At 39.3% G+C, this 62,902-nt stretch overlaps 3 protein-coding genes across 4 annotated transcripts in view; all 3 read right to left on the reverse strand.

The window, feature by feature from the left end:
• LOC123759823 (uncharacterized) overlaps window positions 1–9,177 on the reverse strand; it is a 24,311-nt gene extending 15,134 nt beyond the window's left edge. The window contains exon 1 of one of the 2 annotated variants that reach the window (XM_045745084.2): window positions 8,981–9,177. The gene's annotated coding sequence lies outside the window, so the exon portion shown is untranslated. Of the gene's footprint in view, window positions 1–8,921 lie in introns of both variants that reach the window. The other variant, XM_045745091.2, reaches the window with a different exon arrangement.
• Window positions 6,546–9,087, reverse strand: LOC138367561 (uncharacterized). The gene is made up of 3 exons (XM_069329260.1): window positions 8,981–9,087; window positions 6,726–6,929; window positions 6,546–6,642 (listed from the first exon to the last, which is right to left on the reverse strand). The coding sequence occupies exons 1-3, from the start codon at window positions 9,085–9,087 to the stop codon at window positions 6,546–6,548; spliced, it is 408 nt and encodes a 135-aa protein (XP_069185361.1).
• Window positions 9,178–35,420: 26,243 nt separating the features above from the next.
• On the reverse strand, window positions 35,421–60,485 carry frj (membrane bound O-acyltransferase domain containing farjavit). Its single transcript, XM_045745102.2, has 9 exons — window positions 60,026–60,485; window positions 57,699–57,825; window positions 55,781–55,952; window positions 52,741–52,895; window positions 51,830–52,041; window positions 49,880–50,056; window positions 46,154–46,292; window positions 44,963–45,151; window positions 35,421–40,453 (listed from the first exon to the last, which is right to left on the reverse strand). The coding sequence occupies exons 1-9, from the start codon at window positions 60,235–60,237 to the stop codon at window positions 40,313–40,315; spliced, it is 1,524 nt and encodes a 507-aa protein (XP_045601058.1). The 5' UTR covers window positions 60,238–60,485; the 3' UTR covers window positions 35,421–40,312.
• Window positions 60,486–62,902: the final 2,417 nt, after the last annotated feature.

A 62,902-nucleotide genomic window follows, 5' to 3' on the forward strand; every position in this document is an offset into this window, starting at 1 on the left:
CTCCCTTTAGAAACTTGAATAAGGAATCGTTCAAGGACCTTTTATACCACTTATGTCAGACCAATCCTGGAGTATGCAGCTTCAGCCTGGAGTCCGTACATAGTTAAACACAGGACAAAGTTAGAGAAGATTCAGAGGTATGCTACCAGATTAGTCTCAGAACTGAGAGGTATGAGCTACGAGGAAAGACTACGAGAGCAAAACCTCACGTCCCTGGAAAACAGAAGATTAAGGAGAGACATGATAACCACCTACACAATTTTCAGGGAATTGACAGGGTGAACAAAGACAAAGTATTTAGCACGGGTGGAACACGCACAAGGGGACACAGGTGGAAACTTAGTACCCAAATGAGCCACAGAGACATTAGAAATAATGTTTTCAGTGTCAGAGTAGTTAACAAATAGAATGCATTAGGCAGTGATGTGGTGGAGGCTGACTCCATACACAGTTTCAAATGTAGATTTGATAGAGCCCAGTAGGCTCAGGAATCTGTAAACAAGTTGATTGACAGTTGAGAGGCGGGACAAAAAAGCCAAAGCTCAACCCCCGCAAGCACAATTAGGTGATTAAGAACATAATAAGCCTTGTCCGAATCATCACGATGAACAACATGTTGTGAGATGGTATACATATACAGGATATTCTGAAGTTCTTGATCTGTGCATCAATTACGATGTTTATAATAGATGTTACAACATTCCTAGTATCTATTTTGCATGTTGGATTTTCAAAGGCTTGAAGAGCTGACTTTGAATTAAATAAAATTACCGGTTATTACCCTGTATTTTCAGTGTGCTACTTGTTAGTTGTAGTACAGCTATATTAACTAGAATGTTGACCAGACCACACACTACAAGGTGAAGGGACGACGACGTTTCGGTCCGTCCTGGACTATTCTCAAGTCGATTAATAAGTCACAATCGACTTGAGAATGGTCCAGAATGGACCGAAACGTTGTCGTCCCTTCACCTTCTAGTGTGTGGTCTGGTCAACATTCTTCAGCCACGTTATTGTGACTCCTCGTCTGCATATTAACTAGGCATTATACATGTGTGTGTGGAGCTAAGTGAATTTGTTGTTGTTCTTACAATTGACTCAGGAAGGGACGAACGAATGCAATGTTCCTTAAAGTAAGCAGTTTATATTTGTGGTGAACTATAATTACAAACAAGGAAATTACAGGCTCATGGAATAAATGGTAAACTATTAGAATGGATAAAACAATGGTTGAAGGAAATAATACATAGGGTCGTGCTAAATGGCAACGAATCTGAATTGAGAAATGTGATAAGTGGGGTGCCACAGGGGTCCATTTTGGGACCTACCCTTTTTGCCATATATATCAATGACATAGATGAGAATATTACAAGCCACATCATCAATTTTTCAGATGACAAAGATTTATGGTAAAGAGGGAAATTAAAATGATAATGATACCCTAGAAAGATATCTACATGGTACCGATTTACTGCTAGGTGAAGAAATCCATCAGGTGAAAGATACTTTGGCCATTTGTTTCTGCCTCGGCGGGGGAATCGAACCCGGGCCCATAGGTCTACGACCCCCCGATCACTGTCTACTGGACCACGAGACATGTGCAACACCAGACGCAAGTCATTGTGGGGAAAGCCAGCTGCTACACAAAAGACTGGCGGGGAAAGCGGGAGCCACAGCACTGGGAAAAGAAGGAAGTGGCGGAAAGGAAACAGTGCCATAGTCACTATACTGCAGGACCATGATAAAGGTGATGCCCTGAGTGATGCCCTGCAGCATACCATTGCTATGCTTGCAGTATATATAGACAATGTGCTTTCCTGCCCGAAACGCTTTGCGTAATAGTGGCTTTAGGCATTGTATGTGCTAGCTCTATCTATAAAGCCAACAAACTTTGTAAAATCTCTTTATGTATGTACCTTACCTAAATAAACATTATTATTATTATTATTATTCAAGGAAACTTGAGAAAAGTTTACAACTATAGATTATTACTAGAGCTGATAGGGGTTTCAGCTATGAAAACAGGTCAAGAAAACTCAACTTCACAATCATAGAGAGGAAAACGACGGATATGATCACTACATACATGATATTGAGGGGAATGAAGGTGGACAAAGGCAGCCTATTTATATTGAAAGGAGGTATCGGGACATCGATGGACGCTGGAAGCACAATATGAGTCGGAGGGATGTGAGAACATTTTCGTGCCGTACGTAGGTAGTCAAGTGGGACCCAATAAAGAAAAAAATATGATGGAAACGTGAATGTCGAGAGATGTAATTAGCACACCAGAAATAAAAGGCTAGGAGGCGGGACATAGAGCTAGACCTCACGCCCATTTAGCTTGAAAGTAGATGAAGTCGATACGGGAGACTCGGGCCACCATGGCTATAATACTCCAGCCACCATGGCTATAATACTCCAGCCACTATGGCGCGCCGCACTAGCCACTATGTCTATAAGACTCCAGCCACTATGGCTATAAGTGATGTAAATTCCCAGAGACAATAACCACGCTGAAGCATAGACTATACCCAATCATATGCATTAGATATATACCATGACCTAGGATTAATCATCATCAAATGAGAGAACACCGAACTAAATTGGCTCCCAGCCAGACGGGGAGGAGCTGTTCACGAGACGCAACATTACGATGCCTCTCAGCTGAACTATAACTAGATTCAAATACCTTGACCTTGAGGTCCGAGAGTATATGTGGCAACCGCGAGACATGATCGTCAATGCAGGCAGACTCAGGACCCCGAAGGTCGTGGCCGGGATATTCCCAACAATGGAGGCAAATGTCAGCATTACAGAAATGATGAACCTCCCCTGCATGAACCCCCTTAATCAGGAATCAGGGGGGGTTCCCAACCTGGGGCGCCTGACGGAACATCATGGATAAGGGGCGACAAAGAGGAAGGTTGTGTCACCATTCACCAAAAATTATCCCCCCTTGTTTTTTATCCTATCCTGTTTTTTATCCTTTATCCTAAAAATTTTCCTACGAGGGGCCTTGTAGCCTGGTGGATAGCGCGCAGGACTCTTAATTCTGTGGCGCGGGTTCGATTCCCGCACGAGGCAGAAACAAATGGGCAAAGTTTCTTTCACCCTGAATGCTACCCTGTTACCTAGCAGTAAATAGGTACCTGGGAGTTAGTCAGCTGTCACGGGCTGCTTCCTGGGGGTGGAGGCCTGGTCGAGGACCGGGCCGCGGGGACACTAAAGCCCCGAAATCATCTCAAGATAACCCCCTTATGAACAAAAATAGAAAAAAAAATGCTATAGAAGGCTGCTATAGATCCCGTAATTATTATGTCCGGTTATACCAACAAGTAGAACATAAAGTGTTTTAATCTTTTTATAACAAAATCGACGATGATTACGATACAAGAAATACAAATATAAGGAAAAATCTGATAACATTTTGGTAATCAAATATGAAAGATTTTCCAGAAATATAAAATATAAAATTAATAATCCGTTCCGGTTGAAATCGATAATTATTTTATATGAAGATTAACCCAAACATTTTTGATTTAGAGATAATTTCACATTAACCGGAAAGGGTGGGGGGTGGTAGAGATTTTACAGCGTTTAAATAAAACCAAGTACAGCATCACTCAGTAAGTCAGTAAGTTAGCATAATGGATATATTAATATTTATGTATAATCTACTGACTGAACTAATGGGGGGCGAGGCTACAGCTGGAAACCTCTCAGAAAAATCCCTCTATGTCTTCTCAGGCAAAACTAGTTAAAAATTTTGTGGCTATTGTATCTGTTCTGCAGCACAATACATAGTATTTCAGTTTTATATATAATTCGTTGTTTTCATTGTTTGGACATAAACAAATTCGAAATGGGTTTTTATGATCACGTAAATTAGCTCACATTTTTCTCGTTCTGTTGCGCAGCTTAATCCTTTATCATGTCAAGGAAAGGAATGATGACAATGTGAACTTTGGTATCACTTGCACAACGACAAGTGTTAATAATAATAATAATAATAATAATAATAATAATAATAATTCGTTGTCAAGTGACAGGCAGCCAAAGTGTATTCATACACGTTAGGCTTATATATACCCCCTCAAGGTCGAATTACTGAGCCCGCCCAGGATGCAACCCCACAACAAGCTGACTAGCTCCTGTGTACCTACTTACTGCTTGGCGAACAGAGGCATTAGGTGGTAGGAAATACGCCCAACCATTTCTGTCCCGCCCGGGATTCGAACCCGGAATTCTTGATTGTGAGGCGAGAACGAAACCCGACTGTGCTACTGGGATCATCATCATAAGATACATACTGTATCTTTCTGGTATTAGGCACTATATTATATAAGCATCTATATGTATCTGCGTTTCCCCATCTCCCGACAATGAACACAAACCAAAAAACAGTCGAGGAATCAGAATCTGAATGGCTGAAATTTCAGCCTGTCCTCCAAACAAAGACCCAAAAATGATTTCATGCACCCGCCAAAACCCCAGCTGTTTATGAATGAAAAACAGTTTACACACGACTCACAACTGATGACGTTCGAACAGTTCCGGAACAAGTGCTTCACTGACGAATTTTGTTCCAACCACAACGCTGTAAATGCAGCCCGTCCTCCAAACAAAGACCCAAAAGTGATTCCATGCACCCGCCAAACCCCCCAGCTGTTTATGAATGAAAAACGGTTTACACACGACTCACAACTGATGACAGTCGAACACTTCCGGAACAAGTGCTTCACTGACGGATTTTGTTCGAACCACAACGCTATAAATGCTTCACCCACATACTACAAATACATATAATCGTCAACAGAACCTAAATACCTAACCTAACCTATGTCTATATATGCACAACATGCTAATATATTATAATATTAGTTTATATTTAAGAAAATTCGTTTTGAATGAACAGCATGTAAAAATTTATGACTGCGTCTGTGGGGTCGACCGCTGGATGGAATGGACTTGAGTCGAGGACGGGTTGGAGATTTCGTAGCTGTCACCTCGGAATCGTTTGGCTGATTGAAAGTCCATGACGTCAAGTCTTGAAGAACGGTAAGTGGCTGATGAGTTGTGACGTCAGGCCTTAGACAGCGGTAACTGGCTGATAGGTTGAGACGTCAGATATTTAAAGTTGTGAGGGGGGCCGGGGGGGGGGGGGAAGCAAGCCTTAGAACTGTTGCTAAGGCTTTCCATGCCGGCAGACTGGCTGGCTCCGCTACTGTCACCCAGTCTTGCTTTCTCCCGACATCTCTTTTTCTTCCTCTTTTCCTATTTTCTTCCTCCCATTTACTCCCTTTCCCCCTATCCATTCCTTTCTCTCCTCCTATTTCTATCATTATCTCTTGCTCTCTTCTGCAGCTTATTGCTTTTCCCCTATGGTTTGCGTTCTCTTCCTGTTCTCACCTCTTTATCTCTCTCTCTCTCTCTCTCTCTCTCTCTCTCTCTCTCTCTCTCTCTCTCTCTCTCTCTCTCTCTCTCTCTCTCCCCAAATCTAATGCACTTCCCCTATATCTTTCTCTCCCTTTGTCTTTTGCTTTTCCTCTATTTATAATGCTCTCTCTCTCCCCCTGTCTCTTTTTGGGTACACCATGGCACCAAAACCAATAAGATTAATGCATTTGAGCCTCGTTATCCTATGTCGTCCCATTGTCTAGGCTGGCTGACATTCATCAGTAGTATGGCTGGCACCCATCAGTAGTATGGCTGGCACCCATCAGTAGTATGGCTGGCACCCACCAGTAGTATGGCTGGCACCCATCAGTAGTATGGCTGGCACCCACCAGTAGTATGGCTGGCACCCATCAGTAGTATGGCTGGCACCCACCAGTAGTATGGCTGGCACCCACCAGTAGTATGGCTGGCACCCACCAGTAGTATGGCTGGCACCCATCAGTAGTATGGCTGGCACCCACCAGTAGTATGGCTGGCACCCATCAGTAGTATGGCTGGCACCCACCAGTAGTATGGCTGGCACCCACCAGTAGTATGGCTGGCACCCACCAGTAGTATGGCTGGCACACACCAGTAGTATGGCTGGCACCCACCAGTAGTATGGCTAGCACCCACCAGTAGTATGGCTGGCACCCACCAGTAGTATGGCTGGCACACACCAGTAGTATGGCTGGCACACACCAGTAGTATGGCTAGCACCCACCAGTAGTATGGCTGGCACACACCAGTAGTATGGCTGGCACCCATCAGTAATATGGCTGGTGAGTGCCATACAGTATGGCCAGACGGTGCTAGACAGTGTGACATTGTAATTGCCAGATCATGTCGTTCACTTAACGACATGATCCACTTGCGTTCACTGATCGCCATGTTCCACTTGCGTTCACTGATCGCCATGTTCCACTTGCGTTCACTGATCGCCATGTTTCACTTGCGTTCACTGATCGCCATGTTTCACTTGCGTTCACTGATCGCCATGTTTCACTTGCGTTCACTGATCGCCATGTTCCACTTGCGTTCACTGATCGTCATGATCCACTGGAGTTCACTGAACACCATTGTAATTGCCAGATCATGTCGTTCACTTAACGACATGATCCACCAGAGTTCACTGATCGCCATGATCCACCAGAGTTCACTGACCGCCATGATCCACCAGAGTTCACTGACCGCCATGATCCACTAGAGTTCACCGAACACCATATCTAAGGCATTCTGGCGCTAAATACACCAAAAACTTCACCATAGCGTTTGGCGTCAAGTACCTGGTGCCACCACTATCATAGTACCCGGTGCCACCACCGTCATAGTACCCGGTGCCACCACTATCATAGTACCCGGTGCCACCACTATCATAGTACCCGGTGCCACCACTATCATAGTACCCGGTGCCACCACTATCATAGTACCCGGTGCCACCACTATCATAGTACCCGGTGCCACCACTGTCATAGTACCCGGTGCCACCACTATCATGCAATTATGAGCCACATAGTCGAATCTACAGATTCTATTAATGCACTGTACAGCTGGGTTATGTGTGCATCACCGGCAGCTTACCACCAACAGCTGACTGACACACACACACACACACACACAACTAGGTGTGTGTGTGTGTGTGTGTGTGACTGACACACACACACACACAAACACAACTAGGTGAGTATGGGGCCATGCGGCCCCAGCATGGAGCCCGTACCTTGTCAAGCACAAGACGAAGCTGGAAAAAGTACAAAGGTATGCTACTAAACTAGTCCCAGAACTAAGAGGCATGAGTTATGAGGAAAGGCTGCGGGAAATGCACCTTACGACACTGGAAGACAGAAGAGTAAGGGGGGACATGATCACAACCTACAAAATCCTCAGGGGAATCGACCGGGTAAACAAGGATGAACTATTCAACACTGGTGGGACGCGAACAAGGGGACACAGGTGGAAGCTGAGTACCCAAATGAGCCACAGAGACGTTAGAAAGAACTTTTTCAGTGTCAGAGTAGTTAGTAAATGGAATGCATTAGGAAGTGATGTGGTGGAGGCTGACTCCATACACAGTTTCAAATGTAGATATGATAGAGCCCAATAGGCTCAGGAATCTGTACACCAGTTGATTGACGGTTGAGAGGCGGGACCAAAGAGCCAGAGCTCAACCCCCCGCAAGCACAATTAGGTGAGTACACACACACACACACACACACACACACACACACAAATATATATATATATATATATATATATATATATATATATATATATACATATATATATATATATATATATATATATATATATATATATATATATATATATATATATATATATATATATATATGGGGTAGGCTTATATCAAGGTCTCTCCAAGGTCGAACTAGTGACATTCCTCAGGACACAATCCGACAGCAGTTGACTATCTCCAGGGTACCTATTTACCGCTAGGCTGGCCCCCACCGACCTATCAGTCTATAGATATACTACAGATATGGATAGCGATGAAAATCTAGGGACTTTACTAGTCACCTTCTACTGATTTCACGGGGGTTACTATGGGAGCCGACCCCGACCCGCCCGCCCCGTGAGTGTCATCCCCAAACCCCTTAAACCTCATCAGTTACCCTGCAAAGTTGGTAGAAGTTGGTTGGTAGTTGCTTGCTAGAAGCAAGCGTTTGGTTTCCAACTTTACACACACACACACACACACACATTATATTCTGACAAATTATTTCAGTATGTAACACTGGCCATGCAAGTATCCCAAGTGTGCCTACTGTATGTACTGCAGATCTTTCCTCAACACAATATTTAACTAATATTTCCTCCTCCAGCCACAGGATGGTGTCGGCCGCATAATATATAAATTAAAAGTGTGTTCGCCATACATATGACTAACCCTTCGATGGGTATGGGGTCCATATTGAACTAATTAAATACTAAATCAATTAAGCCACCCCAATTGCATGCATGTACACCTGCAGGAGGGTGGTGGTGGTGGGGACCCTCCGCCTGCGGGTGTCTGCTCGCCGGGGTCACTGACGCTGCAGCAAGTGTTCTTGACAGTCACGGACAGTTTCAACACAGAGCGTTGTGAAACCTGTCGACGGTGACTGTCGTCCACCATGCCTTCACCTGTCTAACACCTGCACGAACACCAGAGTCACTGAGCTGACTATACCATATACATTATCTTTCTCCTGGCCTTCGTGTATACATAGTCGTGAAGCTTTCCAGTGTCAGGCTGTGTGAGCAGTTAACATTCCGTTTACAAAGTGGAGGGCGAGACTGGCTGTCATCCCGCCGGTCAACACTTGGCCCGCCGCTTCCCGGCCCAACACTTTTTGGCCCGTCTCTCTCACTCCACACCAACGTTATCAACCCGTAACACGTCCCGTAGGCCTCATCCACCAGACACCATTAACCTGAAAATTGGTATTCGAGCCCCACGCTACAGTGTGTTCTGAGACACTCACAGAGGTGTTGCCTGAGGGAGGTGAGGCACTGACGGAGGATAAGCAGCTGAGGTACTCACAAAGGGAGGTCTGGCCTGGCTGAGGGGTGAGGCAGGTGTGAGGGGGCGCCCTCCTCCCGGGTCTCATGGCTGCCACTCCGGCTGCCGCCACCACCACCATTTTCCATTATTTGTATCAATGGACTTTGATCTGAACATTCAAGGGGGCATGGTCTAGTTCACTCAGGCGAGGTTTCAGTATGAGGTGTGCAGTGCCGGGTTTCTATTAGAATTAATAGTCCCTGAATTAATAAATGAGAGTTGAGCTATAAGGATAGACTGAAAAAATTGAGCTCTATACATACTTGAATGAGAGATAAAAGTTACATGATCTAGACACACAAAATACTTAGTGGTGTAATGAAATATGATATAAAATAGGAATATACTAGAGGCCAGTTATAAATATACTTCTATTTAAAAGGCAGTTATCACGAAACAATTAGAAAGAGGTTGAGAATCATAGCCCAGGAGCTGAAACTCAATCCAGTAAATTGTGAAAGATCAGTGATGTAATGAATGTAAATATCCCCCAGATATTTGTACAGTCAGGACCGAAGGTACAGTTGTAACTGGGTCTATATAGGGAGAGCAGCATGGCCCTCAGGCTTCATTTATATATATATATATATATATATATATATATATATATATATATATATATATATATATAAAATTCACCTATGAACGTCATAAATATATCTCATAATTTGTGTTAAAAATCTGTATATAGAGCTGTATTAAGTGGCCACATTCACGAAGGTACTTACGAAGGTTTTTCTTCTTAGCTACGAATGTTTCCCTTCTTAGCGCCTTCGTGGCGGCTACGTCGGTTTAGAGAGCTAGATTTAAAACCTACAATAAAAGAAAGCTTAAAATAGCACGTTGATAAAAACGCATTACGTTAAGAAACTCACTCATGCGATGCAGGAGTTGTCTCTTGTGGGTTTATTGCAGCCAATCTTGTGAGATTTTAGAGAAATGATCAGATGTTTCCATTTCACAGTTTCACATAAAGCATACGTTTATATCTTGAGAGTTGCTATATTTGTCCCTATTAATAATAGATCATTCTATCGCAATTCCTATGACATCCGGTCAGTGCTACAATTTCAGTTTCGTCTGAACTTGGCTAAGTCTAATATATACCATTAGTAAAAGAAAAGTTTGCATTTAATGTTATCATCATCTGCTACAATTATCTTTTACGATGTATAAGTAATATGAACTAATCCTTCGACCACCACGAGAGCGCTGTCCGTCGCAACAATGAGAGAGAGAGAGAGAGAGAGAGAGAGAGAGAGAGAGAGAGAGAGAGAGAGAGAGAGAGAGAGAGAGAGAGAGAGAGAGAGAGAGAGAGAGAGAGAGAGAGAGAGAGAGAGAGAGAGAGAGGGGGGGGGGGTGCTTGGGGGGGGGGGGTGGCGGGACGGCGATCACGTGCAAGCCTCATGCACGCTCACGCCACGATCAATGGCCTCTCGCCATCTCCGTTTTCTTTGAATTTCTTCTTATCTATATATTTTGTTTACTTTAGATCACACACAGACAGACAATACATGCAAAACTGCATGTGATAAGCTTGAAATTGAGTTGGTTATGGGCATTCCAAACTCTGCTGTAAAAGCCTCAATATTTCAGGAAATTGGGGAAGACAGAAGTTACCGACACTCACAGACCAGAAAGCACGAGTATGAAGAACTATGACATGTTTAGAACCGAGAATTATATGTACGGGCAGCATAAAACATCCACTAGACAGTGTGACATTGTAATTGTCAGAATTAGGCTGGGATATGGACATCTATGGCAAGTGGCTGCAGGCAATGAATCCCCCAATCATGAATATTCCAATTGTAAACTATGTGAACATGAGCTGGGACATACTCTCCAACACTATATCTGTGATTGCCCTGTTCTCAGTGATTTCAGACCAAATGGCATAAGGTACTTTGAACTCTGTAATTACTTCATACACTCAGGAATATTGGAAGATATTCTTGTGCTGTACCCAGATTTTGCTAGTGGAGGCTAATAGATCAGCCTCACATTTCAGACCAGTTATTAAGAACGCTGACAGTGCGTGTGTGACTCCCATTAAGTGCTTTCAAAGTTGTGAAGCGTAGAGATTCGACTTTTGTTTATGTATTTGAAGATATGGCAGCCGCTCCGTGCGCCCCACAACCCACCTGGGGGTCTCGTGTCCCAGGTGTACGGTCTCGGAGTCCTATAGCCCCAAGAAATAAGTATGTGAGGCTAGTGTTCCCACCAGGAACGACAATTCAATTTCTTTCTTTATTATGCACCCCATACCCATCCCGTGGGCGGTGGTGTAAAGGATTACAGAGGCACATAATCGGTTCAGGAACTGAACCCTCTAGTTCATTTAGCTAAGCAAATAACAATCTTTTGACGCTAGTTACAAAATTATTAATGTTATATATACATGTACACATACTCATGCATACATGTACTTATACATACGTATACATATATACATAAACATACATATTTAATCACCCACACAAATACACACATCAATAATCTTTAGTGTCACAAGTCCTTCAACAATAGACTCACAACCGTCACTATACAAGGCACTTTACATCTATGGTGAGTCACACAGTTACTAGTCTTGCTGCACACCCACCCAACTGGGCGGCAGCTTTACAGTCATGTACATGCATTACTTACAGTAAGCAAATTTTGGGTACTTCGCTAAGATTTCGGGCAGCACATCATTATGAATGAAGTACTTACACATTTCTTGGACACTATTGATGGTGTTAACTCTAAATTCCGCGATTTTTTCACAGACACCGAGAAATTTACATAGCTCAACATGCTCTCTACCACCTATGCAAGGAGCGACCCCCCCTCATTGATGTAGTTCGGTCAAGGATTACTTTACCTTACATTTTTGTAGGGAGAAGCCAAAGAGAACTAATAAACTACCTTCTTGAGGGTAAGGTGGGCATCATCAGCTTCACCAACCAAGACAGTGCTACCAGAAGTTACGGAAGTACAAGTCCCCACAGCCTGCCCGCTGTGTGCTGGTCCCCCACAGCCTTCCCGCTGTGTGCTGGTCCCCCACAGCCTTCCCGCTGTGTCCTGGTCCCCACAGCCTTCCCGCTGTGTGCTGGTCCCCACAGCCTGCCCGCTGTGTACTGGTCCCCACAGCCTTCCCGCTGTGTGCTGGTCCCCACAGCCTGCCCGCTGTGTGCTGGTCCCCACAGTCTACCTGCTGTGTGCTGGTCCCCACAGTCTATCTGCTGTGTGCTGGTCCCCACAGTCTACCTGCTGTGTGCTGGTCCCCACAGTCTACCTGCTGTGTGCTGGTCCCCACAGCCTTCCCGCTGTGTACTGGTCCCCACAGCCTTACAAGTTGTCCCCGGAAACTGAACCACGCAAGTAGTGAAGAAAATGAGGTGACCAACAGACCTCCCATGAAATGCACAGGCTGCAGCAAGGCGGGTGTTAACGCCTGGCATTATGAATGCAGCCGGGGACGACACAATCGCCCCCTGGCCACAAACTCGGCTAGGAGTGGTCCCTTCCGCTCAGTCCAACCTGCTACTGAAGCCTCACCTGACCCCGACGCTGCGCCTGAGGAGTCCATCACGACCACATCTCTTCCCGTGAGTGGTGCTCTACAGGAAATGAGTGAAAATTTTAAAAATATTGAAAAAACCCTCCGGTTGATTCTTCTTTCAATTGGTCATGTGCTCAATGGCGCAGAAAGAGCGTACTCAACAATCACAAAAGATGGTGCACCTTCCCCACCGCAAAGTGTAGTGGATCAAACCACCAGCGATCCTAGTGTAGGAAGTGTGTTTGCACCTCATGCAGACATTCGGCCAGCTGGTGCCACATGTTGCAATTCTGATAAACACAGCAAAATTAAAGAGGCGTCCGGCTCAGAGAGTTGCATCCCACCTCAGTGCCGTGCAACTGTGGAGTGCGACTTGTAGTGACGCGTCCATGATGAACATTCATTACCTCTACGACTGCAGGATAAATCCCCTGACAAGGAGAGAGTGGCAAGATGTTTGGAAGGAGACACAGTATGAAACCGTGAAAGAATACCGAATCACCTTGTTTAATGTCGTTAATATGATTAACTCAAAATTAGAGATGGAACTGGGAAGCAGAATGGCCACGATGGCTAACACAACAACTAGGATCTTCACGTTCCTGTCCTGGAATGTGTGCAGTGTGCGCAAGAGACTTGCTGGTATTATTATGTATGTATGTAGGTAACAATAATGTTGATGTAGTTTGCTTGCAAGAACCATATACATCTAACACCTTACACAAGACACCACCGAGACTCCCACGGTACGTATCTTTTTTTTCCAACGCAGGACTTTATGATGTAGGCATACTAACATATGTTAAAAGTGGTCTGGTCTGTAAACATATTAACAATCATAAGAGTGAAGACACCAGTTATCAGAAGTTTCAGATATCCACAGAGATTGTCCCTTCTACCTCTGCAACATCTATGTGAGATGTAACAGAATGATTTAGATATCTCTTCCTCATAGCATAGATCATAGCAACCCTGAAACCATCATAATGGGCGACTTTAATGCAAGACAATAAGTTAAGGGATGATACAACAAAAATAAATGGTTCAGTCTTTGTAAAATACCTCAGGAAAACAATTTTTTTATCTAAACCCATCTAATGTCACCCATCTCTCGGATGGAAGGCTTGATTATGTAATAGGTCATGGTCTCTTAGACAATGCTGTCCACTGATCATTAGTGCAAGAGTTAATTAGTGATCACCATGCCATACTTAGCACATATACAATCAAAGATGTTAAATCACAACATTATGAAAAGAAAACAGTTAACATCCCTGACAATCTACACATGCACTTCAAGCGCAAAATATACGATTGGTATCGGTCATATACATTTACCAATGTCAATACTTTATATGAGAACCTTGTTAATGAAGTAACACTGTACCATGTCAAATGGGAGAAACATAAGCGGCCAAGAACTAAGATCAGAGGACAGGAGTAGTTCTGTGACTCACGCCTGATGTCCATGGATGATCAGGTACTACTTGTTGCTGACCATTATAGAGCTCACAAATCAACTAAGTTACTCAATGCATTTCTTCAAGCTAACCGCGTTTTCAGGGAACTGAAAGAACGTGTACGTAGTCAATACTGGGAACAATTCTTACAGGGCATCAATCATGCAACATCCCAAGCCCAAATGTGCGCCAAAATTAATAAGATCTCCAAACCTAATACCTTTCAACTTGCTCATCACTCCCCAACAGCTTATGCTAACATGCAGCTAGAACAGTATGCAAGCACTGCTTTCATATCGAATCTGCCCCAAAATATACAATATCTTGCTAGTACTAATGTTAATAGGGGGTTTAACATTGAAATTGCCTGTAGTGAAATGGGTCCACTGGATCCACTTGCCAAGTTTGGCAGAATTGATATAGGTCTGAAGTTGTTGACATCAGTGGGATCACCACATTTATGGACTGGGGTTACTCTCGCTTTTTTTAGAATATCTGGAAAAGTTTGGAGTTCAAGTGACTTGTTGTAGAGCAATGCAATGACAGGGACTAAAGATCTGGAGGCTTTTTTGTAGATTAGAGTTGGTATCTCCGCAAGAGCACTAGAATTAATAGTGACATTATAAGTGATCTAAAGCTTAAGCTTAAATTAAGGCTAAGACCTCTTAAAACGCTTGCTGGAAGCCACATTGGTATTAATGTCAAATATGCCAGAATGTTCTACATAATGTCACTAGTCGACTACCAAGCCTTGCACCTTATTAGTCTCCCCAGCACTAGGGTGAAAGGTTTAAAGAAAATTCAAAATGAAGCCATGAGGATAATTCTTGGCGCCACCAGATCACTCTTACCACTTAGAGAAAAACAGACAAGTGTTGTTTGTAGGCGGGAAAGTGTTGCCAACACACCAGCGGGCAACCTACATGCAAGCTGGTTGAGTAGGAGTGTTGACGATCTCATTAAACTGAATATTCCTATTGTATACAACATACTAGCCAATGATATTCCATTATATCTGCACCTTGAAATACAAGTGTCTTACACGCTCATCAGCAAAAAGAACAAGGAAAACCCAGCACTCCTGAAAGCCACAACACTTGAAATAATTGATTCCTTTATAAATAACTTACCGTCTCACCAGCACTATGGTTACGCTGATGGGTCTGTTCAAATGTCAACAGGTCGCACTGCAGCAGCCTGTAGAATATACAAAGACAACATATGTACACATACCACTAGTGTGAAACTGAAGAACTGGCTTAGCTCCACACATGCAAAGTTAGCTGCACTACAACTTGCCACTAACGCACTGAAGAACAGTGCAGGAGTAATTTTCTGTGATTCAAAGTCAACTCTTCAGGCCCTTAAAAATCCAACATGCAAAATATCATGATATCCTGATATCCTTAAACAAGCACGAGTAACGCCAATTCATAAAGGAGACAATCCGGCAGACATAAACAATTATAGACCAATATCAAACCTACCTATATTATCAAAAATATTTGAAAAAAATATTTACAAACAGCTCTACTCCTACCTCGTAAAATTCGACATTCTCAGCCCCTGCCAGTTTGGCTTCAGCTCCCAAGAGTACCAACAATTCAATTATTAGTCTGCTTGATATAATCTACTCAGCCCTTGACAAAAATGAGTTTCCGATTGGACTCTTCATTGACCTGAGAAAGGCCTTTGATACTATTAGCCACAACTACCTCCTACTTAAACTCCACCGTTATGGAATCCGAAGCTTTGCCCTGAACTATATCCAATCCTATCTTAGTGACAGACACCAATATGTAGCCATCAATGATATAACCTCTCCCACTCTACCATTAACCGTAGGGTGCCACAGGGCAGCATCCTAGGACCTCTCCTTTTCTTATGCACATCAATGATCTGCCTAATGTCTCTAACATTCTTAAACCTATATTGTTTGCTGATGCTACTACCCTCAGCTACTCAGACCCCAACCCGTACATATTAAATAGTGTTGTAAATAATTAATGACAAAAGTTCACTTATAGATGTCAGCCAACAAACTCCCACTAAACATAGAAAAGACTTAGTACATCTTATTTGGAGGCAAGTCAACACATGCAATTCAGTTTCAGATAGACAATGTTAACATCAGCAATAAAGATGATGCAAAGTTCCTTGGCCTATGTCCAACCACTTGTGCTGGACGGTAGAGCGACGGTCTCGCTTCATGCAGGTCGGGGTTCAATCCCCGACCGTTCAAGTGGTTGGGCACCATTCCTTCCCCCCGTCCCATTCCAAATCATTATCCTGACCCCTTCCAAGTGTTATATAGTTGTAATGGCTTGGCACTTTCCCCTGACAATTCCTCTCCCCTTCCTTGGCCTATTTTTAGACAAGAGACTCAACTTCAGCACCCACATACAACACATAACTAAGAAAGTCTCTAAAACAGTTGGTATACTCTCTAAAATCATATATTATATACCTAACTCTGTTCTCCTCTCAGTATACTACGCACTAATCTATCCCTATCATATGGTATCTGTGCATAGGGTTCAACCACTACAAACCACCTCAAGTCCAGCCTCACCCAGAAATATCTGCTATCAGAACAATAACAAACTCTGCTTTCAGATAACACGCAGCCCCGAGAAACAATGGGCAGAGTTTCTTTCACCCTATGCCTCTGTTACCTAGCAGTAAAATAGGTACCTGGGTGTTGGTCAGCTGTCACGGGCTGCTTCCTGGGGGTGGAGGCCTGGTCGAGGACCGGGCCGCGGGGACACTAAAGCCCCGAAATCATCTCAAGATAACCTCAAGATAAGCCCCCCTTGTTTAAATCCCTAAACATGCTGAACATAAACTCCCTCTACACATTCTCTTGTGTCATCTACATTTATAAAACCCTGTTCTTAAATGCGAACCCTGCTCTGAAACTCTTCCTGGAGAGATATAATAGGACCCATTATCACCAAACCAGAAATAAATATATCTTTGATATTCCCAGATTCAAACTTAATCTGTGTAAACACTCTATGCAAATAAAGGGACCTATTCTATGGAACTCACCCTATAACGAATTTGAAAGCTGTCCAACTTTTGCCTTATTCAAAAACAAAAACAAAAAGTTTCTGAAGAAACCTAATTTCATCTTCATAGTTTCCTACCTAGTGATTTAAACTCGCTCACTATCCAGTGCGAGTTTATCCTCTGTATCTGTATCCACTGTATCTGTATTTTGTGCTACCCAATCCCCCAATATATGTGCCTAAGCCATATAACGTTGCGATTGTAATCTAATATCATGGTTGTTATATTGAGTGCATATTTTACTGCATTATTCCTTGAAATGATCCTCAAATTGTACTATAATTAACCAGTTGATAACCCTCAAATTTTACCCTAATGTACCTACTAATCTTTGTCATAAGGTAAGCTACGAGGAAAGGCTAAGGGAGCTGAACCTCACGTCCCTGGAACACAGAAGAGTAAGGCAACTGTGATAACCGCCTACAAAATTCTCAGGGGAATTGACAGGGTGACTGGAAACGCCAGCTCTAATATTCTAACATTAACACCTAAGATGTTAAAAAGACTAAGAATTCTCTCCCCCCCCCCCGCAAGCACCTAGTTGTGCTTGCGGGGGTTGAGCTTTGGCTCTTTGGTCCCGCCTTTCACAACTGTCAATCAACTGATGTAAAGATTCCTGAGCCTATTGGGCTCTATCATATCTACATTCGAAACTGTGTATGGAGTCTGGCTCGACCACATCACTTCCTAATGCATTCCATCTGTTAACTACCCTGACAATGAAAAAGTTAATTCAAATGCCTCTATGGCTCATTTGGATACTCAGCTTCCCCCTGTGTCCCCTTGTTCGCATACTACCCGTGTTAAAGAGTTTATCTTTATCTGCCCTGTAAATTCATCTGAGAATTTTATCGGTGGTGATCATGTCTCCCCTAACTCTTCTGTCTTTCATTCGTTTTGTGTTTGAATAGATATGGTCACTGCTTCACAAGCGGGGATTTTTCTGGCGGGGGAGAAAGAAACAATTGCGCAGCGCGTCCCGCGGCGTTGCGCGGGCAGTTTGGGGCCGTATAAATACGGGCGCACAATGGGGCTCTGCCTCACTCCGCCCGCCCTCGCCGCTGCCCTCGCAAAACCCCACCCTCCCCCCCTTTGCAAGCGGCTGCTTTTGTACCCCCGTCATGCTTTGCACAGTTGTCCCGATTGTCTCCCCACTGCATGTGGGAAGGGGGGTGCAGCGCCGGTCCCCAAGTGTCCCGCTGTCCGCAGCTAATACTTTGCCCAGTCTAGGTGCTAGTAAGCCCTACTTGTAGTCACACCCCCTTCTCCTTATCCATTAGGTCTTTTACGGCCTCTTGGCCGGGTACATTACGTGTTATGTGGTCTCTCACTTATTAGTTATTCTTTGTGTCCTGCCTGTTATATCCTAGTGTTATATAATTACTACACATTTGCACTCGGCCTTAATTCTAGTACCAGTTAACCTTTAGGTTTCTGCAGAATTAGTTTCCATGTCACTATAGGCTAAGGTCTCATACTTACTACGGGTGTACCTTAAGTTAAATCTAGTCCTCGGACTTGGAATTGTTACTGTTAATTCTTACTTTATATATTTACTTTATATATTTTGATATAAACGTTATATATTTACTTTATATATTTACATGTTCAATATTAAGTTTAATATAATATCAACTTTGTTATAAGTCTATAATATAAACCGTGTTTAATATAGACTTTATATAATTACTTACTTTATATTTGAACTTTATATATTTACATGTTCTGCAGAATTTAATCCTCAATAAACTTTAACGCCCCATACTGCCAGTATCTTTCTCCCCCTGGTCAGAAAATGTCCATACTTACGAACGTGTACATCTTTCCTCAATCTTTGACAGCTTTGGTTACATTTATTAAACAGTTTACAAGCATGAAAACTTGCCATTCAACTGTTGTTATTGTTATAAACAGCCTCCTGGTGTTTCGGAGCTCATCAACTATTTAATAATTGTAAACAAAGCCGCCAAAGATTGAGAAAAGATGTACAGGTTCGTAAGTGCTTTCGTGAATCTGGCCCCATTATGGACTCTTGTATATATACAAAAAAAACATGTGCTGGCTCTCGAGGGTGCTGAATGAAACCAATATTGTTGAATGGGTGACCCGAGGCGACCCTTCCCATTCACCTGCTGAAACCACCACCCACTGAATAATAAGTGCGTGGTGGGGGAGTAGTCGAGGGGGTGGGGGAGTAGTCCAGGGGGTGGGGGAGTATGTGTGGGGCGGGGGTGTAGGCGAGGAACAGATTTTTTAATTTTATTTTATTTATATGTACAACAGTTCTTACATTTTTGTAAAGCCACTAGCACGCAAAGCGTTTCGGACAGGTCCTTAATCTTAATTTTCCCTGGTATCCAACCCGCCAAATCGTATAATTCACCCATTCACTGCTGGGTGAACAGAGGCTGCAGTTAAGGATTGGTGTTAGTCAATCCTCCCCGGCCTGGATACGAACCTAGGCCAAAGCGTTTGCCCCTGTTTATGAATGAAAAACGGTTTACACACGACTCACAACTTGCCCGAAACGCTGTGCGTATTAGTGGTTTTAGGCATAGTATGAAGACTGTACTGCCATCGTGATCCAGGAATTGCGTACTAAGTTGAATTATTCAATCGAAGCAAGAGACATTAAGTCAGCTTATAGAGTGGGTACCAAATCATCTGGTGCAAACAACAGAAGGATACGCGTGAAGTTAGATAGCTGCTCCCGCAAGTCAGACCTTATCACTGCTGCAGTCGCTAGGAAATCCAAGGTTTATGTGAACGAATGTCTTACCAGATTCAGACAAAATCTCTTATTTAAACTACGTGGAATTCGCAATAGATCCACTGCTATTAAACATTGTTTTGTGCGCGATGGTAAAATAATAGCTAGGAAGACTGACTCTGGAAAAACTTATGTCATAACCACTGAAGCACACCTCACTTCTTTCCTGGATGACTGTGGGATATCAGCTGAATAACCAGAACATAATTTGTAGTCTCACATACAACCAAAGTGTACTTAAGCTCTGCCTTTCCTTTCCAAAGGTGTTTATTTTTATTTTTTATTTTAATTTTTACTTTATTTTTTTGTTTGTCATCTTTGCCTGTTTTATACTCTTAATTATTTGTTCTTAGTTAATCCCCTTGTCACTAAACCTAGGGCTTTTTATTACCCTGTTAATTAACCATTACTAAGCTAATTATCTTCAAGATCATTTTTTTTTTATGATTATTATTTTTCTTATTATTTTTTATTTTACATTTATATTGTCAGTCTCTACTGATTTTTTGTGTTTTATTTTATGTAACTTCTGTGTCCTCCCTGGCTATCTATTGGATCTTTATTTTACTTCTAAATTGTTACTATTTTATTGTATCTGCTTTTATTCTTGTGTTTTGCTTTATCGTGTATCTTGTATCGTGATCCCTCTGCATCTCTATGCACACTGATATTGATCCTGATCAAAATCTTCTGTCTCATATCTATACCAACCAGCACATTGATCATCATTATTGTAAGTATTTCACAGCACACCAGGCTAAAAACAAACTCCAAAATAGCACCTGTCTATCAGTTTACAACCAAAATGTTAGATCACTTGGTAAACATTTTGACGATTTAAATGCACTACTCACAGCACTAGGTACTAACCTATCGTTCATTATTTTAACAGAAACTTGGCTAAATAAAGACTATACCCAACTCTACAACTTAGCTGGTTATAAAGCCATTCATAACTGTAGGCCTAATAAAAAAGGTGGTGGCACAGCTATATATTACAGAGATACATTTATCTGCAACAGTGTTATTAGTGACAGAGATGACTACTGTGAATATACTTTTGCTCAGTTTACAATTAAATCCCTTAAATCCTCTTTGACTATTGGAGCCATCTATAGATTTCCTAATACTAACATAGCTTCTTTCTCAGACAACCTAAGGAATCTTATTATAAACAACAATCTCAACAAAAACCACATCATTCTGGGAGGAGACTTTAATATTGACCTGGGTCAACAAAACTGCTCTCAAGTTGACTATTTCCTTAACAGCATGAACTCCTGTATGCTAATCCCCATAATCACCAAACCTACCCGAGTCACTCAAACATCAGCCACTACCTTGGACCACATATGGACAAACATAACAGCTCCCCTTGTATCTGGTATAATCTACGACAGAACAACTGACCACTATCCTACCTTTCTCATAGCGAACATGGACATAACACCACCAAAAAGCAAGAAACTTTCATTTAGGCTACACAGTGAATCAGCTTTAGACAATCTTACAGAGGCACTTCACAATATTAACTGGGATTCTGAATTCAATAATACCCATGATATAAATTCATTAGCTAACCTCTTCCTCTCCAAAACTCTAAGCCTCTACAACCTTCATTGTCCCCTTCTTACAAAGCAAGTAACTGACAAAAGATTAAACAATCCATGGCTCACAAGTGGCATTCTCAACTCAATCAACAAGAAACATGAATATGAAAAGAAAGTTAGGATTGGCCTAGTTTCAAAGGAAGTAGCTAAAAGGTACTCATCAATGCTTACCAGTATCATAAGAAAGGCAAAACTTGCATATTATGTGAATAGATTCAATGAAGCAAAAGGCAACATGAAAAACACTTGGAAAACTATCTCTAGTATCCTAGGAACTAAACAACACTCACATAACCAAATAAAACTCTACAAGGATGGGGATATACCGTCAACTGATTTAGAAATGGCAAATGAATTTAATAGTTTCTTTTCATCGGTTGGTGCTAATCTTGCCAGTAAAATCCCACAGACTCAGACACATATTAACACATATCTCTCAGGCAGCTATCCAAACTCTCTTCTCCTTTCACCAATCAGCCCGGCAGATGTTGTGTCCATCATACACTCTCTAAAAACCAAGGCAGGGAACACCAGTGAAATTCCGTCCATTGTGTACAAGAGAGCCTCCCATGCCCTTGCCCCACCCATAGCACTACTGTTCAACAAATCTATAGAGTGTCACACCTTCCCTGATATCCTCAAAAAAGCAAGAGTAACGCCAGTCCATAAAGGAGGCAATCCGGCGGACATAAACAATTATAGACCAATATCAAATCTACCCATTCTATCAAAAATATTTGAAAAAATTATTTACAAACAGCTCTATTCCTACCTCGTAAAATTCGACATACTCAGCCCCTGCCAGTTTGGCTTCCGGTCCCAAAAGAGTACCAATGATGCAATCATTAGTCTCCTTGACATTATCTACTCAGCCCTTGACAAAAATGAGTTTCCGATTGGACTCTTCATTGACCTAAGAAAAGCCTTTGATACTGTTAATCACAACTACCTCTTACTTAAACTCCAGCATTATGGAATCCGAGGCCTTGCCCTTGACTACATCCGATCCTATCTTAGTGACAGACACCAATATGTAACCATCAATGATACAACTTCTTCCACTCTACCAATTACCGTTGGAGTGCCACAGGGCAGCATCTTAGGACCTCTTCTATTTCTTATATATATAAACGATCTGCCTAATGTCTCTAATATTCTCAAACCTATATTGTTTGCTGATGATACTACCCTTATCTACTCAAACCTCAACCCACATACACTAAATAATGTTGTGAATAATGAATTAAAAAAAGTCCACTTATGGATGTCAACGAACAAACTAACATTAAACATCGAAAAGACTTACTACATCTTATTTGGAAGCAAATCATCAAATGCAATTCAGCTACAGATAGACAACATTAACATCAGTAATAAAAATGATGGCAAGTTTCTTGGCCTATTCCTAGACAAGAGACTCAACTTCAGCACCCACATTCAACACATAACTAAGAAAGTCTCTAAGACAGTTGGTATACTCTCCAAAATCAGATATTATGTTCCTAACTCTGCTCTCCTCTCACTATATTATGCACTAATCTACCCTTATCTTAATTATGGTATCTGTGCATGGGGGTCTACCACTGCAAACCACCTTAAGCCCATCATCACACAGCAAAAATCTGCTATCAGAATAATAACTAACTCTGCTTTCAGACAACACTCAGCTCCCTTGTTTAAATCTCTAAACTTGCTAAATATTAACTCCCTCCACACATTCTCTTGTGTCAACTACATTTACAAAACCCTGTTCTTAAATGCAAACCATGCTCTGAAACTCTCCCTGGACAGATGTAATAGGACCCATTATCACCACACCAGAAATAAATATCTCTTTGATATCCCCAGGGTCAAACTTAATCTGTGTAAACACTCTATGCAAATTAAGGGACCTAGTCTATGGAACTCACTCCCTAGTGAATTGAAAAACTGTAAAACTTTTGCCTTATTTAAAAGCAAAACCAAAAAGTACCTAACTTCATCTATTTAGTTTCCTACACTGAGCTTTAAATTTGCTCTGTACCTAGTGGTACCCAATCTCATAATTTTTATGTAATATCAAACAACCTTATCATTGTGTTCATTGCTGTCTTCTTTTATGTGCTAGCCATATGCTGTATTGTGACTACCAATTTTTGTCAACTACCATTCAAGCTGTCATTGCAATCAATCTTATATTGTTTCTGCAGTATTGTGCCTACCAATTTGTTGTCAACTACCATTTTAAGCTGTCATTGCAATCAATCATAGCTACCTATGTGCTTTAATATACTGTACCTATAATTTTCTCTCATTTTTTTTTTCATTCCATGTAATCTGTTATCATTTTTTTGTCTATAAATTTTGCAAGTATTTACCTCCTTAAAATTTTCTTAGATTAAGGACCTGCCCGAAACGCTGCGCGTGCTAGTGGCTTTACAAGACTGTAATTACCATAATTGTATCCTCACATTCCTTATGTACATTCTTGTATATGCATAAATAAATAAATAAATAAATAAATGTACTAGCTCTGTCTATAAATCCAACATTATGCTTGTAATTCATCTTGTATGTATGTACTTTTACGTGAATAAACATTTAATAACAATATAATATATTATTTTTATTTAGGAAAAGTACATACATAGATGCAGAGTTACAAACATACTGTTGGATATATAGATAGAGCTAGTACATACAAAAACCTAAAGCCACTAATACGCATAGCGTTTCGGGCATTTGATCTGCTACTGATGACGTCCGAACACTTCCGGAACAAATGCTTCGCTGAAGACTTTCGTTCGAACCACAACGCTGTAAATGCCAACCGTCCTCGATTCAAGTCCATTACATCCAACGGTCGACCCCACAGACGCATTCATAAATTTTTATATGTTCATTCAAAACGGGAATTTTCTCAAATATAAATTAATATTATAATATATTAGCATATTGTGTATAAATAGGCATAGGTTAGGTTAGGTTAGGTGTTTAGGTTCTGTTGGTGATTATTTGTATTTGTAGTACGTGGGTGAAGCATTTACAGCGTTGTGGTTCTAACAAAATTCGTCAGTGAAGCACTTGTTCCGGATATGTTCGAACGTCAGCAGTTGTGAGTCATGTGTAAACCGCTTTTCATTCATAAACGGGGTTTGGTGGGTGCATGGAATCACTTTTGGATCTTTGTTTGGAGGACGGGCTGACTCACAACTGCTGATATTCAAACACTTCCGGAACAAGTGCTTCACTGACGAATTTTGTTCAAACCACAACACTGTAAATGCTTCACCCACGTACTACAAATGCAAATAATCGCCAACAGAACCTAAACACCAAACCTAACCTAACATTTGCCTATATATGCAACTATGCTAATATATTATAATATTAATTTATATTTGAGAAAATTCCTGTTTGAATGAACAGCATGTACAAATTTATGAATGCGTCTGTGGGGTCGACCGCTGGATGAAATGGACTAGAGTCGGGGACGGGTTGTCTGGGGAGCTATATTGAGATTATGCTTGTTAACATTGTAACTGGTTTACCATTGTTATGTCTGTCTTCACCTTGTGTGTCTGAGAGCTCAATTCCTTCCAGTACTGTGTAGTGTACCAGTTCTCTTAACCAGGGTCAGGGGCGACAACCGGGATTAATTCCTGTTGCCCTGTTGTCGGGGACAGGAAGCCTGTACTTTCTAGGCCTATTGAGGTCCCTCTATGACAACCACTGACCTTTCACGGGATGCAGTCCACAACAGTTACCTAATTCCCAGGTACCTATGTACTATGTGAACAGAGGCATCAGGAGAAAGGAAACGTGCCCAACCGTTACTGTCCCACCCGAGCATTGAACATGGGTTTCACAGGTGTGAGACGAGGACGTGGACCACTATGCTACAGGACACAAAATTGCATCCCATCGTAAGTGAAGAGCCGCGGATGTTGTTGAAAATAATCTAATCTAATAAAATGGACTCAGACAACGAACTCGTCTTTTTTGTTTATAGTGAGCAAGAGTGTGATACAACGCTTGATGAAGCGCACCAATCACCAAGACGTGATGCAGAAGGCCTCAGCGCAGTGTCTGCAGCACTGTACTCACTGTATTGATAGGGTGACTGGAAACGCCAGCTCTAATATTCTAACATTAACACCTAGGATGTTAAAAAGACTAAGACCCCCGTAAGCACCTAGTTGTGCTTGCAGGGGGTTGAGCTTCGACTCTTTGCTCCCGCTTTCAACTGTTAATCAACTGGTGTTATGCTGAGAGAGTGTATTTACTATTTGTGCTGCAGGATCGAGATGAGATATTAGTTCTTGGTCCCCGCCTAACAGTCGGTTGTCTAATCTACCGACTCCCGACCTGCTTTCCATCATATCAATCCCAACTATTTCTCTCAACACACACACACACGTCCCCAGAATGCACCCCGTAGCAGTTGTCTTCCAGGTATCTGTTGTTGTTGTTATAGATTCAGCTACTCGGAACAAGTTCCCAGTAGCACGGGCTATGGTGAGCCCGTAACTTACCTGGCACAGGAGCGGTGCTGAATGTGCTCCCCCCCCCAGGTATCTATTTATTGCTAGATAAATAGATATAAAGGCATCAGGTGGAAGAAACCCTGCCCATTAGTTTGGGTGAGTGGGTCATTGGGCGTGTATGTGGGGGTTAGCGAGGGAGAAAGTCCATGGGTGGGGGATCCGGGTTGATATCTGGGAGATAAATCTGTGTAGAAGACTAGACACGCTGCAAGACAGTATATGCCAACCACAACAGTGCACTCAGCAACCTACGACCTTCAGTCCATGGCACTTAATTAGTACTAAGACCCGTGGTACTAAGATCCGTGGTAGCAAGACACGTGGTACTACGACACGTGGTCGTTGTTTACAGGTCAACAAGCATAGCGGTAAACTGTGGTGGCGGCGGCTTGGGTACACAACACATGCCAAGATGTCTATTTATAGGCTCTGGCGGAGAGCCTCAAGGTTAATGCTTGCTTACGTCAGGCGCGCGAGCATCCGACTACCATGTGATACACTCGCTGACTCTCCCTCCCACCTGGCACCAGCTGTACTCATCTAATTGTGCTTGCGAGGGTTGAGCTTCGGCTCTTTGGTCCCGCCTCTCAACTGTGTGTGATCCACCAGCTGTTGTTATCCCTCCCATTTGGCACCAGCTATTGCTGTCCCTTCCACCTGGAACCAGCTATTGTTCACTTCCCATCTTACACCAGCTGTGTGATCCACCAGCTATTGCTGTCACCTCCCATCTTACACCAGCTGTGTGATCCACCAGCTATTGCCGTCACTTTCCATCTTGCACCAGCTGTGTGAACCGCCAGTTATTGCTGTCACTTCCCATCTTGCACCAGCTATTGCTGTCCCTCCCATTCTGCACCATTAGTACTCACCTAATTGTGCTTATGGGGGTTGAGCTTCGGCTCTTTGGTCTTGCATCAACTGTCAATCAACCGGTGTACAGATTCTTGAGCCTACTGGGCTCTATCACATCTCCATTCGAAACTGTGTATGGAGTCAGCCTCCACCACATCACTGCTTAATGCATTCCATTTGTTAACTACCCTGACACTGAAAATGTTCTTTTTAATGTCCCTGTGGCTCATCAGTTCTAGGTTTCCACCTGAATCCCCGTGTTCGTGTTCTGGCCATGCTAAATAGTTTGTCTTTGTTCACCCTGTCAATCACTTCGAGAATTTTGTACATGGTAATTATGTCTCCCGCCCATTGTATCTTCCAGGGATGTGAGGTTAAATTCTCGTAGTCTTTACTTTCCTTTCGTAGCTGTGCAATTCATCAGCTGCTACTGTCCATCACCCTGGGTTTGATCCTTTGGTGGAACAGAAATGGTTAGGCACATTTCCTTTTACCTGATGCCTCTGTTCACCTAGCAGTAAATAGGTTCCTGAGAGTTCGGCAACTGTTGAGGGAAGGTCGGTAGTTCGACCTAGAAGAGACCGCGATACAAGCCTAAGAATAGGCTTCCAGTCCCGACAATGGGAATTATATACATAACAGCGTCACCTTAGCACTGGGGAAAACCAGAACTATCCTATTTAAACATAAAAATATTGTTCATGAATGAAAAAAAACCCACTTTGTATAAATCATTTTAATGATGAGTATCCTTTGAAACAGACAAATATATATACTGGCAGTTTACATGTTTAATATCAAACTACAAATCTGAAATCACATTACCAGTACAGTACAAGGTTATAAACTGCTGCATCTGTTTTATTCCTAATACAGGTTGGAAATGACAGACTACTACTACTACTAAGGAGTGATGACCTGACAATACAGGTACAGTACAGTTAAACCAGATTGCCACTAGGGTATTACAATTGCCACTTTTATCAAGTCAAATCAATCAATGGACAATATGGATCAAAGACTGCATGTGATGATCCAATTATGTAAGAGAATTATAGAAAACTATTCAGCATTCACAACACAAAGTTATATATTGTAGTTGTGTACTGCCAATCTCCAACAGGAAAATCTCAGTATTAGACTTAAGCTTGATCACGTCAAATCAGTTTATGATTATTTATGCCAAGTGACAAAAAGGGGCTAGTAAAACACGCAGCAATTTTTATGATCGACAGTTTTCAAGGTCTTACATAAAACACAAACATAGACAAGGACAATTCATAAATGTCTTAAGTACAATATGGCACAATACTATTCTTTTGCTTACTTATACAAATGTAAATAAGTCTTCACAGAGAACTAGAGACAACTAATGTATGAGAGAAATTGTTACAAGTTTAACAAGTAAAAATGTACGAACAAGTTCTTGATTACCCATTTATCAATCAAGGACAACCACCCCTCATATTTTCTAATATATCGTATATAAAGTTTATTACTTTTTACACTATGAATTTCTAGTTCACAACCGATCATCTCAGATAATATTTAAAGACTGCAGCTTATAAAACTTAACTATTTTAAAGATAAATTTATAAAATTCACCACTTAATAAATATTGTAATTATAAAAAGAACCACTTAATGACCTTTACAACAAAAAATGTTCTGCATTCTAAATAATCTAGATTTGAGTGAATGGTTATCAAGGTATTGTATTTAGTAAGCCATTTTCTATTTCATAAATCATAGCAACACAAGACCTCAAGTCGTCTCTCTCCTCTCATTACCAATTACTGTATTTCAAAATTATTACATGCGCTTATGTACTGCCATTTGTAATACTGTATTCCGTATTTATACCCTTACTACTGTAAATATATGTTTTTGAACATTTAAACATCAAACTACTGTACATTATTTAACTGATAATTTAAATAATAGGATAGGATAGGATAAACAGCATAGTTCCTAGTTTCATTAACTCTTCTAATCTGAAAGTTCACTTAAATTACCGTCTTCTGCTTTTAGCATTACAGTACTTTCATAACCAGTTTTTGTAATTTCTTGTGGGTCTGCTTGAAATTATACTGTCACTTAAGATTTTATCTTTTAATTTTTGGAAAAGTTTGCCCCCCTTATCCTTTACAGTTGAGATAAATATATATTATAAACAATTACATTTATTTATTGGAGCTAGAAGGAGGTAATGCAGATAACAATGGCAAGTTAGAGAGAGAGCGTTGAGATAGAGATGTACATATTTACTGACAGGTTATTGTATGAGAACCTTGTTGTCAAAACTAGATTCTTGTGGCGGTGTCTGCAAATAAAAACATCTACTCAACATTGTTATCAATAACCCATCTTTAGATTGTAAAGAACACTTAAACCTGCTGTTTAAATACAATGGTAGATTACATGTTAGACACCTAGTGAAACCATGCTATTTTTAATGTGGAAAATATGAGTGTGTATGTATATGTATATGTGTATATATGTGTGTACTGTATGAGTATATATATATATGTACTCGCCTATTTGTGCTTGCGGGGGTTGAGCTTTGTGTCTCTGGTCCCACCTCTCAACTGTCAATCAACTGGTGTACAGATTCCCGAGCCTACTGGGCTCTTATCATTTCTACATTTGAAACTGTGTATGGAGTCAGCCTCCACCACATTACTTCCTAGTGGTGTGGTGGAGGCTTCCATTTACTAACTACTCTGACACTGAAAAAAAATCTTTCTAATGTCTCTGTGACTCATTTGGGTACTAAGTTTTCACCTGTGTCTCCCTTGTGTTCCACCCGTGCTGAAGAGTTTGTCTGTGTGTGTGTGTGTGTGTGAGAGAGAATGAGAGAGAATGAGAGAGAATAAGAGAGAATAAGAGAGAATGAGAGAATGAGAGAATGAGAGAATGAGATAATGAGAGAGTATAAGAGAGAATAAGAGAGAATAAGAGTGAATGAGAGAGAGAATGAGAGAGAGAATGAGAGAGAGATAGAATGAGAGAAAGAATGAGAATGAGAGAATGCGAGAATTATTTACACAGCACAAAAGCATACTGTAGTGTATATCTTTTAACAAACATTTTATATAAAAATTCAACGCATAAAACCAAATTTCAAATATGCCATCCATAATGTGTTATTTTTAAAGTTTGTCTATACAGAACAATTTAAAAATCAATACAGAAACTGCAAATATAGTATAATGTAGGTTAACACCAGCTGAACTCTCACAGGGTTCTTCGTAATACTGTACAATGATCCAGCAGTGATCTTGCATCATGAACCATGTAGTTACACAAACACTAGCACAAAGAATAAACATGACTCTTCTTATATCTTAACTGATCATTACTCTCAACTTATTTTTTTTTTTGCATATATCCATTTGATATATCGATGAAAGCCATTATCAAAAGGCACCAAGCCCAGAGGAATATGAATATATATAATATATATATAATATATATATAATATATAATATATATATATATATATATATATATATATATATATATATATATATATATATATATATATATATATATATATATATAATTCCTCTGACCAGAGGACAGAGGAGTACTGTTTGTGTCAAAGAATATTCAAAAGTTCCTAAATATCATTCAAGATGCCAATTTAAGAGCAAAATGACAATAAATGAGCAATGTCAAAAGAGGCAGATTCACAGATGATTTTATCACTGGACAACTGACTCGTGGTAACAGTGGGGATGCAAAATGTTTTATGATAAAGAAATTCAGGACAGTCCACGAGTTGAACAATTATTACCAAAACAATACTGTACAGTTCCGACAGTAAGGTGCAGACCTGTGTTCCATTAAATGCCCATTCTAATTTTTGAAAATAATTTAAAAAAATCCATCTGTTGGTTTCTTTTTCTATACAGGAGAAATCTTGACCATGTCTTCACACTGGCATACAAGAATATGCAGCAAGTCAAGTGAGAATACCAGCACAAAAAGGGGAGAACTACAGTGAAGGAAGGGTCTATATATTAATAAGAAACAGCACACAATAACAAACCCATATAAATATCAGTTTTGAAAATACTATACAGGTCTTCCATTATACATGCAAGTATGGCACAAGAAACAATTAGCAAAGAGGTAAGCAGTCTAATAACTAAGTGGTGAATTCATGTGGCAACATAGACAATTAACATAACACCAGCAACTAAGCAAGCCATTCAATGTGGCATTATTGGGAATGAATATACAGAATTAGTAACCTAAGCAATGTCTTATCATTGACTATAATTATATAAAAGTTATTATATGTAGCATCATTGACAGTAACATATCACCAGTGTTAAAAGCAGAAAGTACTTGCTGTATGCCAATACTGTACTGAACTTCTTACTTGCCTCATGCACACACACACTTGAGTACACAATCTAAAACAAATGACAACAATAAACACAGATTTGTGGTAATGACAACACTTAAATCACCTTCACAAGTGGTTAATACATTTATATATTAACGTGACCCAAGAAACATTTCTAATCAGCTACATAAATATCCCTACACAATGTTATATATAATACTTGGATTACAGCTTTATTTAACTGTAGGAGACACATATAACTACAGTAACTTCATCCTATATTTTTATTTGTCATCTACAAAAATATTATGCATTTTAAATATTCTCAAAATATATTAACTCTGCTACTTTTTATTCATATATGGTATGCATAAAGGTTTTCAAATAGCTAACTGTATTTGGCACAGATCATTTCCGCATCAATTTCAATAATAAAATTCAGAAGTATTCAATGAAAACCAAGATTGTAGTGCGTGTATTGAGATGTTTTTGGGGCAAATATTGTGATTCCCTGGATGCCTTACTATCTACGTACTCCTTGTCATATGCTCCCATGTCATGTACTATGCGTTAACAACAACAAAAATAATAATAATAATATATATATAAATAATGATCATTCAAGCTTGTTTGCATACACATGTATATACCTGTATACAGTATATATATTTATTTAAACTGCTTATATTGCAGTTAAAAAAAAAAAAGTCCTTTACCTTCAGCAGGTAAGAAAAGTGGAGGCAAGATTATTAATATAGTACCCTTCAGAGAACATTTGAGAAAAACAAATTTCAAGTAAACTATACAGGCTTCCTGGAAACACTGCATCCTTATGCCTATGACAAAGAAATTAGGTGCAGATAAAAACAAATTGACTAGAATTATTTAGTAAATAATGCTTTGAACTTGTGAAAGCTCCTTTTTGAACCGTAACCTTGGGCTGCACCCTTAGCACTAGGAATGCACAAGAGTTACACGAGGCATTATCTGTGAACATGAAAAACACAACAATTCAAACAAACCTTTTTAATCTTCCAATATTTTAAACAAATAAACACATACCCTGAGCATAGGAAAAATGTCCAATTAATCATGTTACTTTTCAAGTTGATAGATAATATTATGGAAAGCTCTATCATTCCATAAGAAAAAATACAGAAAAATGTAAAATTTTAGACAAACTTGTACGCCTGCTGAATAAAATACTCAATTCAACCCAGAAATAACTCGAGAAGTCTTTCCATAAAAAATGGAAGACTTTCCTAATTCTCGCGTGTGATAACAGGTACTGTATTACCAAATGAGACCTCTCACCAACCACTGGCCAAACTGCTCATTCCAACCTACAGCTAACCACTAAGGACCAGCAGCAGCATCTCTCACCCAAGGATTCCAAAGCCCAAGCCATCTTACATATGACCCAAGAATAAAAACCCACCGAGGAGAAGAGAAAATTAAAAGAAGGGATTGGGTGAAGTCAAATAATACAGTTCAAAAGATTGCTCTCCAGAAATAATTTGAATTACCGAGTTGTTACTAAGCTGTTCTCTGATGTAACAAAATGGCAAGATGGCAAGATGACTAAAATGACAAGAGAAAATGATAAAGTAGGGTAACACTCGCCTGGACAGCAGGACAATGACTGAAAAGGGCTGGTGGGAGAAAAGACAGCAGTTTGGAAAAGTAGGTACCAGCACAGCCACAGATCCAAGGATGGGCAACAGGAGGCAACATACTGATGATGCCCCATAAAAAGTGGAAAATAAACCAGGTTACAAGGGGTTTGGTTGCTATACTATATGTCCTTAGCACTTCTCATCTTACATGCAAAGGCAGAAAAACACTGTAAAGTAAGCGTATCTCCACAAGTTATGCGCCAAAGAGTAAACCTGTAGTTAGCTAATCTTGACTAAGCCAATGAACAGAGCACATGAATAAAGCACAGAGCACAAAATAAAATATAATGTAAAAAGCCTACTAGTCCATACAAGGTAGCTCCTATTTATATCTACTACAAACTCGTTCATATGCATGTCCAACCTATGGTTGAAATAAAGTGATCCTACATCTATTACGCTACCTGGTAATTTGCTTTATAATCACCTCTTCCAACCAGCATTTATCAAAGTATTTCCTGAATCTAATCAGTCCCCGTGGTGAAATGGTAAGACACTCGCCTGGCGTTTCGCGAATGCTTTGTCCTGGGTTCGTATCCTTACCGGGCAGTATTTACTGGGTGTCAATCCTTAACTGTAGCCTTTTTACCCAACAGTAAAATGGGTACCTGGTTGTTAAACAATTTGGCAGTTGTATTCTGGGGAACATAGGATTAAGGACTTGCCCGAAACATAAACACGTGCTAGTGGCCATATTTACATCTTTATTTATATTCCATTTGTTATACCCTTTCATCTATTTATAAACTTCAATCCTATCACACTGCACTTAATTTTTTGTTTAGATAATTTAAATACCTTTTCTAATCACTTCATAAGTAAGGTTTCTAATTCCAGAGATTAATTGTCATATTTCTCTGTAAACGTTCAAGTGAATTTATGTTCATTCTATTGCAAAGACCAAAACTGAACTGCATAATTTAAATGGGGCCTAACAAGGGCACGATATAGCTGAAGAATATTAATAGATATGTTGCTGCTAATGCTTTTAGAAAGAAATTCCAGTATCCTATTTACTGTATTTTGCACATTTATGCCATGATTCTTTGGCATACGACTCTTACTAATTAGGATGCCTAGATATTTTTTTTACAATCAGACTTCACCTTAAACATTGTCTAGTCGAGATCTGATAACTTCAATATTACCTAGGCTCATAACCCTACACTTTTCACATTCAATTTCATCTGCCAATCTTTTGTCTACTTTGAAAGCCCATCTCAGTCACCTTGTAGCATTGTTGTGTCTTTCAGAACTTATTTCCTACCCTTCCCGGTGGAGGCGGAGACAAATGGGCAAAATGTTCCTTTCACCCTGATGCCCCTGTTACCTAGCAGTAAATAGGCACCTGGGAGTTAGACAGCTGCTACGGGCTGCTTCCTGGGGGGTGGAGGCCTGGATGCTAAGCTCCAAAATTATCTCAAGATAACCTCAAGACTACCTTATTTTTATATCACTTGTAAATTTGCAAATGGTTAGTTGAGGCCAGTTGATAGTGCCAAAGTGATGCAAATGTGCAGTGTGTGTTGTAATGAGCCCCCCCCCCCTGGATAACAAGTCACTCACCAAAGAATTTGTTTTTGCAAATCATAACTGGGATGAAATAGATAAAGAAGTTGCCCTTTTCAAACACTATAAAAATCTTGGCAAAGCAATAGATGTGAATGAAGTGGTAAAGACTTTCAAGAGCTAAGTCACTGTTGTGTTCACCAGAACTGAACTTGCAATGACAAAGTGAAAATATTTGGGAATGTGCAAAGACTAGTCACAACACACACATGAACAAAATAGAACACTACTATCAGAGCATAGCAGATAAACAGGGCCTACCTACCTACCTTGAGGCTACCTTGAGGTGCTTCCGGGGCTTAGTGTCCCCGCGGCCCGGTCGTCGACCAGGCCTCCTGGTTGCTGGACTGATCAACCAGGCTGTTAGACGCGGCTGCTCGCAGCCTGACGTATGAGTCACAGCCTGGTTGATCAGGGCCCACAGGACACAAAAAACAAGTTTTACGGATGAAATTATATCGTCTTAACTCTTGAGGTCCATGCACGCTAAGCAACAGTTAAGGAGTACAAGAGCTGGCTAGAGTTGGTGAACCCTGAGTTGCGAGATCTGCAACCCGATATTCGGTGACAGGTTAGATCAGACAGCCTACCCAGTAGTTAGTCAGAGCCCTTGTTAGGCAGTGACCATTATTTGCAAGAGATAACTTGAAAAGACTTTGATTTTCTGTGGAAAGACCTTCTGACAAGTCATTTCAAGACTAGACTGAATATCTACAATGACAACCTCAGCATATTATGACCCTATAGGAATACATACTTACAATGTGGTGTTGTAGGGAATGTTATGTCATACCGACTGCATGATCCCACGCCCAAACAAATGGCGAGATCTTGCATGAGGAAGCAGCAAAATGCAAATGTTCACAGACACATTTCCCAAAAGTTAAAATATTCCTTTAACAACTACCAGTGTATGTCAAATGCAGCCATTTACTACTGACAAATTTCCTTCGCAGTACCATAATGACTCTTAATTACTTTTTACTATCTTGTATGTGTGTTGGACATACTTGAAAATAACAAACTACAAGACCTTCATCAATAAGAACTTATCCTCATAATAAATAAAAATCTTTACAAGAATTATCCAAATTGAGTAAAATTGTTTAATAAAATGCATGACTGAATTTTAGATTCAGACATGTAATACCGGTATTATAAAGAATGATATAAAACATTTCATCAACATCTAGTTAAAACCAAGAGTAATGCACGATAAATCTAATACATAATTCTTTTTTTCATCACTTACAGAAATCTTTGGAAGACTAGGAATCTCATGAGCAGCAAAATTAATGACAACCAGTGAATAGGACTCAAAATGAAGATAAATTTTCCATCGAACTCATTACAATATGGAACAATTATCAGTCGATACCCCCCCAGAACACAAGAATCACTCTGTGCCAGTGTGGTGCCATCTCACCCTGTGCCACTGTAAGGTCATTAACCTCATCCTGTAACATTGTAGGGGCCATAAATCTCACCCATTGCCACTATAGGGGTCATAAACTTGACCCTTTATCACTGGGCTATGTAGCACCATTAAATGTGTGGGATAATCATAGGGGTGCTAAATATCACTAAGGATGCCAATACAAGAACAAAAAAGCACAAGGCGAATGATATCAAAGGTTTCCGATTCACCAAGAATACTATCGAGGGACAAGTGACCGCGAGGAACGGTCGGGAAGCAAGACACACGGATGTCCTGGAAGTCAGGACATTTAACAAGGATATGCACGACCATATGAGGGACAACGTAGTTAGGACAATAAGGAGCAGGGCAGCACTCCATGAAGTGCCCGTGAGTTAAACGTGTATGGCCAATACGTAACCTCACCAGTGCCGTTTCCCACTGCCAGTTACGGTGCTAGGAGGAAGGCCATGGGGACACACTACCCATAAGAGCACGTAGTTTGTTACCAGTAACAGAAGACCCTGCCAATGGGCAAGAATGGAGGAATGAATAACTGTGTAAAAGTTGGAGTAAGGAACACCTTTATGGGAGATGAGACAAGTGCAGATATCTTCCTTAGCTGCAGGGTCCGCACGCTCATTTAAGTTCATACCATTATGGCTGGGAACCCAGCAAAACTCCACTGTCTTAAATCTACTGGAGATAAGAAGTGAAGAATTTACTTCTTCCGAATTTACACAGAATTCTGAACTGAAGAATTTACACAACTGAAGTTCAGAGTAAGGTAACTTAGAGAAGGAAAGTGGTTAGTGCAATGTTAAGTGCTTTTTGTCGATGTTGGTGATTTTTTCTAAAGTCAGAAAAAAGGAATAAATGCAGTTGGCGGGCTGAATATGAGTGATAGTTCAAGTAATGTATGGATGCAAATATTTATAATATAATATAAGTGGGAAAAACAGAGTATAATCGGACAATCCCAGAAGTATATACTGTATGGTGTTAAGAAAACAGATAAAAATAAGGTATGAAAATGATATATGTGGAGTGAAAAAGTTATCAAACAAGACTGTAGAATGCATACTGAAATGGCTTGTGCATGTTGAACAAATATAACTACCTGAATTTACCTGAGGCTACCATTTCTTAGTTTCAATGAGGACAGGAAGCTGGCAGCTTGTCAAAGGTCCCCATATTGTTCCCGAGGAATTTTTCCAGTTGAATTTTAACCCCTGCACTGCACACCTATTTTGGCAAAAATTTCATGGTGCAGTTGTTAACACTTTCGCCCGGGCATGACGCAGTATTGCGTCATCCGTTTACTGTCGGTAATGCCGGGGATGACGCAGCATTGCGTCATTCACTTTAAATAATCGCCAAAAATCAGGTTTTTATCAGATTTTTTTGGGAATGGTTTTAAAATGCGCGCCGATGTCTTCCCATTTTCTTTGTTGAGCCTCATGGCCCTCAGGCGGCTTGGCACACGCCGTGCGCCCATTGTTTTCGCTCCACTGTTGTGACCAATGTTGCCTGGCCTCGCATCTCAAACGTGTGAACATTTTGGCTATTTTCCATGGCTATATTTCTTACTGCAGCTTTAGAAACTATCTACACTTACTCCACGATGGATAGTGATCATGAACAAGGACCTTCCAGGAAGAAAATTGTGAAAGAAAGGCTTGAAAAGGGCGGGAATTGGGAGTGTAGCTGGAAGGCGTCTGAGCGCTCACTTGCGGCTAACGTGTGTCCCGTCTTCAACTCGTCGGCGGTTGGAGCGTGACCAGGTTTTTTATTTTATATGCTAATGTTCCTCTAGAGAATTCTATTGCGAACCCATTGAGACCAAAATGAAAGACCTAGGACGAAAATTGAGGTGACCAGAGTGAAAATAGTGAAAACATTTTATCGCGTTTGCGCGCTCCTGGGTAACTCGTTCGCACTTTCTCTGTTTGCTGCGGGTAATTAGCCGGGCTTTTGGAGTTTATATGCATTTAGTGCTGTAGAGAATTCTATTGCGAACACAATGATACAAAATTTAATCTCGTAGGACGAGAATTAAGGTGAAAAAGTTGAAGAGAGTATACACTTTTCAGAATTTACGCGCGCTCCCGTGACACCCTGGGTCCCATATCGCACAGTTGAGGGGTGGCACGCGGGGTACGCCAAAGTGTTAAGGACATATTTCTGTTGTTTTATAAATGCTCAGCTAATGTCAATGTCAAAATGTTTCCAAACGCAATCATTTTCATTTCAAATCACAAAGAGCGATGAAAACATTAAAAAACTTTAAAATATGGCCTAATTAAAAAAAAAATTGCACAACCCTGAGAGCGCCTTAAGGTGCTTTACGCAGTGCAGTAGTAATGTCTTAGCATTTATAACTTCTGTGAGTAGGCGATTCCACGGGTTTACCCTTAGGGTGAAAAAGCATCTCTTGCTTCTGTCCTGAATTGTGCTTGTTGAGCTCGTAGCCGTTTCCCCTTTTATGGGTTACATTTAACCTTTTAAGGAAGTGATTTGGATTAATACCTTCCAATTTGTTCAGTATTTTGAAGATCTCCGAGATCAGCCTTATCATGTCTGGTTTGTAGTAGTGTTATTCCTATGGCCCTCAACCATTCCTGGTACAAGAGTTAAATTGGTTCTGGATTAGTTGCTCTGTGTTGAGCTTTCTCTGAGAAAGCAGATATGTCCTTTAGAAGGTGAGGTTTCCATGCATGGATACACTAGTCCAGATGGGAGTGCAACAGAGACTTGTACAGTTAAACAATCACTTTCTCTTCCTTGACGTCAAAGATTATTTTACTTATTCCTAAGGTTTAATAGTGAACTGGTGGAGAGAGTATATTTTAATAAATCTGAGAGTAGGAGAAGGCCAGGATAAAAATGGGCAGACATTTTGAGTGCATTAGGAAGAGCAAGGCTAGGTTGAATCGGTTTGTAAGGAGTGAATGCATTCATTCGTTACATGATATTTCAGAGTATCATTGTATACATGGTTTTCTGAAATGACAGAGTGCTAATGTGGATGATTGTTAGATTGTGTGGTACTTGTTCACCCATGATGCTATAAAGCATTAGTGATATAATAATGGCAAAGTGATTTTTTGCCTAGTATCTATAACATTTTTAATATATTCCTCCCTTGATAAATGATAATGTTTGTCAATCTAGAGCTCGAAATAAAATACAACTTCTATTAGTAGAGTAAATAGCATATAATACAGTAAAGGATTTTACCTGAATCCAACTTCATTCATAACATATGCAATATAAAGGCCACCCATTGCAAATAAGAAAAGGTACTGAATACAGAAACCCAGTTACCTTTCTAATTTTATAATTTGTTCCTTTGAATAAATAAAGTGATATGGTATGTGCAACTACCCTGCTTAAATTTCCCAGAAATATATTGCTTATACTAAAAACTGAGTTACTATCAAGGGTTAACACTGAAGTATTATGCAAACCTTGGTATTCTATACATACATATACACAAAACAATCACAGAAAAAATCAAGTTCAACATGTTGACATTAACTATGAGTGATGTAGTCTTAAGCACCAATAATGACCAGTGGGCAAACCTCACCTTGTCCAGAAAACACAGGCACACAGGTAAGATTCTTTAAGTGCCCTAGGTAAGATTCTTTAAGTGCCCTATCATTATGAAAAATCTTTTTTTTAGAGATGGGTTCCATAGCATAAACTTTAAAATAAAATCCAGAAACACTTCCCATATCCGACATTTTCACAATTCACAACTGTGGTCATCAGTTCAACAAAGGATTGTAATAACCAACACATTCAAGTCACTAGTGTTCAATCGTAAATTATCTAAATAATATACTCTCACCACCGATGTCTTTCCTTTCACATATTACTGTAAGTTAATGACTGCTTTAACAACCCATGAAGTAATAATGTGTCACCATCTTAAATGACATACATCACTTTGTACTACAAAAGTAATTCTAATTAAACTTACTGTAATAAAAACCAAGACAATGGTATGGAAAGTTTACATAATACAATTGGAACCTATGTTACATAACTTGCCTTGAGAAAGTACAGTATACCCCAAGTTACAGAACACATCAAAGAGGCAGAACAGTCACAATATACAAATACATTAATTTCACAAACATGTTTTGTATATAATCAGTTTCCAAGAGAAAAGGTTAACAATTCCCAGATTGTATGGTTCCTAACTGGCATTATACTAAAACATTATACTCCTTTTAGAAGTAATGAAATTCCTATTCTTTATGTAATAAGAAGGTACAAGCTCGACAGAAAATTACCTGGTATAACCCTGATGCAGAACGCTGTTTTTATTTCCATAAACACAAACCAAACAAGACATGATGTGATACTTATTACACTCCATTTGTTATGTAGAAAATGTATAAATGCCTTCGTTTCCTAAACTTGATGATTTAATGAAATTATTTTACTTGTCGTTTACTCCATTGCAATCTTCTCGGGCAGCAATCACTTTGTCTGTAGCTACCTCCTTGGTCTTCACAAAGCGCATTTTGGTGTGCTCATCAATTATTGCCGTTGCTCGACTTTTCTTCAGCTTATATTCAGCCTGAAAATAATTAGCAGTACAGTATTAAGAAATAATTATAAGAGAATACACGAAGCCTGGAAGACGACATGGCACTGGCTGCGGCACAGGAAGTAACAAGGGTTTAGGCATCCTTCAAGATGCTAATACAACAGCATAAGGACATAAGAGTGGCAATATCAAAAGTATCTGATTCACCAAGGATTTTATCGAGGGATAAGTGACTTAATGGGACTTTGGGAGAGCAGGATCTCTAAACATCCTGAAAATCAGGACATTCTATGAATAGGTCCTGAGCAGTAGCAGCAGCAGCATTTAGCAATAACAGCAGTCAGCATGCGGTCACCCAGCAAAGTACAGCCCTGGAGGACTTGCCACACAAGCTTTATGAGTGAATCAATGTAATTTACAAAGTTATCTATAAGTCATCTTGTCAATCTTTTTATTCTTTATATCTTCCACATTTCATCTTTTTTTCCACGACTGAAATATTCCCCATGCAGTTCGTGTATGATTGTTGTTCTTGGAACAACAATCCAAGAACAATTCTTGTTTTTTATGTTTGTTTTGGGTCAATGTTTCTCTTATAGTAAAAAAAAAAAAAAAAAAATGCTTTGGATTAAATACTTAGGTTATTTTCAACATTAAATAATTCACAAGTCTGAGTTGCATCAATGAAAGACCAGGTTCTGCACCCATGAATTGCAGGTTGCATTCCTAGGTAAACAAATCTACCAACTCCAGAGTAGAGAAGGGCAGTGAAAATGTGATCACTATGTACAAAATATGCAGGACACTAAATAAATGAACGCTAAATATTACAAACAAACCAAAGAATACACACTCACAGTGAGGAATGTCAACAAGTGGTATATATACTGAAAAGAAAATATTGGTAGCTGTGGAAGCCACCTTCATCCTTCTTCAAGAGAGAAAATATAATGAAGAAATAGAATATCAAACAATATACGTGCATCAGTACAAATAACCAGCAGGCAGGAGCCCCATTCTCCATATATACTACAGTAGTAGAAAAGAAAAGCTAACTCAGTTATTTAATTATTGGCAGACATCGTGGAGAACTGACAATTTAGTCTTGAATTTTTACTTTAATTAAAAAAATAAATACAATATTTATTTGGTCCTGGCTTCCACCAATATTTGAGAATGACCAATGTCTTACATCTTGAGGTTATCTTGAGATGATTGAGGCTTAACATCCCCCATGGCTCGGACCTTGACCAGGCCTCCTTTTTGATACACACCTCCCTAGGAAGCAGCCCGTAGCAGCTGTCTAACTTCCAGGTACCCATTTACTGCTAGGTGAACAGGAGCATCTGGGTGAAAGAAATGCTGTCCATTTGTTTCCGCCTCCGCTGGGGATTGAACACGGAACCTCAGGACTACGAATCCCGAGTGCTGTCCACTCAGCCATCAGGCCCACATGATGTTGACCAATTACTGTATTAGGCTCAAACAATGGGTGATAATGACCGATTTGCATTTCCTATTCTTTTGCAAAATAAAACCAGCGATGAATGTAATGAAACGCCATTTTCTGGGTGAGACCCGGAGGCTCCCCGGAGCTTATCCAGGCTGATATGCTAATGTCAGACTTTGGCATCAGTCATGTGTATGGAGTTCTATGGGCCTACCATGGACCACAAGCCAGATTCCCCTCAGAGAGGCAAGGGGAGCAATGGCCTATAGAAACCCCCGTGTGGTTGGAAGCATTCTATGTCTGCCATTGACCGGGTCAGGCACCCAGAAAGGTAAGCGTCCCAAAACAAACCCCTATTCTGGTGAAAATTTCTACCACAAGCCGAACAGGAGGATAGAACTCCCCTAAAAGAAACAAACAAACGATCATGACGTCACACGTCACCGCGTCGCTGTCTGTGCAGCTCCCCCCTCCCTGGGAGGGGGAAGGGGGAGCCCCAGACCTACCGTGCCAGCTTTCCACCATTAGTTTTGAGGTTGGATGTCAAAAAATGCGAGAAACCACCGACCGGAGGGAGGGAGGGCTGCCGGGGAGTCTCCTGGTCTCACCCAGAAAATGGCGTTTCATTACATTCAACGCTGGCTTTCTGGGGGGAGCCCCTTCGGCTCCCTGGAGCTAACTACCCACAGAGGGAAAAAAGAGGGACGTACCCGGGAGGCGATCGCCACACACTCCCCAATTCAAAGTCGAGACAACTGGCTGCAATCGCCAACCCAAGGTGACATAGGCCCGAATGGGCCCGGGAACGACACGAGACATTGAGCAGCCAGGCTCCTGTACGACTGCCAAAAGCCCCGTGCCCGAATGTCAGCTAAGACATGCCACCAAGACGGCAGCAAGAGCAGTGAATCCACAAACCCCATGGGCATGGGGAAAGAAAAAGAAAACCCTGCAAGAGGACAGGGTACCCAGGCAGAACAGAGCCGGCCGCCATGATTGGGGAAAACAAGCTGCGCAGTACCCTGCACCCCACCAGTGCAAAACTGCCCCTTACCCTAAGGTGAACAAGGGATACAGAACACCTGAGCACACAAAGGGCGGCCGAAAACCAAGCAGTAAACGGCCTAGCAGGGGCAGAACCCAAGGAACTTGTGGAAGGTGGCCCCAAGCCCCAAGGGCAGTACTTACAGGACACCTAGGGAAGGAAACCCTAGGCACATGCAGCCCGAGTAATGGAGAATCACTCCCGGCTCACGCACCACTTAGAAGACAGTCACCACACTCTAGGTACCGTACTGAAACAACCAACAGAGCTGGAGCACACGACCTCAGCCTCTAGAATCAGCCGAAGAACTGATGGTGGATATCCGACGCGGTAGGTCTTGGGCTCCTCTTCCCTCCCGGGGAGGGGGGAGCTGCGCAGACAGTAGCGCAGTGACGTGTGACGTCATGACCGTTTGCTCGTTTCTTTTAAGGGAGCCACCTGTTCGGCATGTGGTAGCAATTTTCACCAGAATAGGGGTTTGTTTTGGGACGCTTACCTTTCTTGGTGCCTAACCCGGTCGATGGCAGACATAGAATGCTTCCAACCACACAGGGGTTTTGATAGGCCATTGCTTCCCTTGCCTCTCTGAGGGGGGCCAGGCTCTGGCTCGTGGTCCCTGATAGGCCCATAGAACTCCATACACATGACTGATGCCAAAGTCTGACATTAGCATATCAGCCTGGATAAGCTCCGGGAAGCCGAAGGCCCCCCCCAAGAAAAATTAATTAATTAATAAAAAAAAAAAAGTTTGCCAAGAAGTGTAAGGAGTGTTATATTTAAAGCACTTCAAAACATTAATTTTGTTTCTATGTGATACAGTGCATGAGGATTTAAGCCTCTGTAGAACATTTGAAATGTCTGAAGAATTGGGCTTTCATATATGGTTACAATTCATTAAAAATCAAAATGCTACTTCATCACAGAGAAGAATGCATTTTATAAAGCAGAAAATATATTTGTGTATATACAGTACATATATATACCAACTTCTCATTTTCTTATTAGTCTATTTTCAAGTGAAGTATAAATATGTAAATTGTATAGTATAAATTTTTTTACCGTTTTTTTACCATATGCAGACAATAAAAATCTATAAATTTTGTTTCATCCATCCATCTGTATATATTTATGTATACAGTACTGTCCTTTTAATATGAACTATTTATCAGTAAACTTTGCTTTACTTTTAACTATAGAAATCACACAAGATTATCTAAAACAATACAAAATCAATTACCTTAACACATGTTCACTTGTACCGTTATACCTACAGTAAAGGCTCACTATGTTCAACATAATCACTACTACAGCACTACATTATTAGGCACAACCCTCTGGTCGGAAGATACAATTACAGTACCACAAAGTACAGTACTTATACACTGGAACACAGTAATGTCTCTCACTCTTCATTACTCTCCTAATTCGAATAAATAAGCATCTGAAAACTAATTCTCACCATAATTTAATCAATATAAAAGCATCTGGTTATTAAATTATGCTCCCTGTCCATCCTGCATGTAACATCCAATGAATGTCATATAGAGCCATAGACTAAGTTTACTTTCTTAGCATGACTGAGTGCTGTGTGTGCTGATTTTTTGTGCGCATTTTAGTGGGTATATGTTCGTAGAGCTCAAACTGCTGGGCAAGTGTTGTACCTGGATGAGGTTTTGTGAGTTCTACTCCCCAAGCCCTGCCAGGGGCCAGGCTTGAGTTGTGAGAGCTTGGTTCAATGGGCCGTTGCTTGGAGCAGCTCACCGGCTCACATATCCACTACAGCCTGGTTGGTCCGGCACTTCTTGCCAAAAACTGTCCAGTTTATCCTTAAAGATTTCCACTTTTGTTCTGGCAATATTTCTTATATTTGCTGTACATTTGTTTAACACTTCATCTGTGCCTTCAACCATTATTTAGAAAAGTTAAATTATGTGATTAGGAAAATGACAAATACAGTAGTTAAGAAAATGTAAGTCTTCAAAAGTCTTAAATTTATTTATGCCTTATTCCTATGTTAAACTTGAGACATTAATGATCTACATACTTTACCCATGATGAGGTTGACGTACTGAGCGACGCAGTGCATCATGATCAAAAGGCCATGGTATATGTAGCCTATGGAGTGCCAGTAATGCAATGTGGTGTCCACACGAAGCAGGAGGAAAGCCATGCCCATGTAGGCAAAGTTTTGCATCTTTACAAACCAGGCAAACCAGTCATAAGCATACTGGCCCTGAAAAATTCAGTAATATTCAACTGAATGGTAAATGGGCTGCCACATTTATGAGTAATTTATAAAAATCTATTTGTGCTAATCATAACATCAAATATGCAAATTCACGAAGCTGTATTCTGTCTCGACACAAAAACAAGCCTTATTTTAGAAGGAAGCACCGTACTGTTTTGGTATGTTTTCAACAAAAGTAACAAATTATGATTGGATGCAACACATAAAATTATAATCAGTGTTGGGCAATATGGGTGACGTGAATGGTGAAGCGAGACTGGGCCCCGAGCATGTTGTGAGGGATGCACATTGTTTACTAGGAGTTAATGATACTGGCTGCAGACTAACATATGTACTCTTGAGAGAAAGTTAGATAATACTAATAAATATCTTTAACATAGGAATACAGTATACATAAAGTATATATCGTACTGTGCAAGTGAAGAAATATATATATTGAGTATAAATGATTACTGTATGTACTTGTGGAAATAAACATGTTTAAGCAATTACATGACTATATGGAAGTTTTGTCTGCTTATATAATCAATATTGTAGCAGACCAGACTAAATGGTAAATGAAGAATTGTGCATCACAATGGGAAGTCAACTATGTGTAGGGGGGCAAAGTGTATGGAGGAAGAAAAATTAGAATAATACAGAACCTAACCGAGAACTGAAATAGTAATGAACAAAATGGGTTTTGTAATGAAAAAGTATGGAAAACGTGTCTATACAGTATATGGACTTGCAAAATCATATAATAAAGTGAATGGAGACAGTATTTGAAGCACAGCATTGAAAATGTATTGAAACGGTGAAATGTTATTAAATTACATGAAATGCTTTTGTGTATAATATGAGATACTGTAATCCTTTCTACAGAACATATTAAATTTTCCATTTTCATTAATTCTATATCTGCTCATTGACTTTAAATTGTTACTAAATTACAGCCATATACCATCACCACAGCAATATTCTAATTTACGCAAAGTGGCTACATACCGAGTCTCCAAGTCTCCTCCTGACAAGGCGGTCAAAATAGTCTTCCACAGCGAGTATGAATGGCACGGTCAGCATGGATAGGTAGTAACCCGAGTACACTCCATGCCAGTATGCAGAGGCCAACATTGTCAGTGCTTCCCTGTTGAGAGTCAAGTATGTTTAATTGAAGCGGTAGATAGAAAATCTGTAGCTACAGATTTTCAATGCAGTCACTGACCCATAATACAACCAGATTTGGAGACTCGTTAAGTTAAATCATGTTTGTTAGAAAGTTTAGAGCATTTGAGTATATACTGTGAAAGGGAAGTCGATAGCAATAAAACCAGGAATCAAGTTCATGTTGGGTATGTTATGTATCAGAGCCGATTCAACAAGACGGCGTCTGTGAAGAGTAGAGGCAGGAAAGATTATTTTGGAGGAAGACCAATCAATAGCATGATTAGAATCCCTAACATGACCCGCAACAACAACAACAACAACAATAATAATAATAATAATAATAATAATAATAATAATAATAATAATAATAACAACAACAACAACAACCCGCAATACTGTACATACATACAGTATATAATTTGACTTAAAATAATTTAACATAAGTTTTTTAAAACTTGCACAAACACTTTCCAATTTTTTGTGCATAATCAACTACGCAAATGCTCCAACTTTGTCTAAATGATCACAGCGTAACTTGAAAAACAAGAGAATCAAAATTAAATTTAAAATTGAATATTGAAAACTTTAGATTTTCAATTCAGAATAAAAAAATATGAACTATCACCAATTGTTCATTTAATGTTGTTATTCTCTCAGAATAGCATATGATCTTCATTTTCATCAAATTAGAATATAGGTTTTCAGTACTGTATAGTTTGCTGTAAAAAAAGTTGTCAATAAGGCATTTGAAATATGCGGCAAATTTAGACCAAAAAAAAAATTAGAACTACAAATGTATAAAGTTTATGGAAAATTTATTCTGAAAGGATTGTAGAACAGACAGCTGAGCACACAATATGTCAAAATAGTGAGAATCGGTCAAAAACTAAAATTTTAGAAGCCACTCAAAGTTGTAACTCTAGTTTCAGAGATAATTGAAGTTGAAGTTATCAACAATGAATAAAGGTAGTTTTAATCCGTCAATTTAATTGTTAGTTTCAATAAACATTGTTTGGCATTTGTACTCGAATATGTGAAAGTTGTAGGCCAATATGTGTTGAACTGAAGTCAAGGAAAAAATAACCCCCCAAAAAACACAAAATATAGGGATAATTATAATAATATAATGATTTAGGGGATATATTTAGGGTATACTTTATATAAGTTAAAAAGCTCTAATATGGTCCCTAATCATCAAAACAACCTAGAGAGACAAAAAAAATAGAGTTTGAAACCAGAGAAAAAATCAGCCCAAAAAATAAAAGTACCAAGTTTTGCGAGTTGTGACCAATTTATTTGTTGACCAATTTCATTCTATCTTCATATAGTTAGGGAAACATATGCACTCTCCAGGATGTAAAGATTACAACAAAATCAGATAATAAACAAAGGAGATAAAAAAAAATTGGGGGGGGGGGGGGGGGCATTGATGAAAGTAACATAGAAAGTAACATTGGACAATGTATTTACATGATATATAACAAAATATAGCATAATAACATAGTTACTCATTACTATTTGTGTTATTATGTATTATTCAGCAATGACATTAAAGGCACCAACGACATATCCACTTTGTGGACACTTCTTACTACTATTCTTCTTCTTTGAGCGTCGGACAGATGCTTGCATCTCTTTATTACTGCATTACCCTTCAGTTCCAGTTAATAGGAGCTGTTCTCCTTATCAACAAAATGCTCTTATTTTTTACAAATTTGTCTAAAATCAATTTTCTGAAAATATTTGATGAAAGTTTCATGTCACTGAAGCCAATAAGTTGGAGATTTGTTTAACATTTGTAAGTTATTTTTACATAATTCAAATATTTTTCACTTCCAGGCCCCCAATATGCGCGGTTTAAGGGTTAAATCATCATATAAAGATGACCGCATTCCCTAGTAACATTCATGACGGTAACCCCAGCCATACCATGAAATGGTAGCAGGATTTTTCACGGGTCAAGGTAATCTCTGTTACATCCACATGGACCTATGATATCCATATTTGCATCATACATGTAAAACCAGGACAATAATTTTGTAAATCTTCATAAAATGATAACTGCATTACCCTGTGAATCAACAATAGACAATAACTGCTGTCTAGAGGTTAGCTATCTCTATGCTTTCTTAGGCCTTTCTTCCCTCTCAACCTTTACCTACTCTTTCAAATTACACCCTGTACTTACTTTCACCAAATCTACAACATAATCACTTCTTGAATACTGTAAGAATGTCTATTGTATGTTATCCACACACCTAATTGAACCTCATAATTGTCCAATATCAATTCCTCTCCAACTCTTGCAACTTTACTCCCTTAATACTGGCAGGAGTGCTTTTCCTTTTTTTTTTTTTTTATTCTCGCACAGTTTTCAAAGTCAAAATCATCAAAATCTATCTTATCTTATTAAAGAAATAAATCATGATGAGGGATAAGGTTTTCTAGCCATTCTTCAAGGTTTCACTCTGTTCCATGCTTGTGCTAAAGTCTGGCTTCATTTCATAAATTTTTCATAAATCACATGAAATCTCTCATAAATCAATTCAAGCATTATTTTTAAAGCTAAAAATTATGCCTTGAGTGATGAGTTGAACCAAGAAAGTTGCACTGGAGGGCAAGAATACACAATGCATATTATCCCTTATTACCAGGTAGTTCATCCTCGTGTGCGTGCGTGCATTTGGAGAACTTTTATCAACAAATAAGACCACACTGCAACTGTCTGTTATGGCAATGTTTCAAATGATCATTCACATCAAGGACAAAATGATCTTCAAACCAGTCTTGTAATATTTCTAAACATCCATGCTGCCATATAAATAACAGGGAAAGAGATTTGGTCTCTTTTTAAATGCCCTTGGATATTGGATATTTCCACTCATGGCATTTGGGATCAGTGTGTGCCAGCAGCACTGGCACAGACACAGTGAACATGTACACAGAAGAGCCAGCACTTTTGCCACTGAGCAACAGTGCTGGTATGCAACAGGTGCCAATACAAGCTCGGGAAGTAAATCATCCTGCACTATCCATTCGTATGATTATGTACTCACCATACCTGCATCAGCCAGCTCCTTGTGTATTTTCACATGCTTAATATCGTATCATGCTTAAGGTACTTGAGTTATAGAGGATATCCTCATGCTGCATCCAAAGTTTGCAACCGCAGGCTACTGGTCACATACCCCTATATGACTAACCATCCTTTCAGGTGGGGGTTTTCATGGCATTTCATAGATAGTTGTTGACACACACCATGGAGCCCCTTCATGTAGTCTAGGGTAGCTGCAAATGCAATTTCTGCCAGAGAATTTCACTTGTGAACTAGTAAAGACAGGCTAAACATCACCATTTGATTGCACAAATGTAGTAATATAAACTGTTAAATAAAAATCTGTCTAAAACAAGCATATACAAAAAGAATAAAGACAAAAATTTAAGGAAAAAATTTAAATTTAAAACAAGAAAACAAAACTCAGCAAATGGGCAGTCTTGAATTATTGCACAGATATTCAAAGGACTGATCAAATCCTTCATATAGTATAGATATTATACTGTACCTACTTGATTGGCCTGGCCAGCTTGAGACGCTTGTATACATTATTGGCAAGCCAGAACTGCACTGTCATGTTCCAGCAACGCATTCCTGCCCGGACCGTCGGGGTGAAGTCTGCTCCAAACTCATCAATATTGTGGATAGTTTCAAAATTGTATTCAGTTTTGACTGGCTCCATTTTAGAACTGCAATGTAAAAAAAATAAAAACTGTACTATATAACCAACTTTAATTTGTGCTCTTATAAACAGAATTTTGGTGTTGAAATAAAAGTACGTAGGTGGAAAGAATGCTTAGAAAGCTTGACAGATGAAGTTTATAAAAGTACAAAGGTGAATGTGACTGCCTTTCATGTATTGAAAAGAATACAAGATTAAGAGCATCAGTGCAGAAGCAACAATGTGGGCAACCTTGAGAAGGAATGTGTGGGTGTGCAGAATTTGCAAGATGTAGGAAAGTGGTACAGTGCCTGAAGATTAGAATAAAGACTTGTGACTGTACCATAGTATAAGTAAGGCTATGAGTGCTTTGTATATGAAAAGCCATTTTCATATTTAAAAAATTATACACAGTATATATATTTATTTATTTTGGGAGGGAGGGGTCAAATAAGGGGCTGGGTGGTTACATGTACAGTACAAATTAAGGTCATAATTGCAACAGGAATTACTGACTTTATATGCAGTAATACGGTAACACATTGAAACATTACAATTTCTAGCATTTTAATCCATTATCTTTAATCAGCATTCACAGATATACAAAAGTATATCCAGTGAAATTCAGAAAGAAATCAATATTATGTTACAAAATCCCAAAAATTGTAAGTAAGACATTAGAAGATAACTTTTTTTTATAGTACTTCATACAAAATCTCCTCATATGTACTTGCATAAATTCTGATTAAGAATTAATAAGAAAAATTATTTCTAATTATTCCACACACAAACCTCATTGGTGCACTAGGTGCCATGGGCATGGGCACGCATGGGCACTAACTGCACCCCCACCGCCCCACTACCATCATCAGCCACTAAGGGAAGTATTTACTTCAGTTCTAAGATAACTTATACACAATTCCATCCAAAATAACTCACAGCTGCTCCCTGGAAAATTTATATTTAATCAATGCAATCACAACATTTAATAGTAAAGAGAGACAGTACATAATTCTCTAATGCCAGGAGCAATAACTAACAGCAAATTTACATGTAACACTGAAAGAGTGTTGGTGAGTGAGGGGTCAATGTCACCTGCCAGGTAACCCAAGGAATGGGGGGACATGAAGTTTAAGTTTTAAAACCAAATTATCTCATCAAATTATGTTATGAAGGGAAAAGGGAGAAGAGATAAGCATCAATTGCCTAGGGGCCTGACAGCTGAGTGGACAGCGTTTCAGATTCGTAGTCCTGAGGTTCCAGGTTTGATCCCCAGTGGAGGCGGAAACAAATGGGCAGAGTTTCTTTCACTCTGATGCCCCTGTTACTTAGCAGTAAATAGGTATTTGGGAGTTAGACAGCTGCTACAGGCTGCTTCCTGGGGGAAGTGTAACAAAAAGGAGGCCTTTTCGAGGACCGGGTCGCGGGAACGCTAAGCCCCAAAATCACCTCAAGATAATCAAGATAAATATCACTATTAAACATTTGATATTTAACCCTTAAATTTTGGGACTTGCCATATGATGCTTTCAATGAAGTTTCACTGTTGATGTGGGTGCATCAAATTAAAATGTATGTTTTACACCAGTGTTTGTCAAATGCTTTTAATGTCAATGTATACATGTTAGTGCTATTAACATTAATAATGATATAGAAACTAACAAGGTACATTAAAAAAAAGTAATAACTTTCCATGCAAGACAAAGATATATTGAAACAAAATGCTATAACCCAAAATCCACACAGAAGGTATTAACACAGAGTTTATCAGCACTAATGTGGATAAACTACCAGTACTCACCTTGCTTCAAGCACCTCATATTTACTTGGGCCACGACCAGGTTTGGGCTCACTGGCCACTGGGTATGCTCCAAGTCCGGCCATGATACACACACACTCCGATAGGACAAAACCAGCATAGATCCGCATGCGAAAGTTGAAGAACACAGGAGTCATATACCACATACGATAAAAAAAGCCATAATCTCTGAAGATTACCTCATTCTCAGCAAACTGAAAACATAATTCTTAATTGAAAATACAAGTCTTAAAGGGTCAGTAAATACATATCATTATTCTCAATATTCATACACAAACAAATAGTGCCTTCCCACATACATACATTAATACAATACATTACATAACACTTTCCCACACAAGGTGAGATGTCTAGGCAAGTTTCCTTATACCTGATGGTCTGTTCACCTAGCAATAAATTGGTAGTTAGGAGTTAAGCAACTGGAGGGAGGGGGGAAAGGGGGGGGGGGGGGGAGGGGAACCTTGATAAGTTTTACAGGCTTCCTGTCCTTGACAATGGGAAACAATACATTTATTACATGCATAAATTCAACAATTATGAAAGTAAAATATATTAATTGCAACCACATACTTTTCTTTTACTGTTATTCCCCTTTATCCCAGCCATGCTTATTTTCTTAAAATAGTAATTTTTTATAGAATTAAATAAGACTTGCTTTGCTTCATTCAAGAAAGCTCTTGGCAACATTTTACAACACTGCACCAACTCCATATATGCTCAATATTCTCTAAAAGACCCTTTCTAATTTCACTTATTGAATGTTTTATCCCAGTCTATAAACATCATGTAATCTTACTTTGCTTATATAATGTCAGTATTATTCTTTCTTCACTTCACACAAGAAAATCATGAGAAAATTTTTTCAATTTGATTAAGAAATGAAAGAAACTTACTGACAAAGGGAAGAAGTAGTCAGACAGCAGGAATGCCCCTGCATACAGTGGCACGACCCATATTCTCCGCAGCATTGCTTGTAAGCAGTCCAATCCACTGTTAAGAGGCGCCCCTTGCAGCATGTCTTCATATACTCTGTATTTATAGTACGGACCTGTCCAGAATGTGTGCTATAGTTCATCTTTTATAAAAAAAATATGAAGACAATGAACTTTAGGTACTCTATGTAACATGCTAAGACTGTGCAACTTTCTATAACTCATGATATGATTAGTTGGTTTCTTATTTTTCAAATTAAATATTTCTTATTGATTTGCTGCTTTAAATCAAGTTATTTGTATTCTCGCTTATACGTAGTTTATAAACAGTATTACAGTATTTAATGTCAGAATATTTATAGCAATTACTTTCAAATTTATTCCATAAGGCATTGTTTGTACTACAGTTTATAATTTTACTACTGTATTTAAATATTACTGTACAGTTGTCATTACAAACTACTACTAATATTACTACTACAGTACTAGTGTTGTATTAATATATACTGTATCACCACTTAAATTGTATGCTAAATGTTTTTGAATTCGTCTAAAAATATTAGTTTACTTGGGGCTTATCCGGAGAGCTTTCCGAGAGTTCTGCTCCCAAACGTGATCTGGGGTCAGGTTTGACTTGAGATAACTTGGTCCAGCAGGCTGATGCTTGGAGTAACCCACAGGCCATCACATCTACAACAACCCAATTGGTCCAGCACTTCTTGCAGGAAAGTGTTTAATTTTTTGAAGTCCACTTTTGTTCCAGCAATGTTTCCTATGCCTGCTGGGAAGGTATAAGCTCTGGCTAAGCATGTTAATAGCCATGGATCTCTAATGTTCATGCAGTGTTCTCTGATTGTTCTAAAAGGCACCTCTACTCCTCACTGGTTCTATTCTTCATATCCAACCATATTGATTGCTCCGGTATGTTATTTTACTGTGCAAATTTGGGACCTGTCTAACAGTATCATCCATGTACATACAGTACTGAGATACCTCTCTCATCTCCTTTCTACAGAACATTGAGAACTTTGACAGTCCAATAAATTAGGTGCTTTATAGTGTCAATGCTTGTTGTATATGTTCTCTATATTCCCTCTATTTTAGCAACCTCTTCTGCTCTAAAAGGGGAAGCGAGTAGTGATCAGCACTCAAGGTGGGACAGCACAAGTGATTTGAATAGAACGAGCATTATGGTAGATTCCCTGGATTTGAAAGTTCTCATAATCCATCCTATCATTTTCCTGACAGCACTATATTTGCTTGGTTGTGCACACTTAACATCGGGTCTTCAGACATTATTCCCAGATCCTTTACATGTTATTTTCCTTCTATGGGTAAATCCGATTTCTATCTTGTATCCTGTATTTTCTCCACGTTCTCTATTTTATCCCATCTTGCAGTTTTTCATGGCTTCTACAGTAGTAATTTTCATACAGATTTTTGTATTATCTGCAAAGGATGACAATGTTGTGACTTATTTTTGTCTATATCTGATATGAGAGAAAAAGCAGTGGTGCAAGGACTGTACCCTGTGGGTACAGAGCTTTTCATTGTGTTGAAAATTGATTTTATTTGATTGACTGTTACTTTGCATTCTCTTTCTGAAACTGAAAATCTATTACCGTATTTTACCTGTTATTCCTATTTATCTTATTTTATGGGCTATTACTCCATGGTCACACTTATCGAATGCCTTTGCAAAGTCCGTGTATACCACATTCGCACTTTGGTTTTCTTATAATGCTTTCTTGATTGTGTCATAATAAATCAATCATAACTTTATTCATTAAAGTTCATTTTGTACATTTATAGTTGGGTTAGTTTACACAAATTTACAGCAAATTATTTACCAAAGAGAAAGTCACAATAACAACATAACATGAAATACATGTATACTGTATACTATAGAATTAAATTTAGAACCTACATTTATCAATGATTTTAAAATTACTACATTTGTGAAATTCAGATTAAAATTTGTTTCTGTAACAACTTGCACAAATCGGTACAATAATGGTTGAGTAATTGCAAAAAGATGGGATCTCCCTGCTCTAAATTCATGTTGGCCTGGGTTGTGAAGTTCATTGTTCTCCATAAAACTGGAGATTCGATTCCTAATGACTTTCAGAAACTTTAGTCTATATTTTATCCAGTGATTTGCTACCTCCCTTGTACATCTCATGATTTAAGTGCTTCTCACCTATATCCAAGCTTTTTCTCCATATTATATAGAGTGCTCATGTTACTGGTATTTTACATTTCTTTATAAATATGGAATTCTATGAGTTGGGTCCTAGGGTTGAGTGCATGGGTACATTGTAAATTTCCCTTTCAGTCTTCTGTGCTCATGTTAATATTAGTTAATAAAGTGTCAGGGTTTTGGATATCATTCATGAGGAGGCTGTCTGGATCTTAAGCTTTTACGTCATTTACTGGGATGTTAAAACATAGCCTTATACTGAGGCTATGTGAAATGAAAATTACTTCAAATGAGTGAAATACTTTAGAATTTTGCTCATTTCTTTGTTGCCCTCTATAAACCTTTACTTGTAAGAATAGGTCCAATACTGGAGGTTTTTATTTTGATTCTATATATGTAAAAAAATATATTGCATTTCCCTTTATCTCTTGTTCCAATTTCATTTCTTCAGTCTGGTATAATTGCTGCAGCTTCTGCTCTATTTCTTCAATCTCCCTGTTTAAATTTCCTTTTCTGTTGGGATAACCATGTCTGCTTAAGCATTTCTGTTATTTTTCATTTTCTTTAGTAGTGTCATCTGCATTCTCTCTCTCTCTAGGGTGGTACTCTTTCTGGCCTTCCATAAAGGAAACACGTCTCAAGACGACTTGGGAGTTTTATTACTCAAGACAGTTTCCCAGCCAGAATTGTAAATGTTTTACAAGTTGTTATGAATGAACATTATCTAATCTGCAAATAAAAATTAAAAATTCAGTTATTCCCAAAAAATACTGTAATGTCATCCAGCAAATCTGCAAATACCTGTGAGGACTCCAACATAGCAGAAAGCATAATGAAAGATGTCCAGAGGTGTGGGGTCCACCCCCTCATATTTCAATTCTAGTTCAAGTTTAACTTTCTTCTCATCGTCTTCCTTCTTAGCCTCCCCACGTTTTCTCCACGTATCGTGAACTTCAAAGCACACCCCAATCAACTAGAAGATAATTATTACGAATTACTAAGAAAAATTATTCCAGTACAGTATATATAAAAGTCTCAAAATGAAACCATAAATACTTTGTGTCAAATTTAAAACTCGAGTTTAAACACACTTTAAACATCATGAAAAACTCTTTTCATCTCAAACTTTTCAATTTGCTAAATTTAAAAACTTCCTTGCATTAACAGATACGTTTTTGGGAATGTAAGATGTTGATAAATGGCACTCTATGCATTCTATGCTTTTGCTGCCTACTATATCTTGTACTGTATAGTGCCTTGTCCCATATTAAATACAGTATTCTCCTCCCACATCTTACCTCTACACATTCAACACATCATTTACTTTATCTCACAAAACTTACAACTATAATATCTGTATTGTATCTACAAAATTCTTGGCTTGACACACAACAACACTTGGTGTTGCTTTCTCACCCTTTCTTCATTAAACATTTTCCTATAAATTCTACTGTAATAATAATGATAATAATTATACTAATAATAATACATGATTATAATTATTATTAACAATAATAATAATAATTATAATACTGTAATGACAATTACAATAATATTCTTATTATCAATTATTCTTATTATAAATTACTGTATTAGTATTATAATTACAGTGGAACCTCGAGTGACGAGCAGCTCCAATTTACAAGCATTTCAAGTATCGAGCGAGCCACTCGCAGAAAATGTCTCGACTGACAAGCTTTCCCTCGATTAACGAGCGTTTCCGCTGGTTCTCGGACACCTCCGAAGACAGTTTTGTTGTTGTTTCACAAGACGAGTTTTCCACGTGATGAGCTCGGTACCGAAACAGATTAAACCCGTTAATCGAGGCGCCACTGTATTAGTATTATAGTTATTATTATTATTATAATTATTATAATAATAATAATAATAATAATAATAATAATAATTATTATTATTATACAGTAATAATAATACTGTAATAATAAGGGTCTTGGTAGTACAGAACATTCGGGATTGTTCTCGACTCACAATCGAGAATCTCGAATTCCTGGTGGGGCAGATATGATTGGGCACATTTCCTATTACCTAATTTCCCTGTTCACCTAACAGTAATTAGGTACCCAGGAGTTAATCAGCTTGTTGTGAGGTTGCATCCTGGGAGGGGTCAGTAATTCAACTGGGGTTGATGGGGGGGTTTCCTCGATATAAGCCTATTACATATACTATATATGAATACACTCTGGCTGCCTGTCCCAGACACAATGAATTATTATTACTGTATTATTAAAATTATAATAATAATAATAATAATAATAATAATAATAATAATAATACTTTATTTAAACAAAAGTACATTCATAGGATACAAGGAGAGTGTAGGAATCCTAGGCAAGATCAAGTATAGTGAAATGCCTCAAGTCACTAATACATAGAGCATTTCGTCAGCGTGCACTCTCCTGCCATGCCTCGCACTCAACACCTGCCACTCCCCCTCATCCCCCCCCCTTGCCATGCCTCACATTACCCCCACCCCTTCCTGCTGTGCCTAGCACTTCCCTCTGCCAAGCCTTGTACACTCCCCTGGCACACCTCACACTTCCCCCATACCATGCCTCGCACTCCTCCCCACCACACCTTGCCCCCTGCCATGCTTTGCACTACCCTTCTACCTGCCATGCCTCACACTCCTAACCCTGAACAAAATATGCTTAAATGTCTGAAAGTCATGACAATATAACAATTTATAACAACTAGGTACCTTTAATGTAATCATCATCTGCACTGCATTGGTGTGAGCTGGGGCCATCTCCAGACCAACATAATGGCAAACACGGAAAAATAATAAATATGAGAAGCTCCACCAAAAGCTGACTGCATGACACAAGCTGTGGACAGAAAATATTACACAGCATCAGCAATAGTCTTTGGGAGAAAGAAGTATAAAAATTTGTCACGTGGAACAGGAAGAGTTGATAATGTTTGCTCTTCCTCTATACATATTTGGCTTTCTGGAAGTCAGAAAGCCAAATATATCATTATTAAATATGGTTAGAGCTAGCAAATATGATAGCAAATATGCACACCATATTTGTACACCAAATATGGTGTGTGCAAATCTATGCACTCCTTGAACTTCAGTTCAAAGTGTGCATAGATTTAGAAAGGATGTGGGACACAGTTCACTAACACATTGTGCCGAAAGCTTCAAAACTAATAAATTGTTTAAAAGAGCAAGTGAAATTATTACAGCTTATCTCACTGGCAGCTATCCTAACTCTTTACTGTATTGTACTTTTCCCAGTCATCCCAACAAACACTATATGCACAATTCACCAACTTAAAACCAAAGCTGGGAACATTAGTAAAATACTATACCATCTATGGTATACAAGAGTGCCGCTCATGCCCTTGCACTAATTGTAGCTCTATTATTCAACAAATCTTTTGAATGTCACTTTTCTTGATATCCTTAAAAAAACAAAGAGTAACACCGGTTCATAAAGGAGGCGATACAGCTGACAAACAATTACAGACAATATGAAATCTACCGATACTATCAAAAATATTTGAAATAATTATTTACAAACAGTTTTACTCCTATCTTGTAAAATTCAACACACAGTATTAGGTCTCTGCCAGTTTGGCTTTTGTTAAAAAAAAAAAAAGAGAGAGAGTACCAATGATCCCATTATTAGTCTGCTTGATAGACAGTAATCCACACACCCCTTAATAAATATGATTTACCAACTGGCATCTTCATTGACCTGAGAAAGGCCTTTGATACTGTAAATCATAACTACCTCTTACTTGAACTTCATCATTATGGAATCCTAGGCCTTGCTCTAAACTATATTTGATCATATCTTAATGACAGACACCAATACTGTATGTAGCCATCAATGCCATAACCCTTCCCCACTCTACCATTAACCATAGAAATGTCACAGGGAAGCATCATAGAATCTCTCTTGTTTCTTATGAGAGATATACATGTAATCGTAATCTTGAGAGAGATTTTCTCTTATAACGTAAAAACACCATTATGTAATCTCACAAACCCATTGTACTACAGTATCTTGTAAATAAATAAATATATGACTCCCAAAACCACATATGCACACCAGAAATAAATATCTCCGATATTCCTAGAGTAAGTCATAATCTGTACAAACACTCCCAAGCAAATAAAAGGACCCAGTCTATGGGACTCACTCCCTTATGAATTAAAAAATTGTCTGACCTATACTTTATTCAAAAGTAAAATAAAAAAACACCTAATTTCATTCTCATAGTTTCCTATCTTGTGCATCAAACTCCCAGAGTACCTTGTGTACATTCCACACACCCAATTTAGTACTAGTGCATACCTGGATTGTACCTTGCAACTTCCTCAGTATATTATATTTATCTAGATGTACTTACTATGTTGAATTTCATTTGTTAAATTGTACCTATTGTACACTGGTTTTAACCAATAACCATTTATTGGTCAGCTGAAGAACCTGCCTGAGACGCTACGCATGTTAGTGGCTATGCAAGAATTAAACCCTCCGTCACCAATGTTATGTACTCTTGATCTCGAACCCATTGTTGATGTGACGACTTGTACTGAATTTTGTAACTAGCTCAAGATTGTAACTTGCTTAGCTAAATGAATTGTGGGGTTCAGTCCCTGAGCCCATTATGTGCCTCTATAACCCTTTCCACTACCGCCCACAAAATGGGTATGGGGTGCATAATATATGAACTAAACTAAAAACTCTAGCAACCCCATGTACCTTATTGTACATAAATAAAAAAAATAATCAACAAATAAAGATATTAGACGATTCTTAACCAACATATTGCTGCGATTTGTCCTAAACTACATAGAGCTGTAGCAATAGATGTCTGAAATGACTGTCCTTTCGAGTCATCTAGAAAGGTGTGTGGACATTTATTCTGACCAAAATAAGTGGCTAAATATAACAAATATTTTTACTGGTTGTTTTAGGGTTCATGTGCATGACAGCCTACACTTACAGCTGGCCTACAAACTGAATAAATTTACCCTTATGACTGACTTATTACCAGTCAAGCACTCACCTCTTACTGACGTAGAGGAGAATAAGAATATTTGTGGCGGTGAGGAAGAGAGGATGGATGATATGCCAGCCCGAGACTGCTAGGGTTAGGGCCAACCCCACAATCGTCCCTATCCATTTCCGGGCTTCAGGGCTCCTTAAACCTCTGTATATCTGCCCAAACCCTATTGAGGCTCCTAACAAACTCAGGTACACTATATCATCTGTCTTCATGGCCGCAGTTGTATACAAAATGATTCACATGCAGACAGGTAAACCGATAACCACAAGCGTTAACACAGTCTGGCGCACGTTTGCCACATCCAAATTGCTGAAAGTAGCGAGCTGACGGTCTAAAAGTAGCGGCTGTGTAATAAAAGTAGGACAAATTTTTTTTAGTGTCTGATACGGGTTTCAAGGTACTGTAATATATTTTAATATGTAGAGTACACTATACGATGTTAATTGTTTTATTATTATTTCTGCGCACACACACATATATATAATATATATATAATATATAATATATAAATATATATATAAATATATATATAAATATATATCAGAGGTCCGCGGTTGTTCAACGTCCTCCCAGCAAGCATAAGAAATATTGCCGGAACAACCGTGGACATTTTCAAGAGGAAACTAGATTTATTCCTCCAAGGAGTGCCGGACCAACCGGGCTGCGGTGGGTATGTGGGCCTGCGGGCCGCTCCAACCAACAGCCTGGTGGACCAAACTCTCACAAGTCAAGCCTGGCCTCGGGCCGGGCTTGGGGAGTAGAAGAACTCCCAGAACCCCATCAACCAGATATATATATATATATATATATATATATATATATATATATATATATATATATATATATATATATATATATATATATATATATATATATATATATATATATATATATATATATATAATGTTGATGAGTGTTTATGTTCGGCAGTCCTCCAATGGCAGGTGTCAAAGCCTGGTCACACTTAAAACAAAAATATAGACTGCTTGCCTGTTGTCTGTGGTAAGTGAGAGGGAGGAACACGTAAAACACAAAGTATGAACAATGAAACTTTAATATATTTACTTTAAACATAAATGAAAAATAAAGACAAATTTCGGGGGATTAAAAATTCAATGAAATAATAAAGAACTGCAAAGACAATGTGAGAGACAATAATACAAAAAAAAGAAATGTAAAAATGGTGCTGAGAATATCGGCTATGGCTGAAACCTCCCTTCGTATACAAGCTAATGAGCTAGTATGCCAGAGAGAGATGTCAACGCTAAGAGCACAAGGAATATTCTGAAGTTGATAGCTGGTCAGGCTCAGAAGTCGACTCAGGTAGAGGGCGCTGAGGTGCGGTGTGCAGGTGCGCGGCTGGCGAGTCACCGATCAAGAGCAGGCAGGCTGGTGAAGGGTAATTAGCTGGTTTGATGACGAGCCGGCGTGTGGAGGGTGTGTGGAGTGGGGGGATCTTGGATACGTTTTGCCTCCTGGTCAAAACGTTTTGTGCTACTGGTGACGTATCTTGAATGTAGCATCTTATACTTGTATATTTGGCGTAACTTGAAGTAGGGAAGAGCAGGCTCAATCTCTCTTGAAAGAGATTATTGTCATAATATATATATATATATATATATATATATATATATATATATATATATATATATATATATATATATATATATATATATATATATATATACACATCTACATTAAAATCACTGTAGGTAAATGCACAAAACACTGTGCATATTAGTGGCTTTAGGCATAGTATGTACTAGCTTTATCTAAAAGTCCAACATTCTGCTTGTAACTTTTTGAATGTATTTACTTTTACCTAAATAAACATTATTATTACTATTATATAGATATTAAAAGTGGGCTGACGTGCTGCTTATAATGTTATATATCTTACTATTATCTATCAGCGAGGGCTTTGTCTCTTATTACAGAATGAATAGACTCAAGATGGTGCAAACAATAAACCGTAATAATCCATTGGATTATTTACAATGTTTGCAAATGGACTGTAGTTGCACACTTCATTGATTTTTTACCGCCAGAGGTGGATAGTTCATTAAGCATCCCCTATTCAACCAGCGAGTGGTAGTTATTTGTGTACCCCGAAGCCCGACCAGCTGTGTAACCAGGCCCCAACCAGTTGTGTAACTGCAAGCCAAGCATGAACGAACCGAACAAAACTTCTGAAGCACAACCATGCACGAACCGAAGCCCGAATACGTACAACAGGAAGCCCAAGTGACACCCCCAGAGCCCGACCAGTTGTGTAACCGGAGCCCGACCAGTTGTGTAACTGGAGCCTGACCAGTTTAACCGAAGCTCGACCAGTTGTGTAACCAGAGCCCAACCAGTTGCATAACAGAGCCTGACCCATTGTGTAACTGGACCCCGACCAGTTGTATAACTGGACCCCGACCAGTTGTATAACTGGACCCCGACCAGTTGTGTAACCGAAACCCCACCAGTTGTGTAACTGGACCCTGACCAGTTGTGTAACTGTAAGCCTAGCAAGTATACATCTCATCCAAACCCCACTAAGCTAAACAGCTCCAGAGCCCAACCAAACTCCCCTAGCTCGACCAAACAAAAATCTCCTTAGCCCTTCCTAAAATCCTCCACTTGCCCTAGTAACCAACTATGGAGCCATAATAAACAAAAAATTGAGCTATGTACGAAAAAAGAAACCCCGGATTTCTAGCAAACATATAGCCATAGAGCCTTAGCAAACAAACCTGGAGGTCTAGTACACAAATAACCCCTGGAGCACACCCATGCACGAACCAGAGCCAGACCATGCACAACCCAAAGCCCAACAAATCACACCCCCGGAGTTATGTAATCAGAGCCCGAACCAGTTGTGTAACCGGATTT

Source organism: Procambarus clarkii, chromosome 22 (assembly GCF_040958095.1).
Source record: "Procambarus clarkii isolate CNS0578487 chromosome 22, FALCON_Pclarkii_2.0, whole genome shotgun sequence".
Classification (NCBI taxonomy): domain Eukaryota; kingdom Metazoa; phylum Arthropoda; class Malacostraca; order Decapoda; family Cambaridae; genus Procambarus; species Procambarus clarkii.

Bases quoted from the DNA above. Each gene is read 5' to 3' on its own strand.
- LOC138367561 (XM_069329260.1), bottom strand. From the start codon at position 9,087: ATGGAAAATGGTGGTGGTGGCGGCAGCCGGAGTGGCAGCCATGAGACC. The intron at 6,930-8,980 runs GTGAGTACCTCA...ATTGCATGATAG, and splicing joins GCCAGGCCAGACCTCCCTTT to TGGTGGCACCGGGTACTATG. The intron at 6,643-6,725 runs GTACTTGACGCC...GGTGAACTCTAG, and splicing joins TATGATAGTGGTGGCACCAG to TGGATCATGGCGGTCAGTGA.
- frj (XM_045745102.2), bottom strand. From the start codon at position 60,237: ATGAAGACAGATGATATAGTGTACCTGAGTTTGTTAGGAGCCTCAATA. The intron at 57,826-60,025 runs GTGAGTGCTTGA...TTCTGTCCACAG, and splicing joins CTCCTCTACGTCAGTAAGAG to CTTGTGTCATGCAGTCAGCT. The intron at 55,953-57,698 runs GTACCTAGTTGT...ATTATCTTCTAG, and splicing joins AGATGATGATTACATTAAAG to TTGATTGGGGTGTGCTTTGA.